General features: G+C 32.9%; 6 protein-coding genes and 1 non-coding gene across 8 annotated transcripts; 2 read left to right on the top strand and 5 right to left on the bottom strand.

Moving 5' to 3' along the window:
- Nucleotides 1-4,715: 4,715 nt before the first annotated feature.
- LOC110800762 (type I inositol polyphosphate 5-phosphatase 5) lies at nt 4,716-9,399 on the bottom strand. Its single transcript, XM_022006083.2, has 9 exons — nt 8,916-9,399; nt 8,735-8,804; nt 8,481-8,555; nt 7,845-7,941; nt 7,644-7,748; nt 6,385-6,922; nt 5,635-5,828; nt 5,407-5,515; nt 4,716-5,317 (listed from the first exon to the last, which is right to left on the bottom strand). The coding sequence occupies exons 1-9, from the start codon at nt 9,024-9,026 to the stop codon at nt 4,946-4,948; spliced, it is 1,671 nt and encodes a 556-aa protein (XP_021861775.2). The 5' UTR covers nt 9,027-9,399; the 3' UTR covers nt 4,716-4,945.
- A 937-nt stretch (nt 9,400-10,336) lies between these two features.
- LOC110800759 (major pollen allergen Lol p 11-like) lies at nt 10,337-11,612 on the bottom strand. The gene is made up of 3 exons (XM_056840805.1): nt 11,388-11,612; nt 11,127-11,311; nt 10,337-10,993 (listed from the first exon to the last, which is right to left on the bottom strand). The coding sequence occupies exons 1-3, from the start codon at nt 11,420-11,422 to the stop codon at nt 10,665-10,667; spliced, it is 549 nt and encodes a 182-aa protein (XP_056696783.1). The 5' UTR covers nt 11,423-11,612; the 3' UTR covers nt 10,337-10,664.
- Nucleotides 11,613-21,815: 10,203 nt separating this feature from the next.
- Nucleotides 21,816-25,378, bottom strand: LOC110800763 (protein SOSEKI 2). The gene is made up of 5 exons (XM_022006084.2): nt 24,857-25,378; nt 24,703-24,772; nt 24,461-24,582; nt 22,219-23,098; nt 21,816-22,140 (listed from the first exon to the last, which is right to left on the bottom strand). The coding sequence occupies exons 1-5, from the start codon at nt 25,152-25,154 to the stop codon at nt 21,987-21,989; spliced, it is 1,524 nt and encodes a 507-aa protein (XP_021861776.2). The 5' UTR covers nt 25,155-25,378; the 3' UTR covers nt 21,816-21,986.
- Nucleotides 25,379-30,688: 5,310 nt separating this feature from the next.
- On the top strand, nt 30,689-38,093 carry LOC130470524 (uncharacterized). Of its 2 annotated transcripts, XM_056840804.1 has the most exons (14): nt 30,689-30,913; nt 31,038-31,167; nt 31,779-31,864; nt 32,140-32,896; nt 32,988-33,170; nt 33,274-33,354; nt 33,439-33,534; nt 34,161-34,388; nt 34,962-35,174; nt 35,265-35,605; nt 35,686-35,878; nt 36,567-36,806; nt 36,884-37,093; nt 37,564-38,093. In XM_056840804.1, the coding sequence occupies exons 3-14, from the start codon at nt 31,791-31,793 to the stop codon at nt 37,678-37,680; spliced, it is 2,733 nt and encodes a 910-aa protein (XP_056696782.1). In that variant the 5' UTR covers nt 30,689-30,913; nt 31,038-31,167; nt 31,779-31,790; the 3' UTR covers nt 37,681-38,093. The 2 variants fall into 2 exon arrangements, with proteins under 2 accessions (XP_056696782.1, XP_056696781.1); XM_056840803.1 differs by having other exon boundaries at nt 34,962-35,605.
- Nucleotides 38,094-38,851: 758 nt separating this feature from the next.
- On the bottom strand, nt 38,852-44,804 carry LOC110800760 (protein FAR1-RELATED SEQUENCE 5-like). Its single transcript, XM_056839649.1, has 4 exons — nt 44,798-44,804; nt 42,123-43,569; nt 40,193-41,143; nt 38,852-39,094 (listed from the first exon to the last, which is right to left on the bottom strand). Exons 1-3 carry the CDS (start codon nt 44,802-44,804, stop codon nt 40,198-40,200), a joined length of 2,400 nt encoding a protein of 799 aa, XP_056695627.1. The 3' UTR covers nt 38,852-39,094; nt 40,193-40,197.
- A 1,763-nt stretch (nt 44,805-46,567) lies between these two features.
- On the top strand, nt 46,568-46,639 carry TRNAQ-UUG (transfer RNA glutamine (anticodon UUG)). Its single transcript has one exon. It is a non-coding gene; the product is annotated as a tRNA-Gln (tRNA).
- A 16,456-nt stretch (nt 46,640-63,095) lies between these two features.
- On the bottom strand, nt 63,096-66,986 carry LOC110800758 (inositol-3-phosphate synthase). The gene is made up of 9 exons (XM_022006079.2): nt 66,603-66,986; nt 66,443-66,511; nt 66,065-66,200; nt 65,153-65,400; nt 64,486-64,828; nt 64,221-64,397; nt 63,917-64,105; nt 63,763-63,825; nt 63,096-63,553 (listed from the first exon to the last, which is right to left on the bottom strand). The coding sequence occupies exons 1-9, from the start codon at nt 66,791-66,793 to the stop codon at nt 63,434-63,436; spliced, it is 1,536 nt and encodes a 511-aa protein (XP_021861771.1). The 5' UTR covers nt 66,794-66,986; the 3' UTR covers nt 63,096-63,433.
- Between the last annotated feature and the right edge of the window lie 4,821 nt (nt 66,987-71,807).

The raw sequence follows: 71,807 nt of genomic DNA, 5'->3' as shown, positions 1-71,807 counted from the left end.
CAGAAAATATAGCCCAATTCACACCCCTACTGCTCACGAAACTAGAAACTCTTCCAAGGATGTCGGCCAAAAGAAGTAGTGTGCCAACACAACAACACAATAGGACAAAATAGGCAACAAGACAAAACAAACCTCAAGCACCAAAAACTGCACCCACACGCTCACACCACACTGCCACAGAACCGACGAACACAAAGCCACCACAAAGCCAGCAAACCGATCAACAACAAAATGTGGGCACAACCCCAAGATCAACACTCAATCACCCTTGTTGTTGCTCGCGAAATTGCAAGTAATTAGCCAGCAGAAACTCACAAAAACTGCGACATTCGAAGGCCCTTGTACACCGAAATTTCAGACAGTTTCACGCCGATAAATGAAGCTCTTACCCCCTGAACACGAATGTGAGACTCCCGGAGATCGACGAACCGTCGTTGTACCTGAATTTGCAAACTGAATTTCGATACCTGCAACCAATTCGCAATTTCACACCCAACAATAAACTTCTCTCGCCCTCTCGAATTGCCTTCAAACTCGCTGGAATCTAGTATCCCTGTTGCCGGAACTGAACAACCCTTTTTACCGTCGGGACCTGCGCCACCTAAACCTTCGCTTGAACCCCTATGTTACGCGTGAGAAACGTACCTGAAACAGACCGGAATTGCAAGAAAAACTTTACCGAGAAACTGCACCAAAAACTTGCACCAATAACCTCCGTGGGACCGCTGAACGCCGATAAACTGTCGTGGAACCACCGCCTGAACCGCCGAGAAAAACTAGCTGTCGCCGGTGAAGTTGCCGTGGAACACCATCGTGCCCTAATCACCCTAGTAGAGAGAAAACGTGATTATCGGCGTAAGAGAAAACGTGCCCTATTATTATTATTATATTAGCACGATACGACTTAATAGGCATAAATAAAAAGTTATCCTTATTCTCTATAAAAGTTACTGTTGGATGTTCTATTGTAAAAATCAAGAAAATTAAAGAGTCGAAAAAGTGTGTTGTGGTATTTGTCCCACATTGGTAGAAAAACTCATTATGGTTTTGTTTATAAAGTATGAGGTTTGTTATACAAGAAAGTGAGAGATGATATGGATGGACACATAACACACATACACGCGCGCCCCGGACGACTGGTCGGGCTCGGGCGTGAGCCATGGTACTTGGACTCTTGGGAATGCGCGGGCGTGGGGTGGGTTTTGTTGGCCTTACCTATTCATTTTGGTACCAGGCTGTTTGGTTAAGTCATTATTACGGGAATTTGTATCGATTACGTAACTATTAGATTAATTAGCATTAATTGCGTCCGTTACAACCATAATCATTTTTCAGCTCGTTTTTTAATATTGTCATTTCCACATAATTGTTCAGTATGTTTTATGTCTGTTGCTCTCCTTAATTCTGATTAATTAATCAGAATTTAGGTTCATTCCAAAAACACAGAACACAATTCACAATTTACAAAAACTAAAACACGTTCCTTTCTCTCACACAAAATTGTTCTCGGCTTTGGGCATATTTCTCGCTCCATCCGGTTTTGTGAGTGCACACAAAGCCGGAGTTGCGCTAATCCAGGAGGGTAACCTCATTCTGTTCTACTGCACCGGGAGGTAGCACAAAATTGTCTTTTAGGACAACGGGTGTCCACGACGCAACAATTGTTCATCAATCAATTCATCTACTAGATAAGTTTGCTCTAATTTTTGTATTATAACAACAGTTACGACTCTTATTCACCATAAAAGTTATATTTGTTCTCAATAAAAGTCTGGAAGTTATACTCCCTCCGTCCCTTAATACTCGCATCGTTTTCCTTTTCGGGCCGTCCCTTAATACTTGCACCGCTTCTATAAATGGAAATTTATACCAATAATTATATTATTTCTCATACTTACTTAATTACTAACCCCACCTACACCCCTATTCCCTACAAAAAATCATTTAAAAATTCACACCCCCACTCACCACTCCCCACCTCTTACACATTTCCCACTAACTATATTAAAAAAAATACTCTACTATCAACTAACACCCATTAAATTAGTAAGTCAATTCAATTGTCTTAAACTCCGCACCGGTCAAACCGGTGCGAGTATTAAGGGAGGGAGGGAGTATTAGTTAAAATATTAAAACTGCAAAGTTACCTAAACTCTGCGGACTCCGGTGAAATTTCGAATTTAGTTTTCCTTAGTCCATTATCGTCGTAGATATATTTAAAGTTAAGATCTCGATTCATAATATGGTGGAAATGGAGGAGGACAGGAGGTACATATATAGAAGATGCATAATGAAATAGGAGTAAAACAAAGAGAGAACCGTTTTAATAATTTAGCATAAACCCGATCTTTTAAATGTTTGTATTACCATTATATTTTTCATTGGAACTTCAAAGTTATTTATATGAAGAATAATTTTTTCGACGAAATGGAGCTTAAATGTAAATGAAACAACGGACTTTCAATACTGTATTATTTTAATCATATCTTTGTTCAACTCTTTATGTGATCAACTACAGTATTAAAGAAATGCCCAAAAAGCAAATGTGGACATGTGGGGACCCGATCTGCCATTGCAATCAATCAAGTCAGGTGCCTTTAGAGAGTGGCCCAAACAGTTATAACCCAATTATAGATGACTCTTTAGCCCTCTTAGACTATGTGCATCCTTAACCCTCGATTAAATGTAAAACAATTTCTCTCTCATGATTCTCCTCTTTCCACCTTAATCTTCACTAACTTGACATACTTCTTGCTCCGACCCTTTTATTTTCTCTACAATCTTGACCCAAAGTCTCACCTCTCTCCAACCTATCTTTTACATATATCCCTCCTCAAAATTTAAAAGTTAGGCAAAATAAAGTCATAAATAAAAATTTGCATGGAGCATCAGATTATTTATCTCTTGAAAATTTGTTCAAGGCCCACAAATATATTACGTGGATGTGTTGCCAAAGCATGACATTGGGTCAGATACCTGACCCAAGTCAAGAGGTGCAACTACTTGACAGTAATAATATGTCAACATTGATGAGTTTATGAAAGGTCAAGTTGCATTTGACAGTGGTGGTAAGTCACCGTTGTATATGCTCTTAAAGAGAGAGAAATTTTAAGAGCTACCTCTTAGCAAAAATAAAGTAACTCTTAACTCCATTTTATTTAAAGGTTGATGGAGACATCCTCTAAATAGAAGGTAACTCTTAGAAAGTAAGAGGGGTTGAGGTGGCACATTGTGGGATATTATGATTAATTTTTGGCATTTTTGTTATAAAAGTAATATAAAATGCGAAAAAGTTAAATAAGTGTTATGAGATAATCAAGGAGGAAACAGAAGCCCACTAACATAAGCCAAGTGAGGTTCCATCCTAAAATCAATTGGCACTAGGAGGAGTAGTCCACTTAGGTTATAAACTAGAAACTCTTTGCTTAATCTTCAGATATGGACACACTACTCACACTTACTTTCTAACAATAAGAGATAGTGTATAAAAGGTAATGTATTTCTTAGGATTTTTAATAGCTAACACTTAATAAGAATGGTAATGAGGTGGATGAGGAGAGAGACTAAGAGTAGAAAAATAAGAAATAGCACCACTATTAAGAGTTTAGAAACTCAAACTGTTGAAACCCAATGTTATACATATGAATTGTCCTACAGTAGATAAAGTAGGGAATATATGGAGTCCGAGTACCAACGTAAAACTTGGAAAATTATATTTATCACCAATTCACCATCATTACCATTTGATTTTAGTTTGAAATCTCGGTTGGATTTCTAAGTGCATATTCATAAACCTTTTCCTTTTCCTTTTATAAAGTAGAATCTCCTTTTTTTTTTTTCTCCTATCTTTCCAACAAGTCGCGAGCATACATGAAATACATTTTTAATTCAAAAGTTATGGAATATTTAATGGCTCGGAGCCTAAGATAAATGTTAAAATAAAGTACTTAGTTTTTTTTTCTCCATTTTTCTTTTTGATCCATCTCCATAAAATAGTTTCATAACTAAAAATGTTCATGGGTCATAAATTTAATCTCACATTCTTCGGTGTAATATATTAGGTCCCACCTTTTTTTTGTCTCTTCTCGATAACACTTACCCAACTCTTAATAAGACACATATGAAACATGCGATAAATAATTAGGGGCGAAGGGATAATTGGTTTGTAAGGTAATTATTTGCGAATGTGGAGAAAAAAAAGGGGTTGTGCGGCAAAGCTTACTTTTTAATCTAACGAACCTAAAATGACAAAAACAAGACTTCTTTGATGGTATGGACAACAAGTCAAGCCCATTAAGTGGGCTAACGGACTTATGTTCAACTAGGCATCTAGCCTATGTGACTAGAAATTTTGTTTATAAACAAAAAATGGACTGTTGTTCAAGATGAACTGTTGTTGGTTTCTGAATCTAAAAATGCAGTATTTGATCCAACTGAAGTTTAAGTAAGTAAGTAAGGAGTACTTTCTTTAACCTATATTTATAGTACAGTTTCAATTTTTAAAGTCAAACTTTTAAAATTTGATCTTTGATTATCAATCATCTATATAAAATATTATATTCATGTCTTCTTAGATTCGTATTGACGTATAATTTTTAGAATATCAATTTTTAATAATTTTTATTCTTACAAAAACGTAGATATTTATGTTCTAAAACACATCTTACAAACCATAAAAAGTCAAACAGAACTGTAAATATGAGACGGAGCGAGTAGTTAGTATTACTAATCAGTAGCAGGACCTATCTTATATTCTTATGTAGATGTCAATGTTGCTTTCTCAGAAACTTGTGTACGTATAACTGTATCAAAATTGCAGATTGCTACTGCTATTGTATTTTCTAATGTTCCTCTTTACACCAAAAAACGATCTAATCAAATTTACAAAAGAATGGAAATTTGGTACATAATATTGGCCGGGGTTAGTTAGTTAGTTAGTTAGACGTCAGAATTCATAAAAACTGTGCCGTTGAGGCGCACAGTCACTTAATCTAGAACCAGCAGTGCAAGAAGAATAGCCTTTCCTAAACCTTGAGCTTATTTTACGCCTCACCTCGACGTCCACAGAGAACACTGCACATACAGGCCTATGATCAGAAAACCTCGATTCACCTCTCGCGTAGTGTAGTTGTTCAATACCATGTCCATGCCATAATATCCTGTCACACCAGGCAGGGGTACGCCGTTTCTTCTTTGATTTAGTAGTCTCTCCTGCATACATGTCTGAATTTTGATTGTATTTGTAAGTTGGTGCAAACATTACTCTTCCCTCCTTCCATCCACTAAACACTCTACCTGAATCTCTCTCTATCTTCAGCTGCAGATGTACAAAGGTAGTTAATACAAAAGTGGTGTATTTTTAAGGTAGTAAATACCAAAATTTGTTTTAGATTATAACAAACAAACCTGATCTTTCTCAAGGAGAGTATCCCAATCGTTTTCCTCTAGGAGAAGCCTAGCTTCTTCGTAAGGCAAAGACACGCGATAGTTAAGATCTCCAAACCAAAGGACTCGACTGCATCAATTCGATCAGTGTAAGTGTACTTGTATTAGTTATCAAGTGTTGTGTGAGCTATATTTATTTATATTGAGCTAAATATGGTTATGATGGAAAGTAGATGAATACAAGCATACTCATGATCAATGATCTTCTCAGGTGCTTTTTTCTCGGAATTCTTGCATATCTTTGGAAATTGCATGCCTTTTAATATATCTGCTACATCTGCATTCCTCTTCAACTCATCTCCATCCTTCTGTCCTGAAGCCAAGTGAGAACACACAAAGCACAAGCTAGTTCTGTGGAGTGTCATGCTTATTGATGTACATCCCTGCATATTAACCACTCAAGTTATTCACAAATGCAAACCATAGTAGGGGACTTAAGAGTTCAGTACACCAACATTGTACAACTATAAAATAGATGTATGGTGTTGTATGATGAAGTAATAAAAACAATACAAGATATTATGTCATGCAAACTCACTCTAGTTTTCTCTGTTAAAATATTAATCTAGAAAAATCTAAATCTAGAATGTACTACATAAAAATCTAAAATTGTAAGAGTATGTGAGGATGTAACCAAGTATAAATAGGTATGTCATACAAAGTAAAGAGATGGGAATGTAAGATATATTCACCTAATAAAACTCAATATTTCTAATATTTCTCTTTGCTCCACTTTGCTATCATCAACATTACCCTCAAAATATAATACCCACCAATTCTTCCGCATCCAAATTTCCAACATTCTCTCCATATTGTTACATCATCAACATAAATACCGAATACCCATTAAATCTTCAGCACTAATATCTAACATGCAAACCATAGCAGCACTTAAAGAAAAACAATTAATCATGTAGTAAACCAAACAAGTAAGTGTACCTTGTTCCCTAGACAGCCCATTATCCCGGTTCCCATGGAAGAAACTCTGACGTGGCCAATATATGGAACCAATTCTTTTCTAGCCCAAATAGAAAGAAAGATGCCAACCATTTGTTTGCTTGAGATTAGATTGTATTCAGCAAAACCAGGGTAGGCAGAGGATTCTGGTACAATAGAAAAGAATTCTTCCATGCTGCTTGTGTAGCGATTTTGGAAAGGATTGTCATGTATACGTCTTGGTCTATGCGTTTCTGGAAGTAGTGTGAGTGAATCAAAACAACAATTACAGGTCTTAACAAGGCTGCTATCTCCTCTGAGATTCTTACTAAGAAGTTTCAGATTAGGCTTCTGGAAGAAGTTAGATTTTGATGAGTCCTTTGATGGTTTTGTACTCGGGCTTGAATCACCTGTTGAGTTTAAGGAACTATGGTTTATCCGATTTAATGCTATGTTTATTAAGGTTAGCCATCTTGCTGCAGGTTCATTATCCTCTAACACTAAAACATTGCCTGCATTTAAAGGAACTATTTCCTGAAACCTGAAACAAAACAGTGGAGTTATTATTATTATTATAGGGAGAAGTTGAAATCATGTAAAATCATGTTCGTCTAATGAGTTTCCACGTCATTCAAATGCATATGCAGTCTACAAAAGAACAACTCTACTTCCTCCGTCTTTAAATAATTAACCCAACCACCCTTCTTATTCGTGTTTCAGTTATTTCATTGAATTTGTCCCTTAACTTTCTCCATCTTCTTTCATTAAATTGAGTGTCATCAGTGGCAGATCTTAAACAGTTTAATAGGGGGCCAGAATGACAGTTAAAAAAAGTTAAGCAATAAAGTATGAAAGATTTACAATTATACTTAAAGTGTATGGGTTGAAACTAAATTACACAATAATATTTTCGCCAAGGGGTCAGGCCCACCTCAGCCATAATGAAGGTCCGCTACTGAATACCACAAAGTTGTGTTACAAGTAATAGAAACAAAGGAAGTATATTCATTCATAACAATGTTTAGTTGCGTCTTTTGTAAACGGAACATAGTAAACTTTGCAACAGGAGAAAAATGCTAATTTTGATATTTATGAATAGTGCAAATTACATGTATCAAGTCAAGGTAAGTACATGAAAGGCTAGTATGCTACCTAGATATGATATTCACAAATCTTAGTGATAAAACTATCATCTCCCTAATGAAGATTGTAATCATTAGGCATTAGTGAAAAAAAAAGGACATTGGTTGTGTGAATCATACCCTATTACATATATATCCGAAGAGCCCTCGACGTGCAAGAAATCATCAAGGTTAAGCTCATTAGTTGGATTTCTCCCACCTACATTCCAAGTTCCTACAAATATCCTAAAAGTTCCAACAGTTTAATTAAAAGATCATTAATCCAAAGATTGATCTGAGAAATATAATGTAATTAAGAGATAATATATATCGAAAACATACCGGTAATTTATACGATCCATAACAGGTGCTACCGATGCTAAAGTTGAATCAAAATTAGACAAATCAAGCCCTTCAATACGTGGGTTGCTCTTCCTTTCTGAAAATTGATGACACATTTTCATACACCCCCAAATCATTAAACTTTACTTGGATATTAATATCAAGCTAAGCACGATTTAATAAATTAACTCGATTTCGAAACACCGTATTGATTTTAAAAGCTTAGCAAATTACACATTTTTCTTCTTCTTCTTCCACATCAATTATTAATGTATGGATTGGCCGAAAAATCGAAATACGTTAGTAGGTGAACTACCCAAGACTATGACATTGTACACTAGAAAATACCAGAGGAAGTTTGACAAATTCATATACTTTGTACAATTATTACAGAAACAAATTCAAACAATGCAGTTTCTAGACGTACTTGAAATTTCAAAAAAATGATGATTTGAAAATATATATAGACAAGAATCCAACAATATTTAAAACATAATATTATGATATTTATAACAGTGAGAATTTACGATCAAAATTTTCAAAATTTAACCACAAAACTTTAAAATGTAATCAATAAAAAATAACACAGAGGGAGTACTTGAAAATTTTAAAATAAATAAGCTAAAAAAGGCCCACCTGAGAAGCTCTTTCTGATCAAACGAGAGTCGTCTAAGAAAACTTTTCTTCTTTCAGCAAGTTTCTTGTCAATTTCTGTTACAATGTTAATATTTGATAGATATGAGAAATGAAAAATATATAAACTCTCTGGAATTGAAATAAAATAAAATATAAAAATAGAATATTGATCAAACTATGAAAGACGTGCATTGGACATCTATCACGTAAAAAATAAAGTTGATCGAGCAAAATAATAATATAGATTAATTAACCTGATTCAGAAACTACGTCGTCTGATGTTTTGCAACTTTTCTTGGAGCTGAAAATCTTTGGAAGTATGGACTAATCACACCCACCACCAAAAATATATGGAACATAAAATAATTTTATTATTACAAACAAAAATATAAAAATTACAGGATTTTGTTTTTAAAAAAAAAAATGGAAAAGAACCTTTTTTTTCTTGATGGTCTTGACAGTAATATCGGCAGGAGAAAATGAATTATCATTAGAGGAAGATGTTGGAGAGGATGATGGATTCTCTGCAGGAGTTGTTTTTGGCATTCTCTCTTTTTTTTTATATAAAAAAACAATTTGTATAAAAATATAAATTCAAGTTGGTTCGATCATCAACATATTACATACATGAATTCTGGGATCGATCAAAACATATAAGGTTGGAATTTGAAAATGGAAATTATATGTGGGAAAGATGATGACTTTCCTTACATTTCTTGATTTTAATTTACAAGATCTTGTTTTGACGGAATTTCTTTGGGTTTTCTTTCTGTGTTGATTAATTTTGATTAAATTTTTGAATTGTGTTTTTGGGGGATGAATTTGTCCCTCTCTCTGCCGCAAAATGCAATAGACATCCGAATGAGTTGAGGGAGAGGGGTGACCTACGATCAGAATTTACCGCCATGAGTATCGGGATTATTCATACTCATTTTGGTGCATTTTTTCTCACATTTACGGCCATACTTCTTTACAAACAAAATTAAGAAAATCTCGAGTTTGTTTTATTGCAACTTTTCTATTTTCAAGCTTCCCAATGCGCGCATGATTTCAATCATAAATGTGGGTTATAAATATTTAATCACGCAAAACAATATTTTTAGTTATAATTTGGCACGGCCCATAAATGGCCCGTAATTGGCCTGAACCTTGGCTCGGCCCGGCCTGGCCCGACACATGGCAGTTTTTTATTTTCCCGGCCCGGCCCGCCTTTTGATCAGGTCTAGTTCTATGGATTTGAACTATATGTTCTTTGGGTATGAATAATATGTTCTTTGTATTTGAACTATATATTCATTTAAAAACAGGGTGCACAGTGAGCATTGTGCACCCGAGTGCGTAAACCATATTTTGGTTGTATGGGGCTATGTTACTACTCCCTTCATTTCTATTTAAGTGTCCACCTTTCAAAAATATCGTTTCTTTATAAGTGTTTTATTTCTATTTTTGGACTGCACTTTTTTTACTTTTCCATACACTTTTTTCAATTTTTCATAAATCATGATTGTTTTTTCTTCCATATTCTATACTTTTCCCACTTTTTCATCCTCACATCCACCTTTATTTGTACTTTATCAATAATCAATTATTTACTTTATCCTTTCCCAAAAAAACAATCTCAAAAACACACTTTTTATTTTCCTTAATTGCAGTGAATTCTATCAAATAGGACACTTAAGTAGAAACGGAGAGAGTAATTCTTTTGTATGCCTATGTAGACATCTAGTATCTAGCACATTCAATCACCGACCATCTTTATCCGTGGGCTATTGAAATTAGTAAATTACATTAACAACACAAATCTAAAATCAAAGTCCTATTACAAGTGTGTAGTTGAATGTAGGTAGCTCAATTAAAGTTGAAAAACAAATGATTCAGCATAAGAAATTGCAATAAATAAGCTAGGCTTGTGTAATTAAAAAGGAACACGGGAGCATTTCAACCCCAAATGATCAAATGAATTAATGACTGACTAGCAGTACACTAATTTTGAAGATTATAAACCAATGAGAAGATTGATCTGTTTCCCTCTATTTAATCAGTATCTGATTTGGCGATTTCATGAATGAATATACTCCGTACTTATTTATTCAGTTTGACAAATAAATACTTACTAAATAAAACAACTTTTCTTTCTTTTTGTTGAGGATTAATAGTAATAAGCTAGCAATGCCGGTTTGTTAATTATATGTCGTCAGAGTGAAAGTAATATTGGTAAAGATCGCCGCAAACAGGCAAGGCGTATTCCTGGAAGAAACCCATGTTGTTGGCGTGGCGGCGGTAAGATCTCATCCCGTTGAAGTCTGTAACAATAACTCGTGAACGACCTCGGACTCGATCAATTTTGTTACAGTGTGGCCATGGACTCTTGACCAGGACTACATCACAGTACTGATCACCATGGTCTTCGCATACCTGAAAGGTGAACCTTCCGTGCTCGTCTGTGGTGGTTGTGTTTCTGAAAACCAATCTTGAACCAGATTTGTCATCGCATTGCAGCTCCACTGTAGCTCCTGTGTGTCATTACCAGATCGATCATTTTCATCAGCAGCAGAAAAAACAACAACAACAACAAAAACAACAAAAACAACAATGCAGTAGCCAGTAGGCAGGAGAGTATATAGAATGAGCAGTAATACTGTTTACCAGGAATGTAGGTAGTGACGTTAGTCTCGAAACCAAAGCGGCAGGTGTCACAGTAGACTCTGCCGCAGAGCTCGTAAGGCTTGGGCAACTTTTTGGCGACCGTGGTAGCTGCTAAAGTTGAGACTAACACAACGAACACGAGCAACCCCCACTTCTTCATCTTCACACTTACTATGGACACAAAGCTGTAAGGGAGACGTATGAATATAGGAAAGGATGGAAGTAGAAGTGAATAATATATGAGTGATCTAGAAATATTACTAGTAGATATATAGAAGGTGTACTGGAAGCCACATGGGTGCTGTGATGACTGATGCGACGGGAAGGTGCTGCTTCTTTAGTTCTTTAATGACAACATGAATGGAAGGGAGAATGTGATCTCAGTTTTTGAAACTAACCCGTATTGCTCGCCGGTTCCTACTCTCTCGCCCTTCTCCTCGGTTCTGTCTTTTTTTATTATATATATTACAACTATACCTACCGTTTTACTATCTACCCACACTACACTTCTACCTCAATAGTTACTATTTGACAAATTTTATTACTCAAACTTGAGCTTAATGCCAGAAGAGAGTCTAACCATGTATAAGTCTAATAAAATTGAAAAACGCAAGACAAAAATATTTGAAGATATACATGTTTGGAGCAGAACACCAAATAGAATTGATTGTCCCAATTAACGGTCATTTGATCTCATGTTTAAAGTCCAAAGAGGGCCCAATAAGGAAGTTGTAACAATTTCCAAATTGCGTGAAATAGATGGGCTCTAATGTAAGAAAAGGTATTAAGAGTACGCAAATTTTTGGCTATACCCGGTACAGCTAAAGCTGACTGTACCCCTATCCAAAACGATGTCGTTTTGTGTTGTTTAAAATGAACATTAATATACTGGTACAAAAATGAGCATTTACTATTTCGAAAATGAACATTTATTTATTTATTTGGAATGAACATTTACTATTTTGGAAATGAACATTTATTTATTTATTTGTAAATACTACAAAAATGAACATTTACTATTTCGAAAATGAACATTTATTTATTTATTTAGAATGAACATTTACTATTTTGGAAATTAACATTTATTTATTTGGAAATAAACAATATAGGCGCTTGTAAAAACATAAAAGACCAATGAATTGAACAATTTCATTATGAACATTAACCATATATTTATTGTGAACAAACAAATAAACAAGAAAGTACAAATAATTCAACAAAAAAGAACAAACAATATAAAAAAGAACATAAAATTCCAGAAAAAAGAACAACCAATACAACAATTATGAACAATTTTATGATGAATTTTAAAGCCAACATGAAAGAACAAACAATACAACAAGAAAGAACAAATACTGGTACAAAAATGAACATTAACTATTTCGGAAATAAACATTTATTTATTTATTTGGAATGAACATTTACTATTTTGGAAATGAACATTTATTTATTTATTGGGAAATAAACTACAAAAATGAACATTAACTATTTGGAAATGAACATTTATTTATTTATTTGGAAATAAACAATATAGGCGCTTGTAAAAACATAAAAGACCAATGAAGTGAACAATTTAATTATGAACATTAACCATATATATATTGTGAACAAACAAATAAACAAGAAAGAACAAATAATTCAACAAAAAAGAACAAACAATATAAAAATGAACATAAAATTCCAGAAAAAAGAACAAACAATACAACAATTGTGAACAATTTTATGATGAATTTTAAAGCCAACATGAAAGTACAAACAATACAACAAGTAAGTACAAACAATAAAGCAGATAATTATTATGAACAAACAAATAAACAAGAAAGAACAAATAATTCAACAAACAAGAACAAACAATATAAAAAAGAACATAAAATTCCAGAAAAAAAGAACAAACAATACAACAATTATGAACAATTTTATGATAAATTTTAAAGCCAACATGAAAGAACAAACAATACAACAATAATTTTGATAAATGAATTTAAAAAACAACAAGAAAGAACAAACAGTACAACAAGAAAGAACAAACAATACAAAAAGAAAGAATAAAAGATTAATGAAGAGTTTAATTATGAACATTAACCATATGATTATTATAAACAAACAAATAAACAAGAAAGAACAAACAATATAAAAAAGAACATAAAATTCCAGAAGAAAGAACAAAAAATACAACAATTATGAAAATTTGATGATGAATTTAAAAAACAACATGAAAGAACAAACAGTACAACAAGAAAGAACAAACAGTACAATAAGAATGAACAAACACTACAATAAAAAAGAACAAACAGTCGACAAGAATGAACAAACAATATGAGCGTGTCGTTTTTGGGGTACAGCCAGAGCTGGCTGTACCCGGGTACAGCAGTTAGCGAAGTAGACCTGATCAAGCCGAGCCCGGCTCAGCCCGCCCGAAATTTTTGCGGGTTTGGGCAGGACTTTCCGGTCCAGGTTCCTGGCTCGGCCCGGCCCGAAAATTTTATTTTATTGAGCGGGTTTGGGAAACACAAAAATACATTTTTTAGTTATAAATTTGGCCCGGCCCGAAAATGGCCCGAAAAGCCCGGTATTTTAGGCCCGAAAATAGCGGGGTTGGGCACAAAAAAAATTTGGCCCGAATCTTGTCCCGGCCCGACACTGCGGGTTGATTTTTTATGCCCAAGCCCGGCCCGGCCCGCACTTTGATCAGGTCTAAGGCCCTGTTCTTTAGAGCTGAACTGAACTGGACTGAACTGAATGCTCCTGAACTGAACTGAACTGAACTGAACTTAACTTAACTTAACTTAACTTAACTTAACTTAACAGAATATATTACCGAAATAAATAAGAAATAAGAAATAATAAATAATAAATAATAAATAACAAATAACAAATAACAAATAACAAATAACAAATAACAAATAATAAATAATAAATAATAAATAATAAATAATAAATAATAAATAATAAATAATAAATAATAAATAATAAAAAATAAATAATAAATCATAAATAATAAATCATAAATAATTAATATAATAATTAATAATTAATAAATAATAATAAAAAATGTTAACTAATAACTAAAGAATAATTATTAATTAATAAATAAATAACTATATAATAAATAATAATAATAATAATAATAATATGTAATTGATTACTAAATAATTAAAATAAATGATAATATTAATAATAATAATAATTCATAGTTAATAACTACTCCCTCCGTTTCTTTTTGTTGTATCCGTTTCCTTTTTAGTCGTTTCATAATGTTGTATCCACTTAGAATCTTTTCTATTTTTGGACATATATTTTTTCCTAAAATACCCTTACATTTCAATCTAATTACCATAATACCTAAAGATTCTACCCATATTCCCACCTAATTTTCCCCACCCATAATATTTAATCAATTTATTTTCCCAAAAATAATTATTTAATTCATATTACCTTACCATCACTTTCACTCTCTCTCCTCCCTCATATTTTCACTCTCTCTCTCCCTCATGATTTCACGTCCCTCTCTCCCCCCCTCCCTCTTCTGATTTCATTTTCTCTCTCCTCCCTCAATCTCTGATTCTCTTCCCTCAATTTTTTCACTCTCTCTCCTACCTCAATCTCCTCCCTCATTTTTTTCACTCTCTCTCCTCCTGAAACCTCTCCGCCGCAACCACCACCACCACACCTCCGCCGCCTTTGTGCCTCCACCACCATCTCTGGAAAAAAAACTCTATATTAAAGCTTTAGATGGTGAAATTCGACCATAAAAATTCTAGATCTAGAGTTTTCATGGTCGAATTTGACCTCTAAATCTTCAAAATCTTGGATGCATGGTAAAATTATTGATTTTTATTTTATTTTGTTGATTTTTTAGGTTCGAATTTGGGTTCGAGTTTTGGGTTTTTTGGGTTTGAATTTCTGGGTTTGAATTTCTGGGTTCGCGTTCTTGTTTTTTGGGTTCGAATTCTCGAATTTCTGGGATCGGATTGTTGATTTTTTGTTCGATTTTGATTGGGTTTTTGTTGTTGATTTTTCGGGTTGATTTTTTGAATTTTCTGGGTTGAGTTTTCGAATTTTTCTGGGTTTTTGTTCTTGTTTTTTCGATTTTTTCTGGGTTTTTGTTCTTGAGTTTTTGAATTTTCTGGGTTTTTGATTTTTTGTTGATATTTATGTTCGAATTATTTCTGGGTTTTTGTTCTTGAGTTTTCGAATTTTCTGGGTTTTTGTTCTTGAGTTTTTGATTTTTTGTTGATATTTTTGTTCGAATTTCTGGGTTGAGTTATGTTGATTTTTCTGGGTTGATTTTTCTTGATTTTCTGGGTTGATTTTTCTTGATTTTTGTTCGAATTGATTTTCTGGGTTGATTTTTCTTGATTTTCTGGGTTGATTTTTTGTTCATATTTTTTTGTTGTTGATTTTTGTTCGAAATTTCTTGATTTTTTTTTGTTTATTTTTGTTCGAAATTTCTGGGTCGATTTTTTGTTCATATTTTAGTTCGAATTTTCCGGTATATAAATCCTTTGAGTAAATCTGATTTGTTTTAGTAATAATAATAAATATCTCCATTGTTTTCTCTCTCCTTCTTTTATTCCAATCACTTACACACAATCATTTCTCTTACACCCAATCATTACACTTATACCCATACAAACCAAGATTCTATTTTTCTTAAAAACCCCCCAAGATTCCAAATGGATACAACATTTAGAAATGGAGGGAGTAATAAATAAATAATTAATAACTAATAATCCGTAACTAATTAATAAAAATAATAAAAATAATAAAAAATTATATTAATTATTAATAAAAAAAAAGTAGTTATAAATAATAATAATAAGTAATATAATAATATAAATATACATATAAATAATAAGTAATATAATAATATAAATATAAATAATAAGTAATACAATAATATAAATAATAATCTAAGTAATATTAATAATAAATAATAATAATAATAATAATAAAATGATAACATAATAATAATAATAAAAATAATAATAATAATTATTATTATTATTATTATTATTATTATTAAGTTAAATTGAATTGAATTAAACTGAATTAAACTGAACTGAACTTAATGCTCCTGAACTGAACTGAACTGAACTGAAATGAACTCAATTGAATGCTCCTAAACTGAACTGAACTGAACTGAACTGCCAAATAAGTCCCGAAACTGAAATTAAGCCAAAAAGAACAGGGCCTAATTAAGAGCAACGCATATTTGAGTTAGGACTATCCCCTATGGGAAAAAAGAGAAAGAGGGAATTATAAGATTGGTGAGCTCTAGTAAGCTTGTAAGCTCTGCAAACTTGTAAGCTTTGTAAGCTTGTATTTAGTCGGACTCTCCTTTTACGTGGGCTTGTTTTTTTCCCAATGAAGTCGAACTTGAAATTTTAAGATTGGTAAGGCTCGAATTTAAACGTGTAACGTAGGGACGGAATTAAGGGGGGCTGGCGGGGGTCATGGGCCCATGGCCCCTATAATATATTTAAAAATTAAATATGTACTGCAAAATCACATGACTAATATAACTACTAATGATGTATTGGTCTACAAAAGGTCTTGCGCGCACAAGGTGTACAATAAATTTATTGTACACCAAGATAACTTTTATGCAGTTTTTCGTAACTTTAACCTATTTTTCTGTAACTTTTATATTATAAAATTAAAAAGTTGATAGATAAACATTTTAAAGGGTTAAATGATTAATTTATACATTATTAGTGATTTTGAAGAAATAATTTTTTATTCAAATGAAAAAAAATTTCATTAAAAAATAGATAACTTTTACATATATAAATGTAACTTTAAAGCATTTTAAGTCAATTTTTACTTCGGTATACAATATTTATTGTACACCCATTGTAAATAAGAATTTGTGATTGGTCTATTAGTTAAGACTGAGGGTCTGTGTACAATAGATCTCAAGTTCGAATTCCCCCACCCCCATTTGTAATTTATATTGTCATTATGCCTCATAAAAAAACATGTCTAATATAACTCAAGTGATTATTTTACCTTAAAGGTTAGAGTATGTTGGAGGTGCAAGGTTCGAATCTTAATTACCTCACTTTTATACTTGTTTTTTTATTTTTTTTTTATTTTCCATTGTTAAAATAAGTTAAGTTTTGGCCCCTATAATTTCTGGTTCCGCCCCTGTAACGTACCATGTTCGAGCAACCAAGCCCGACCTTGGCTCGTACGAATATCACCCTATATGACTAGATCCACCAGTATTCAACTTCTGGAAGATCAAAACCCGATTCTAGTCAGATGATACATAGAACTTCAATTAATACTCCCTCCGTCCCTTAATACTCGCACCGCTTTCCTTTTCGGGTCGTCCCTTAATACTTGCACCGCTTCTATAAATGGAAATTTTTACCAATATTATATTATTTCTCACTCTTACCTACTAACCCACCTACACCCCTACTCCCTACAAAAAATCATTTAAAAATTCACACCCTCACTCACCACTCCCCACCCCTTACACATTTCCCACTAACTATATTAAAAAAATACTCCACTATCAACTAACACCCATTAAATTAATAAGTCAATTCAAATGTCTTAAACTCCGCACCGGTCAAACTGGTGCGAGTATTAAGGGACGGGGGGAGTAATATTTTGTTTAACGAGAAACGGTTTTTAGGGGTGTAAATGATTTTGGATTCTCAATAGCAACTTGCGCTCGGACTTGGATAAAAAAAACTCTGCCCGATTAATAAATGAGTTATTTTTTTATTGTTTATGAACATAAAATTTCCTTAACGAACCGAGCCTGAACAAATTATTAAGCTCGGGTGAAAACTCGGGCTCGCCTAAGTTAAATGAATATGAGCAAGACAACTTGTGTACACCCCTAGTTTTTTTGTTTCCAACTTTCTATTTATAGAAAATAAAAGCAAAATCATGAAAACCACCAAAAATAGTTTGCAATTTTTTGTTATGAGATTTTAATATCAAAATAATTATTGAATATCACTATTTTAAGCTCATGATTCTCCTAAATCGCTTGGCTTTTAAATTCATCACATCAAAAAAAATCAAAAAATGACGGTGGGTTGGACCTTGCAAAAACTGACCTAACCCACCAACCCAATAATAATGGGTTGGGTCAAGATTTTTAACCCATTTAATTAAATGGGTCGATCCAACTTAACCAGTTTAATTAAATGGGTTGGGTCGGGTTGAAATTTTCAACCAAATTCAACCCACCTAACCCATATAACTACTTGGGGCAGGTCAACCTGCTAAAACAATATAAAAATTTATTTTTGGGTATTTTTTAGCTTGAACATATTATAAATATGAAAATTTTAAACTAACACCTAGTAGTCGTGTTGCCTCTTCATAGATTTAGGTACACCAACTATTCAAGATTCATGCAATGATGTAGTATAGACCTGTAAACATTTTAAAGATTTTATTTCTCATTTTTTCCTTTACATTTAATATTATTTGAGGTTTGGATTCCCAAAATATACATATTGTGCTATTAGTTTTTGCTATAAGATTTGCCTCAAAAATATTACCACTTTAGTTTAAAGTGAAGAGGGAAAAAAATCCTAAATGGATCAAACAGGTAAGATTCTCAACCCATTCAACTAAACATGTTGGGTTAGGAAATTCTCAATCCATTTATTAACGAATCAACCTGATTCCGACCCAAACAATAACTTAAGGTGTGACCCAACCGAACGTGACTCAAGTCTCAAGGGTGTGACTTTGTGAAGACGGTACCGTACGGCATGAAAATCGGTTAATCTGATTAAGATGTATTGGAGAATCTAATCTAAGATGTAGTCATGTGCATTTATAACAAAAATTAAAGAGCTGAAGTGTTGCTTAAGGATGTCAATTTCATTACTTTAATATTTCAGTAATAAAATAACCCAGTTTATAAAACTGAGCGCAGATCTCAATTCAAAAGCCTTTTATACCGTTGACTTTGGATCTAGGAGTAATAACTTTCTGATTAGTGTTCAGACTTCAGACAGAGAAAATAGGACGGTCTCCACTCTTCAATCTAGCTTCATCAATCACTATCCATGTGCATCACCACATTAAACGAATAACTAAGTCAAAACTTGGAAATTTGACATTTTTCACCAGAAAATGAGAAATTACGGTATCGTTCTTATTACCTTCACGTGGCGGGTTGGGTGGGTCGTGGATGGGTTTAGTGGATCGTGGATTGGGGGTAATTAACACACGATCCGGTGGGTCGAGTCGTGGGCTATGTCGGAAAAAATAGACACAGTACATGATGTGTCGTGGATTACGTGGGTCGTGGGTCGAGGTGGGTTGTACGGGTCGGGTGGGTCTGATGGGTTTGGTGGGTTACGACATATGTGATTCCGGTTGGTTTGGTGTGTTTACGTAAGATTTAGCGATAAAAAGTTATAAAATTTGTATGAACTTAAATTAATTAATTTTTATATTATTCACTTTACGCAATATAAATAGAATTTATTAACATTTTAAACATACAAAATTGTTTAAATTATTATGATGAGTTTCGCGGGTGGGGTTCGTGTGTTGGGTGGGCTGGTTTCATGGGTTGGGTTAGGTGGGTCGGGTGTGCCGTGGCGGGTTGTGTCGGGTCCGATGGGGTGGGACGAGGTGGGTTGTGTTGAAAAAATCCGACCTACAACACATCAAAAAATTATCCGGGTTGGATTGGATTGTATCATGAGTCATAAGTGTGTCCGACCCATGTGATCCACTATGGACTGTGTCAGGGAGGGTTGGGTCAAATCCGGCCCACCTACCCTCTCTAAAAGCAAGACACTAGTTGTATTCCGTATATCACTAACTGATGTACCCGGGTACAGCCAACTCTGGCTGTACCCCCAAAAACGACGCGCTCATATTGTTTATTCATTCTTGTCGACTGTTTGTTCTTTTTTATTTTACTGTTTGTTCATTCTTATTGTACTGTTTGTTCTTTCTTGTTGTATTGTTTGTTCATTCTTGTTGTATTGTTTGTTCTTTCATGTTGTTTTTTAAATTCATCATCAAATTTTCATAATTGTTGTATTTTTTGTTATTTCTTCTGGAATTTTATGTTCCTTTTTATATTGTTTGTTCTTTCTTGTTTATTTGTTTGTTTATAATAATCATATGGTTAATGTTCATAATTAAACTCTTCATTAATCTTTTATTCTTTCTTTTTGTATTGTTTGTTCTTTCTTGTTGTTTTTTAAATTCATTCATCAAACTTATTGTTGTATTGTTTGTTCTTTCATGTTGGCTTTAAAATTCATCATAAAATTGTTCATAATTGTTGTATTGTTTGTTCTTTTTTATATTGTTTGTTCTTTTTTGTTGAATAATTTGTTCTTACTTGTTTATTTGGTTGTTCATAATAATTATCTGCTTTATTGTTTGTTCTTTCTTGTTGTATTGTTTGTTCTTTCATGTTGGCTTTAAAATTCATAATGAAATTGTTCACTTCATTGGTCTTTTATGTTTTTACAAGCGCCTATATTGTTTATTTCCAAATAAATAAATAAATGTTCATTTCCAAAATAGTAAATGATCATTCCAAATAAATAAATAAATGTTCATTTCCGAAATAGTAAATGTTCATTTTTGTAGTTTATTTCCAAATAAATAAATAAATGTTCATTTCCAAAATAGTAAATGTTCATTCCAAATAAATAAATAAATGTTCATTTCCGAAATAGTAAATGTTCATTTTTGTACCATTATATTAATGTTCATTTTAAACAACACAAAACGACATCGTTTTGGATGGGGGTACAACCAGCTTTAGCTGTACCCGGGTATAGCCAAAAATTTGCGGTATTCCGTATTAGCTCGCGAGCTCGATCGAAAACAAGTCACGAGTATTTTGTATAGTTTGTTTATGCGGGCTGAGTGGGTTTGTTAGATAATCAAGACTTTATTATCAAAATATTAATAAAAAAAAAAGAAAAATCAAGACTAGAAAGCCCACCCAAAAGCCTAAACTAGCCAAATACTTTGGCCCTATAATTTTTAGGCCTGCCAACCTTTCCCAAAAGTCTAATTTAAAAGACAAACGTGTCTTAATAAGAAATATTTTGATGAGTTCCTTCATCTCCTAATCACTACAAATTAAACTTTGGTGGTTCCTTTAATCAAATGGTAACTCGGCTTTGAATTTTGTTTATAAGCCATCTCCAAACCCTTAATCTAGCGGGAGTTAAATTCATCGGTTCCAAATCAAAAATTCTGATAGTGGAAGGGTTGGCATTTTGAGAAAGCGTCAAAAGAGCGCTATTTCTAGGGATCAAACACCTTGTAGTTGAAGGAGATAATCTTTGCGCCATCAACGCTATCAAGCGGCAATGAAAGGTTACTTAGACGATCTGCAACATTATTGCTGATGTGTAGAATGATCTTTCAAAGTTCAAGTCGGTCTCTTTTCAACTTTCCGGGCAGAAAATAAGGCAGCTGATTTTATGGCTAATCATTGTCATAATTACCATTCCATACTTTATTGGTTTAACTCTTGTAATGATTTGATCTCGTCTATCATCCGAAAGGACGAGTTAGGTTGGTTCTACTTAATTTAGAGGGTAAGATGAAAGAGTTTATAAATTAATAAGCCATATGATTTTAAGATGAAACCTCATTTAAACTTGTGAAATGACTTCCCTCTCTTAATGACGGGCGTGGCTCAGACCCGTATTTAACAATCGGTTAATCCCACTAACCAACAATTTTCATTTAAGTGTAGAAAAATCTATCACTCTATTATAGAGTAAAACAATGCTTTTAGTATACTTCAACCTGCTAGGCTGCAACACTGTCTTAAGGGACTAACGTTGGACAAGGGAGGGGGAGATTTCTAAGCTCATCGATCATAACTTATTAGCTATGTTTGGTGGAAGTGGAAGAAAAGCTTTTCTTTCGAGGCATACATAACTTGATAATCCCTTTCACTTTGGCGTCTTCTTTCTCATCATCCATGTCCACTACACTTGATGCTGCTTCTGCTTCTGCTTGTAGCCCAGCCTTGGAGCTCCTGTAAGTTCACAACACAACACAAAATTAAACATACATATACACTACTTTTTAACACATCAAAAATAAAATAACACACCTTTGCTCATTATAGGAGGAAGACTTGGTAAACACAGGAGGGTGAAGATGACTACTGCAGGAGGATGAGGAATGAGTGTGCAGATGATGAGTACTCATAGCCTCAACTATAGTTCCACTGAAGTATTCCTTATCTTGTGATTGCAAATTACCAAACCGAGGATTCTCAGACATGTACCTTACCATCATCATATCTTCATCTTCATATTCCTTACTCACTACTACTCGATCATCATGATCATGATCCCCTGCCTTGCAGTAGTTGCTGCAGGGTGGTTGTCGTTCTACTGGTTTAACACGTTGAGGAATCGCATTATTTCTTGTACTCAGTTGGTGTTTCAAGCATGGGATAAAAGTATTCTTCATGCTGAAGTTGAAGTTATTAGCTTTTTCTTTGTCTTTGTTTTTGTCTTTGGCCTTGATTTTCATCTTACTCTGGGGACCAACAGTCCCACCTCCTCCACATGCAATCAGTTGGAGGAGGACTGTGCTGTTGCGAGCTAAGCTTGTGGAAACAACTGGGTCCCCATCCTCCTCAATACTTCTAGAAACTTCTTTGGAGGCAGGTATATTTGCCACTTGTGTTGGCTGTTTGTCTGAGTTTGTGGAAGAGGTGGAAGGGAGGGAGTAGGACTCTTCTTGCTCCATTTGCATTGCTGGGTATGGCGCATTTGAACTATTGCAGCTTCCCTTTTCTTCGTCTTCTTCATCTTCTTCTTCTTCATCATCGTTGTTGTGATTCTCAGTTTGTTCATACTTGTTAACAGCTTTTTGTCCTTCATGTATGCCAATTGATTTGTTTATCACCAGTTGATTTGTTTTAGTTTGACAGGGTTGCCTTTGCTGCCTCCTTTTGATTTGAGCCTCTTCAATTCTATTCTCTGCCATTCGTTACCAGAATTCATTTAAATTGACTGGAGCAAATTGATCGTGAAGGATCGCAGTTACAAGTTGAAGGAGTTCAAGTTCTATCGTTTAATCTTTTATCGCGGTTTAATATTTTTCAGTTATAAAGCTGTAAATAGATCACCTTGTAGACGAATTGTATTAGTTATAGTTTTGTAAGCCTTATCACTTGACAATATGGTCAAGTGTGGCGGTGATACTCCGAGGTGTAAATTTTGGCAATTTTTATAGGAAGACTTTTCAATGACTACAATAAAATGATAGCCACCATAATTGTATTAAATCTCAATCGCTTAAAACTAAAATTTAATCTTATCCGTTTTTATTTGACCATAATATTTCAATTAAGAAAATATAAAAGAAAATAATTTTTTTATTTTAAAAAAAGGTTTTAATATTGTAAAAAACTGCTGCAAAGTTCCTTCTTCCACCATCGTAGCACAATCGCTAGACATAAAAATCACCCAACAATCATCAACTTTGTGATTAAAACAATTCGTAAATATTGGTTTTCCTGCTCTAAAAACTACAGAGTATCCCCTAATTACTCTTCCACAACGGTTGATATTTTTTTTTTTTGAGTTTTATATTGTTTTCTTTCAATTGTGTTCTTATTTTATACTGTATATTTTTTGAACGAATCCCATGGACCCATGTTGTTCTTCTACTAATCAGAATATGCAATTTTGCTAAACATGATATATATATATATATAAAAAAAAAATTCGTATGCAAAAATTAATACATGTAAAAAAATGTCAAAGATGATCGAATGTTCATCTCGTAGATGACTAGATGGAGAGAGGAGAGGAAAAGAAAATAATTTTTTATTATTTTAATCTATATTTTATAATGAATTTCTTTTATAAAAAAATAAATTATTTTAAAAGTCAAGTCAATATAAAATGAAAGGTGTAGATTTGACATATCTATATAAATGGTCTAGATTAAAAGTTTATAGTGGCTACAAAATTAATGTAGCCATTGTCATTTTTATAAAGTCTTTTATACTTTTGTTATTTATTTCTATAGTTAGTAAGTTGGGGTGTTACAAAATGGTATCAATATTCATAGTTTTAACTAGCTAAAACCAGCAGAAACTAACAATTAACTGACAAACAGATTTCAGCATACTTAAATATAGAAGCTCCTTACTAAATTTAAGTGTAAGCAGTATCAAAATTAGGTGCAAAATACCATAAACTTTGGTCTTTACTAGTTTCCTAGGATTATTGTTTCACTGAAAACAAAAGTTATGCATACAATGTACTTTAACAATTAACACCACATGATAATGTTACGGTCTCATAGCTTTTAAGTTGCAAGTGATGACTAACCAGAATAGTGATCCCTATCTTGTACGAGTTCAGAGCCTTTGAGCACATATTCGGATCCTTCGGTGGCATAAATGACGTCATTCTCCGTCAAGTCATTCCATACATATCCATTCTTATAGCTCCTACATACCAAGTATACAATTTAACATAATTACACAATTAACAGCAACATATAATTAATGTAGGTTTATATTCCGTATTAGCTAAGCAGAGTACATAGCTAAATAGTGGGTTAGTGATACCTTTTACATGACCATGAATATTGACAAGGCATAGCTTTCCCTCTGAGTAACGTTAGTCTGTCTACCACATCTATATCATGTGCCAATTAAGTTAGTTAAGCGGTCAGATAATAATAAACAACGGAGATGTGGAGTAGTGTATGTTTGTATGTACCTTTGAGGCGAAGAGGTTGTGTGGCCAAGTGGGGAACCTCGATAAAATGAGGATGTTCAAGGTGGCCATTTCGAGTGAGATAATACACAACTTGAACCTTGTTGAACATCTTCAATGACCTGTTTACTGGGTGATGTTGTTGTTGCTGCTGCTGCTGCTGCTGCTGCTGATGTTGTTGTTCATGTCTATTATGACGACTAATTTTGAGATTTGATGCTAATTTCGCGGGACTAATTTCAAATCTCTCACTTGTTGATGATCTTCCTACAACTCTCTCAAGCCCAACTCCAACCTCCATTGTTTTGTATTGTACTGTTATTATTGTTCTTCCACCTTAATTAATTTCTAGCTAGGAAATATAATATCAATTTTGTACTTGGTATAAAGATGGTAACATGTTGTGTTGTCGTTGGGTAGGAGTAAATAATGTTGGGTTTTGTTGACAGAAAATGCTCTGAGGTAACTGACAATTCAGCTCCCTTTTGTTTATCTTGTGTCTTCAAGATAGGAGTTTCTCAAGAGATGAAAATAGGATGTTGATGGTGATATTACACAACCTCGTGTGTCGTTATTTTGCTGGATTCTTCTGCAATACCCACAAAGTTAATACAGAACCAACAATGTACTTCTAGTCAGAGCTGTTAAAAACTGACCCAATCTGAACTTATTTCCCGAGGTTTTGGTTAAACAGATAACGTGTAACTCAATATGTACCCGACCGTCCCCATAAACATTTAAACAATTATGACCCGATCAATGGCTAACCCCAGAAATTTAAACTTGGTAGGGCACTGTCTTGTAAAATACATAGTACTTTTAAAAGGAGCAATATGCATATCGTTTAAGTTATGTTAATACCAAGTAAATAAAAAAACGGATTTTTCATGAAATACCCCTGAGGTTTACTTTAATGCACCAAATACCCCTAAACTTTCCAGAATGCACCAAATACCCCTGGGGTTTTAATAAATAACACAAAATGCCCTTTATGAGCATTTCCCGTCCATTTTGTTAAGTCTCCGTTAGCATTAATTTTTTTTCTTTTCCTTTTTTTTTCCTTTCTCTTTCCTGTTCTTTAGTCTGTCTCCTTTTTCTTCCAGGAGTCTGCAAACCAATCCTCCAAATTCCACATCATCTCTGCTCCTTTCTATCTCCCTCTGCCAATCCTCCAAATCCCATCATCTTTGCTCCTTTCTCTCTCCCGCTGATGCTTCTTCCAAATATGTATCCATCGCCACCCACAACCACCGAGGAACCCTTCCTCTTCTCTTCTCCTTTTCTTTCTTAAACCCAGAAAATCAACTTTTACAACCCAGAAAAATCAGCAAAAATCAACGATTATATCCCAAAATATTCGTAACAAGATCCAAAACCAAGAAAAATCCAAAACCAACAAGATCCCAGAAAATTTCCAACAAAAAATACTCCAAGTTAATCGATGGAAATACTCCAAAACCATACTGTGCAGATTTATTCCAAAAATAAAATAAAAAATGTGTTCTTCCCCAAATTGATTTTTCCCAAATCAATTTAAACCTAAATCGCAAAATCGTTTTCCATTGGTTCCCCCTGGTTAAAATGGATGGAGGATCTACGAATCCTCTATACCTCCATCAGATAGATGGATCTCATATCATCTCCATCTCTAAACTCACAGGAGCTTCAGATTATCGAACATGGCGTCGGTTGATGGAAATGACACTTCCATGCATGGTGGTTTGAGATGAGAAAGATGATGATGATGATATATGAGAAAGATGATGGTGGTTTGAGATGAGAAAGATGATGATGATGGTGTCGATCGATGGAAATAACGCTTTCATGGTGGTTTGAGATGAGATGATGATGATGAGAAAGATGATGATGGTGGCGTGGTGATGAACAAGCAATTTCACATTTTTGGGTCAATTTGTTTTTTTTAATAGTTAATTAGATTTTTAGGGTCTTAATATTTTAGATAATAGTTAATTAATTTTTTAAGGGGTTTAATTAATTTAATTAAGTGGTAATATTATGATTAGTAGAGAAAATTATTGAGTAAGGGTAAAAAAGTAAATTCATGTTAACGGAGACTTAACGGAATAGACGGAAAATGCTCATTAAGGGCATTTTGTGTTATTTATTAAAACCTTGAGGATATATGAGAAATATTGTTAACCAACATTTTTAGCCTGTATGAATGGTTAAAAAAATTTAATTAAAAATTTAAGAAAGGTTGAGCTATTTATATTTTTTAAAATATGTGGGTGATAAGAGAAATACAAGCTTTCCTATTTTAAAATGTTATAGAATATAATTTGGGATGTAGTACGTATTAAATTTGTCATATTCTTAAACCATTGAGTTGAACTATGGCAATGCCCATTACGGAGTACATATTTGCATTACAAAAGCAATGATGCTCTAGTGTGTAGAGCTATTGACCACTAAGGAACCCAACATTATCAGATAAGAGATGCACAGATAAATATTTAATTATTTTCTTTAATAATCTTCATCTTGCCGAATAATGATAGCTAGAGCACGTGTCCCACCATATCCTTAGCTAGGTCTGCCAATGGACCCGATACTCTATGATCCAAATCCGAACAAGCACCTGAATCGAAGGTGAACGATAATCGAACTGACCCGATTAATAAGTCAATAGTATATTTTGGCCTAATAGTAGTGCCTAATGGTTAAACCGAGCACACATCAAACGGATAGATTATGATTATTTGTAAGGCTTGAGAGTCATTCGGATGATTCTTTTAAAATGTAGGACCCGACACTTTCAGCTTTTTCTTTCTTGTACTTTCTCTGTTCTTTTTTAAATGACACAATTATTTAGGCACGTTTGCCAATGCACGATTTCAAACATTAATATCTTCTATTATATATAAGAAAAAATTATAAAAATTGATATTTAAATAACTATTTATTGAGACGAATCTAATAAGACCCTACACTACTATATTTTTTTTCTTATGTATATAACAAAATGAAGTCAAATGAGCTTGTGTGAATAGTGTCAAAACTTCAATTGTGACATGTAAATAAGAACGGAGGAAGTATTAATGTATGCGGTACTTTTACAAATCTATTCAAGAACTCTCATTTCTCAAGTCCCAAATCCCAATCAACACTATTTACTTTTGTATTTTACTTTTTTCACTTTTGAATAATCGACACAATTTGATCAAATATGTGGAATTATGAAATTCTCCCTTATGAGGCTATGTATTGATATTAACGTATATATAGTTTACAAAGTCAACTAGGATTTTGTACATTACTATATTTATAAAGCTAAATATGGAACAATAATATTTACATATTATTGTGTCTAACAAAATATATAAATGGAATCATTCATATCTATAATTATACATTATTATTGGTACAAAATTATAAAAGTTGATATTATGAAATGGTACACTATACTGATAACATTTTATATGATACTCCGTACCCCGTAATACTTGTTTCTTATACTCTATGTATTGATAGAAGATTATCTACGGAGAACTCTATGTAGCCTTATTTGGCAATCGCGATTAGATGGTCGGTAAGGTTATTTTTACTTTATTTCTGTTGTTGCTGAAAGTATACAGCTGACTTTTAAAACGATGCTGTATGTACTTTTCAAAGTATGATAATTATTACAAGAATGGCTTTTTTTATACGAACTTAGTGGCGGATTCAGAAATTGTACTAAGTGGATCACTAATACCAAATTACTGAAAAATTAACTAAATTAGGTACTTTTTAATACAAATTAGTTTAAAATTAACTAAAATTATGTAATTTTTTTGGCCAAGTGGGGTCAAGTGACCCCACTCCTTACACACTAGATCCGCCAGTGGAAGTATGTATCTTTTCTGCAAAGAGAAAAATTATAGTTCCTCATATAGTCATATTACCCACCGGTAAATCCAGTAAACCATAATAACAATGAAATAATGAATATGTAATTATATGCAGGACTGTACACTGCACACTGTATACTAGTCTAAAATCGTTACGAACCGAAACTTGAATCTAAGAATTTAATCCGTCAAAAAAAAAAGAATCTAAGAATTTAATCGACTGAATTGAACCGGAATAATTCCACTATAGACCGGATTGGACACGCATTTTCGGTCCGGATTTAGACCAGATTGGACCGATTTCGCCCACAAATAATTTTATTTGCATAATATTTTTTTTCAAAGGAATAAGAGAACAACGATCATTTCAAAGACTTAGCATAAAAAAACAACATTAGACAAATACTCCAAACCGTAATTGTATTGAGTAATATAAAAAATAAAAAATAAAACTGGTTGTATCTTCTAAATCTCACCCATTAAAGAGAGAAAAAAGTATTGAGTATATATCTTTTCTCCATTTCAAAATAGTTGCATTACTTTAACTTTTACGTTTGTTAACGCATAATTTTGACCATTAATACTAATAATTATGTATTACATTGAGACAAACCTAAAAGCATTTTATATAATACAGTACGAAGTAATATTTGTTTTTTTATTAGTAGAAAATTTGGTTAAAGTAAGATAATTAAATACTGTCAAAAATTAAAATTGTGCAACTATTATAACGGAGATAGTACCCCGTATACTATTGGGGAATTAAGAAAGACAAGTACTCTGTAGAAGTTTTAGTTTAATCCCTACTCCGTTTCTTTTGATTGTACCATTTTAGATTTTACACTTGCCAAATCACAAATTTAATCACTAACACCTCTCATTAAATATTAGTAAAACTTATTAGAATTTGATATATTAAAAGTATATTTCAAGACGATTCTAACAAGATCACCGCATGAATATATTTTTCCTTACCTACCTCCTACGTTCTATAATAACTACTCCCTCTGTATTTATTTAAGGGATACACTTGCCTTTTCCGGCCGTATTTATTTAAGAGATACACTTGCCATTTTTAGTAACTTATCAACCCCACCATCAAATTAAATAATCTATTTACACCCCACCCCCAACATCTATCCCCTAAAATGACATGGTCTCACTTATTTTATTTATTAAAATATCTACCCAACTCCACTTGTTTTATTACTTTATTTCATTCAATTCTTTTTCTTAATACCCGTGCCGACCAAGTATATCTCTTAAATAAATACGGAGGGAGTAGTCTTCTATGCACGCGGTGCGTGCGAATATAAGAAACAAATTTGTGTTATTACATTTAAACCTGAAATAACGTGTAAAAAATATAATATAAATGCGATGCGTGCGAATATATATAAGAAACACATAAATTAGATAGAGCCGAATGCATATAAAAAGATTGATTAAAATGGTAATAATTTATTTAAAGGGTTATATTGATTAAAATGTTTCTTTGAGTTTTTATTATTGGTTAGGTTGTAATTATATCATGTCAAAAAAAAAAAAGGTTGTCATTATATTCTCTATTCTATAAGTGTGGAGGGTATTTTAGTAATCCAAGGGGACACCAAAAGTGGATTTACTAAAATAACCTCAACTCTTCACTTATATAATAGAGATGTGGCAATTTCTAATTTTCATGTTGACAATGCATATTTTATATCGTGTTTATCTCTAATTAACTAAACATTATTAAAATTATCCACATAAATATTATATATATATATATATATATATATATATATATATATATATATATATATATATATATATATATATATATATATATAATATATATATATATATATATATATATATATATAGAATTGCACTCAAATGAGAAGGGAGCTTAAAATGAGAAGAATGAGAAGGAATCGTGTGCGTTCATCGTGATTAAATCTAACCGCTGAAAACAAATAAATCGCGGTTTACTATTGGCATTTTCGTAAATATGAAAAAAATCAAATGAGCAAACTTCTTTCCTCATTTTCGCGTTTTACTTTTCTCTCTCCTCATTTCCAGAACTCACGTTTTCTCTCTTCATTTTCTCTCTCCTCCATTTTCACTCGCCACCGTGTTCTCCTTCGTCACTTGCTACAACCGTCGCGCCGCCACCATCTCCAAATTTGTGACATTATCAACGCGTTGTCTTCTCTTCTTCAAATTTGTGAGTTTTTTTTGTTTTTTTTGTAAATGTTATGGTTTGCATTGATGATTTATTAATTTCGTTTTTAATTTTTCTCATTTGAAAAGTAGTTAACATCAATTTTATTCTTGTTTTATGTGATTAGGTAGTAATTGAGGAAATTGCGAACAATTTTTGGCGAAATTCACTGCTCCGACAACTCTTCGCCGACGGTCACCACTCCGGCGACTTTTAACTCATCGCCGATCGTCTCAATATCTTCGTCCTCTTCTTTAGTGAGTGATTTTGGTGTTTTCAATTTTTAGGGTTATATAATGTGTAATTGTAGTTGATTTTTGTTGTTTGAAGTGAAATTGTGTAGATCTAATTTGACATAGCATTTAGTTTTTTTGTTTTTCGTGAATTATTTTTTTATTTTTAGTTTTATTTTTTAATAAATTTAGGTCATATTTAAATAAGCAATTACTATTTTGTGAAATTGAGCAAATAATTGAGCAATTACTATTTAAAATTAGCCATTTATATTTATTTTTGCTCATTTTTCTGGTTTTGGAAAATGTGTTCATTTATGAAAATGATCATTTTTCATATTGTTCTGAAAATCATGCTCGTTTATTTTGTTTTATAATTTGCTCATTTAATTTGTCTGGAAAAGTGCTCATTCTTGAAAATCTTGATCATTTTATTAATGTTTGAATTGAAACATTTGCTCATTGTTTGTAAATGAGTAAAAATTATTGTTTCGGATTTTAGAAATTTGTTCATTTATTTAAAATGAGCAAATAAATAACTACTCATTTGCTTCCATTTTGCTCATTTCTGAATCAACAACTATGCCTACTCTAAAATTCCATTTTATTGACTTTTTTTGATATTTTTTTAACAGTATACATGTAAAATGGCTGATAACACTTCAACACCGAAGTTTCCTAAAGATGAAAATGTCACTGCTTCAAAAGCTGCTAAACCGAGGTACTAAACTTTTCATTCTCTGCATTTTGAGACAATGAGCAACATAACTTATACGAGAAACTTTCTTCTTCTATTAAAATTTGCTCATTTGACCAAATGAGCAAAATTATATTTTCCAGGCAGTTACTGCTTGTTGCAAAATTTGCTCATTTGTCCAAATGAGCAAAATTACATATTCTTGGCAGTTACTGCTTCTGCCAAAGTTTGCTCATTTGACCAAATGAGCAAAATTTAATAATTGATTATGAATGTGTTTTTTTTTAATTTTAATGTAGCTTGCGAACAGTATCGTTCAAACATATTGCAAGGAAACCTACAATACCTATAAAGAAAGAACTACCCAAGTTGTTGACAAGGATGTCCCCGAATAGTATTGCTCAACTGAACAAGACGATTTCTGCTTCTCAACGAAGTGCAATCGAGAATGTAGGCTTTGGGGACCTTTTATCTTTGAAAATCTCCAAACTGCCACTACATCTAGGTTTGTTTCTTGTGGAGAGTTTTGATGCTAATACGTGTTGTTTAAGAATTCACGGAAATGAATTCTTCATCACTGAGAAGGACGTGCACGAGGTGTTGGGGCTTCCTCTAGGTGTTGAAGAGATCAACTTGGATAATGATTGTAAGGACGTAGAAATCTTGGATTGTTGGAAGAAACAATTCAAGAAGTTCATGAAGGAGAAAGCAGCGAAAAAAGCAAAAAAAGTTAAGGCAGTTAAAGGTGAAAATGTGAAGGTGAAGGAGACTTTCACTCAACTGATTCCTGTTGGGGTTCTTACTGATCATTTGAAGTCAAGTAAAGCATCTTCGGATATGTGGTTGAGGAATTACGTAGTTCTTGTTACTTCGACTCTTATTCATGGAGGACAGAACCAATTTGTTAACTGCTGGATTCTGCGTTATTTGAAGGAAATGAGTCAAATCAAAAATTTGAATTGGTGTAATTTTGTGCTTCAATGCTTGGTTAACAGTAAGATGTACTGGGAAGAGGTAGAGGGAAGATGGTTTGCTGGATCTTTGGTATTTCTTATGGTAATTACTGTTTTTTTCTTCTTTTTTTTTTTTATAAATTTCATTCACATTCTCTTATTTATCATCTAATCTTTTTTTTTTTTTTTTGTAGCTGTTCTATGTGGATAAAGTTGCCTTAGAGGAAGTGCGTATTGAAAGATCACTGCCTATAATAAAAGGATGGAATTGTAATATGCTATCCACACGAGAAAAACTTGAGATCGAATTGGGTAGGATTGCATTCCACGGGATGAATGATGCAGTAGATAAGGGTGAAACATCTGGAACTCAAAAGGTATTCAATTCAATACCTTTTTAACTGCTTTTCCTTTTTTTTTTTTTTTTTTTTTTTATTATTTTGAGTTTGAATAGTATTAACTTTTTATCACTTTATTTAGCAACAAGAAGAGGTTATTGAAAATGAGAATCCCGAACAAAATGTACCGACTGAACAAGAAGTTCCTGAATATCAATCAAAGGTTAATTTTTGTATATTTTTATTTCATATTGTTTAAGCACTTTATACCCCTATATTAACACGGATTGTTTTTTTTTTCTTGAAGGAAAACGCTTCTGCTTGTCCTGAAGAGAATGAAGCCCCTCAAATTGTAGAAAATGTCAACCCTCCTGTTGAGAAGAACAAGTTTCAGTTGAAACAAGTAAGTAACATTTGTTAAAATGAGCATTCTGAAACTTGCTCATTTGTTAAAATGAGCAAAATGTAACTTGCTCATTTTGACAAATGAGCAAAATTTGAATTGTTCAATTGTCCAAATGAGCAAAATATAACTTGCTCATTTGTCCAAATGCGCAATTCAAATGTAAGTTGTTCATTTGTCCAAATGAGCAAAATGTAACTTGCTCATTTTAACAAATCACCAAAATTTGGATTGCTCATTTGTCCAAATGAGCAAAATATAACTTGCTCATTTGCACAAATGAGCAAAATTTGAATGTAATTTACTCATTTATGCATCCCTGATTAAATTCGTATTTATCCTCTCAGGACTCGTGTACCCAATTTCCCACTCCCTCGATTTATGCTGATCTCATGTATACGTGCTTATTGATTTCTCAATCGTTCAAACGAGCAATGAAAAAATACAGAGGTTTGAGTCAAAAATAAGAAATCAACAATCCTCAAACTTCCTCAATTCTATCACATTGATTTCACCACCATCATAGGATTTGAGTTGAATTCCCTAAGCCTGTTTTAGTTCCTCGATCAGAATATTCTCATTTAAAGTTCGAGTTTAAAGTTTTGCTTATTGTGTCATGTTTGTAGGATTGTATTTTGGAGTTGGCTGTTGCTGCTAATGAACTTGCAATGGCAATGGAGAAGTTTCAGCTAAAGGCGCAACAAGCATATTCTGATTTCCCAGATGATCAAAGAATTCAGTCCTTGAGAGATTCAGCTTCATTTGTGTGGGACAACTGTTCTTCTACAAACAACGTCAACCAAACAGAGAATGTTGTTACTCCCAATCCAAATATAACAGAGAATCAATCTGGGGTATGATTACGACTTTGTATAATTTTTATCGATCACCTTAATTACTTTTGCTGTTGCAAATGGTTTTGATCAGTTGAAGACATATTTTACTAAACCGGGAAAATGAGTGTTCAATATATAGTCTTCCCAGTTAATAGCTTTTTGATCAAAGTAGAATATATCTGTTTCCAACCCTCTTTCTTTCGCTGCCATCCTTAACTTGTCGGTGAATATATCTTTGTGAATACTAGAAATGAGCTAGTAATTTTTAATTGAGTTATTACATTTTTTGTGTGGAATTTGGGATTGATTAAATTGAGGATTTTTGGTAGAGTTTCTGGGTGGTCTGGGAGGAGGAGGAAGAAGAAGATATTAGAAAAATTACTCATATTTCATGTAAATGAAAAAAAAAATTTACTCATTCTTTTCAAATGAGCAAAAAAAAAAATTAAAATGAGCAAAAAAATCTGCTTATTTAAAACAATCTGCTCATTTGTTCAAATGAGCAAAAACATCTGCTCATTTGTTCAAATGAGCAAAGATAAGGACTGATTCATAGAGCTGCTTAGATTTCTGATTCTTTTTTTTGTGCAGATTCCTCGTGAAGAGCGTGCTGAAATTCCTCGTGAAGAGCGTGCTGAAATTCCTCGTGAAGAGCGTGCTGAAATTCCTCGTGAAGAGTCTGTTCTAAGATTTAGCCAAGATGAAGATGATGAGTTTTGGAGGAATCCGATTGTGATTAAAGCTTGGGATGATATTGTTGAAAAAGGGATACGAAACAAAAATGCAAGATGTGCACAGGAGCTGGTACCCCCGTCCTTTAGCCTTGGTCTTGACTCACCGCTTAATGAAACTGTTTCTGAAATTGCTGCTGATGTTTTACACAAAATTTTGAAGGATAACGAGGTTGAGGTGGATGATACTCTGCCAGGGATAGACACTGTTATTAAATTCCATGAAAATGCAATTTTTGAAGAAGCCGTGTTTTTAGAGAAAGAAGTGGCTGAAAGAGAACTGAGGTTGGATAGAAGGAGGAATCAAAAAAAGAGGGATTCACCAACAAAAGGAAAAGGACCCTGTGAGGTAAAAAAAAGGCAGAAGGTGGAGAATAGGGAAGTTACTCTGTCGAAGTCTTTGTGCTCACCATATAAGGATCGAATGGTGAATATAAAAAGTGCGCTAACACCTGCACAAAAAGCCATTGTGGATTATGTGATAAACCCTCAAGAACCTGCTGAGTATGTTTCTTATCATTTTTTTTTAAAAAAAAAAGTCATTTAACTTACATTCTGATTTATTACTTGATTTTTTTTTTCAGTGAAAAACTTTTTGTGTGGAAAGTTGGTGAACGTGATGAATTTTCTTTGACAAGGCTTCATTTTCAGTCATTCAAACAAGGCAATGGAATGTTCTCTCCCATAATTGACGCTTGGTCGTTGATTCTAAATTCCAAAGAACAGTACAAATCTGATTCCTCACCAGCTCGTTTCTTTTTCAGTTGTCTACCAGCAGTAAGTTTTTATTTCTTGTTAAAAAATCTTCAATGATTTTGGTTGCATTTAAGTTTCTCATTTAGGGCATTGGCTATATCATCTCCTGAATTATCAGAATGCTTAGTCCCCCTCCCCTGTCTTAAGGCCAAGGGATGGACATTCAGCTATTTGAACAAAACATTGGCACATTGCTACAAATATTCTAAACGAATTAGTTTCTGCCTCTCTGGTGAGAAACTGTTTGAGTACGCTACTCCTGTAGTCTCCCAACCCCCTATTTCACTCAGAGTTTTCATTTTTCACTAAGTAGCCATGTCAGTTAGTGCTTGTGCCAGAAAGTTACTTCTTCTATTTTACTCATTTGACCAAATGAGCAAAATTATATTTTCCAGGCAGTTAGTGCTTGTTGCAAAATTTGCTCATTTGACTAAATGAGCAAATTTTCATATTCTAGGCAGTTACTGCTTGTGCCAAAATTTGCTCATTTGCCCAAATGAGCAAAATTACATATTCCAGGTAGTTACTTCTTGTGCCAAAGTTTGCTCATTTGACCAAATGAGCAAACTTTGCAGAATCGATGTTGGCTTTGCTTCGGCACCCCTATTATTGCATATCAGCTTATTCATTTGCTCAATATTCTCATTGTTTAAACATAAACACATATCGTCTTTTATTTATTTCTTACATCTATTTTTTATCATTTTAGGAAATGATTTTGGAATTTAGCAAGGAATCTGTTAAACTTAGGAATGCAAAGTTTTTAGAAGCAGCAGACAAAGAATTGAAGAGAAGTCGGTTTGAAATCAAGGATATTGCGTTGTATTTCTTCCCTGTTTGTCGGGCTGCCCATTATTTTCTTGTCTGCTTCAACACTCTCCTAAATTCAATGGATTTGATTGATTGGGTTGAAGGTTTTCCAAGTTATTGTAACCTTATGAAGAACCTGGTATACAATTATAATCTCTTACATTTGTTTATCTTAGCTATTGATATTTACTAATACACGTGTTATATTTTATACAGAGGTATGCATTTGCCCACGTGATGGGAAATCAGGGCTCGGTACAAGGTAACTTGTTGAAGAAAGATATCATGAATATGACTTCTTGTCTGCTGCCTTTTGATTGGCAATCCACTGATGCTGCGCACGAATACTGTGGAATTTCTCTTATGCGGCACATGGAGGCCTATATGGGAGTGAAAAAGTGGGATTGTGGTTTGAAGAAAAACGATGTAAGTATTTTAATATTGATAGTATTTTTAGTAGAAAATAGTTGCTTTCTACTGTTTTCTTCCAGTGATATATTTCTTGTTCAAAATTTTTCTTAAATCAATCTCTACTCTTCTACTGTAAGGCATGCACCATAATTTTACCAACCATATTAAATGAAAGCAGTAACAATCAAATTCAAGCAAAACAAAATTAATTTGCTTATTTGATCAAATGAGCAAAATTAATGAAAAATCTGCAGTTTTGCTTCCAAATAATCTGCAGTTTTATAAAGTAATCTGCAGTTTTTGTAGATTACTTTATAAACCTTTCCTCCAAATAATCTGCAGTTTTTGGATCAGAATTCTGGAATTTTTTTATAAAGTAATTCCTTTTGTTTCAAGTACTCAAGTTCATCGCAACATGGAAGGGTGTTTGCTGTTTACTAGGTCAACGCCACTAAATTTTGATTAACGGATGTTTTTTTTTGCAGCTATTGACAATGGACAAACTTGCTTCCAAATATTGCGTGGATATAATCAAAAGTGATATCAATGAAGCATCAGTCATCATAGACAAGAAAATCAAAGGCAAAACCAGAGTTAGCTAAAGATGATCTCATATTCTTCTAATTTCTGCAAAGAAGGAAATGATGGGTTGTTCTGCACTGCTGATTCCATTAGCGTCCTTGACTTCCGTCAGCCATCTGGTATTGGTCTTAAGATACCTAAGATTGGTGTAACTGTTCAGTCAGTATCTTCTCGAGGGGATTCTGTATATCTTGGTTGTAGTAGTGTTGTTTCAGCAGTAAAGAAATAGGTGCAATTTTGAAAGTTAAACATTCGGTCATTCTTTGTAAATGATCAATTTTGAAAGTTCGGAATTCAAACATTTGCTCATTATTACTAAATGAGCAAATATTAAAGTTTCATTCATTGTTACTAAATGAGCAAATAGGAGTCTAAACATTTGCTCATTATTTATAAATGAGCAAATATCAAAGATCTAATTTATATTTGGTGTTTGATAGCTCATTTGGTTTTATATGAGCAATTTTTTAATTTCGGAATTTAAACATTTGCTCATTATTTTACTAAATGAGCAATTTTAAATTTTAAATTTCGATATTTGAGCAAATTTTAAATTTCGAAGTTCGATATTTGCTCATTGATTGTAAATGATCAATATTTGAAGTTCGGTTTTTTTCTTTTGCTCATTGTTCCTAAATGAGCAAATATTAAAGTTCGGAATTTAAACATTTGCTCATTATTACTAAATGAGCAATTTTTAAAGTTTGGAATTTAAACATTTGCTCATTAATACTACATGAGCAAATGTTAAAGTTTCTAAATGAGCAAATACTAAATGAGCAAATAGGAGTCTAAACATTTGCTCATTTGTCTCTAAATGAGCAAATTTTAAATTTCGAACTTCGATATTTGCTCATTGATTGGAAATGAGCAAAATTTGGAAGTTAAAAGTTAAACATTAGTTCATTGTTTTTAAATAAGAAAATTTTGAATTTCAATTTAATATTTTCTCATTGTATTTAAATGAACAAAAAATATAGATTAGATTCTAAATATTTGCTCATTATTCTAAATGAGCAAATATTTAAGTTTCGAATCCAAATATTTGCTCATTTGTTTATAAATGAGCAAATTTTAATATTCCTTATGTTTTGCACTCCTCTACTGAACAATGCAGTTCAGATCATCAATGCAGTTCACAAGAAATAAATAGAACACTGAACTAAGCAGTGCAAGATGTAACACAAGAAATAAACACAGCAAAAATATTTTCTCATTTGTTTCCAGTGCCAATTGTATTCCACAATAATTAGTTGTTACACTTAAATACGTTCCAAAATGTACAAAATTGTACTCAAAAAGAATAACTAAGCAGGAAATGTTTATGTTGCTTTTGCTCATTCTTCCCAAAGCTTCCCTTGCTAAGCATTCAGCAGCTTCTTGACGATCATCTACGTGCCTAAATATGTCCACTGCTTCTAGATTCCTAGTTACCTGAGAGAGCCAAAGAGAATGTTTCTAGTAAATAATGTCCACTGATCCGGAAAGAGCATTACACAACTATGAATGAATACTGATCGAGTGAGTACATTAATTACTAACCTGTGATGTTGATGTTGATGTTGATGTTGTGGCATCAGATTAAACCAGACAGGAGATTTGAGAGGGGTTTGTAAGTTGGGGCATTGTGAAAACAAGGTTACCCTATCATCTAGTAGGCTGTAACCAAACAGAATTACACTTCCAGTCAGAGGTTTACAATAACCAAACAGAATTACACACAACAACTATAACAGAATAGAGATGGGTGGGTGATCAAGAGATCACGAACGTAACATTAATAGAGTAACCATTCTGTTATCTTTGCCACGTGAAATAAATAATTCTAGGTTAAAACACTTATTACTAGTCACACTTTCTGATCCGCAAAAGAGACAATATCTTCCCCTCTAGCCCTTACAGTAATATCGAGTTACAGAACCGACAACAATAAATGGTTACTCCATCTTGCAGAGTGGATTAAGATTTTGAGGTTTTTACTCGTGATCATTACCCCCAATCAGCACATAAAATTCAAAACCGCACCCAGTAATCTAGGAATCTATCATAGCTTACTTTATACTTTACCCGACCCCGACCCCCCTCCTCCTGACACACCTCTCCTTCAACCCTCTGTAAATTAATTCTAATCCCTCTCCAAAAGGAAAATGCAATATGTTGAGCTAACAACAATAAACAACTAGGCAAGAGTATATATTGACCATCAACATTTAGGGAAAACTTGCCCACCAGCAGAAAATCAGGAGGAGACTTACAGTAAGAAGGTATTAAAAGAATAATTGTGTTGATGTTGATGGTCAATATATACTCTTGCCTATCATCTAGTAGGCTGTAAGAAGATACAAATTTGAGATCATCATCATTAACAAAGTAGACACAATTCCCTTGGACTCCATGAAAACACCACACATCAAAACTTAATCTTAAGCTAGAATTCATGTAAACCCCATACATCAAAACTTAACTGGTGAAAAGGTGCCAAAAACACAGATTGACAGAAAGTAAATAAGCTGAATTTAATTTGGCAGTTACCTTGCTTAGGTTGTAGTTTTGTTCGGGCAGTTACGACTGTCGTGATAATCATATGCCCCACAAGCTTTACATTTTCTTTTGGGTTTCTGACTTTGCTCAATTGCTGCCTCCTTTTCTCCTACTATTCTATGTCTCTTGCCTTTATTCTTTGATGGTATTGGATTTTGGATATTGAGGTTAGAAGACGCACTAGGACCAACAAAAAGCTCCATCTCTTGACTTTTTGTCATTGGCACACACTTTCCTTTTTCTACCAAATTCTTACTAAAATCTCTAAGATTATCGAGAAATTGTTGCAAATTTTCCTCATTTCCCTCTGCAAGGCCTACACAGTTAAAAATCTCCGACCAGACTTCCCCTAACATTTTAGTTGTTGTGTTCATCTTCCTACATTCTTCAAGGAAGTTACCATGCATATCAAAAATTGGCCTTTTGGTTGCCTCTTTTGTCCATCGATCAAGAATGTAGTACTCTGGAATCTTTGTAACTTGTCTTGCATTTAAAACACATATTGCATGTTTACATAAAATCCCCAATCTCTCAAACAATTTGCAAGAACATGATGTCATGAGATTTCCAGAATTAAATGTTACCTTACTTGTTTTCTGTCGAGAATGGTCCATGACTTGTGCGATTTCAATATTTTCTTCCATTCTAATAGAACTAATCCCACATCTGAAACAAGCCTTGTACACCTCATCCTGGAACATGTAGAACATTTTTCTGGTATACACCTCAGCTGCATGTTTCTCCAAAGGCAATGGAGTTATAAATTGAGGAACAGAGTGAATGGATTCTGTATTTAGCTTATCTTGCTTGTGCCTTTGTGCATCCATTGCACTTTCAAAACGCATGTAGAATTCTACAAGTGTCACATGCGGATTGGTGAAATTATTGAAAAAACTATTCTCACTTTCTGATCTAGAGGTAGTTCTTAAAATGCCTCCTAACCTGCATTCAATAGCTTAACATATGAAATTTATGACATTTAAAACAAAAAAGTAATCAAAAAATTTTCTGCTCATTTGCACAAATGAGTAATATTTTTGCTCATTTAGACAAATGAGTAAATTTTCTACACAAGTAACTATTATGGTTTGGACAGATTTCTGCTCATTTCCAAAAATGAGTACCTTTTTTGCTCATTTAGCCAAATGAGTAAATTTGTTTTGCTCATTTGTCTAAATGAGTAAATTTATTTTACTCATTTAGACAAAGGAGTAAATGAATTTTGCTCATTTGCAGAAATTAAAGTTTCTGATTTTAAATGAGTAAATTTATTTTGCTCATTTGTCTAAATGAGTAAATTTATTTTGCTCATTTGTCTAAATGAGTAAATTTATTTTACTCATTTAAACAAATGAGTAAATGAATTTTGCTCATTTGCAGAAATTAAAGTTTCTGATTATGAATGAGTAAATATATTTTGCTCATTTGTTTAAATGAGTAAATTTATTGAGATGAATGCAATTCCAAAACCCCAAATCAAACCAAATTTGAATTACACAAAATGCAAACATCATCTGAACAATAAAAAAACAACACCCCAATTATAGAAAAGGAGCAAGAATAATTAATAAAAAAAACAAAAGTTGTACCTAATTAATCAAAAAAGGCACAGAAAAAATCAGAAACCCACAAATCTAATAAGGCAGGATTCAAGAAGACAGGATACAAGAAGACTTCAAAAAAGTGAATGCAGGACGTAACTGATCTGGAAAGAGCATTCTCAGCAACTTAATCTTAAGCTAGACTTCAAGTAAACACCATACATCACAACTTAACTGGTGAAAGGTGCCAAAAAAAACAGATTGACAGAAAGTAAATAAGCAGAAATGATATCAAATTTTTGATGAGATTAAATTAGATTAACAAAATAACAAAATTTGACATCAATGCATATTAATAAAGAGAGAAAATGCTGCCATACCTGAGATCTCTAAAGTAGCATGGTATCCAATGTTCTCTTATTGAAAACATATGTTGGAACCAACCATTCTCCACAAGGTTATATTGAACCATAAGCGAGTTCCAAGTAGCTTCAAATTCCTCGGATTCTTGTTCCATGTCCCACACACACTCATTTAACAACTTAAGAAAATCTTCATCTTGTTTGAGCTCAGGGCCTACTTTTTCAGGAACTTTTTTCATTATATGCCACAAACAAAGTCGGTGGCGAGTGTTAACAAACACCTCATTTATGGCAACTTTCATTGCCGGATCTTGATCGGTTATCAAATATCTAGGCTCACAATTTCCCATAGCATTAAGGAAAGTCCTAAAAAGCCATTCAAATGATTGAGCATCTTCTTTAGAAAGTAAACCAACCCCAAATGTTATGCAAGACTTGTGATGGTCTACTCCGGTGAAAGTAGCTAAAACCATTGAGTATGTGTTGGAGTCGTAGGTGCAATCAAAGGATATCATCTCTCCAAACAATGAATAATTTTTACGGCTAGTTGCATCCGCCCAAAACAGATGGGAAACATGATCATGTTCATCTAGGGCATAATCAAAGTAGAACCCATTGAAAACATCTCTTTTTCGTATAAAATTCTCAATTAACATCTTAGCATCATCACCCTTGATGTGCTCCTTCAAATCTCTATGAAAGTTCATAAAGTCTTTCATTGTGGCTCCAACATTGTCGTAACTACCTACATTTTCCTTAAATAGCCGAAAAGATTTCGTTGGTCCAATGTTCATTCTTGTATTATTATTCACAAAATTCTTGTGAACCATCGTCATTTTCCTTGAACTTCTCAAATATGGCATGGATGTAGGAGAGGCTAGGCAATGGTTATGAGGCTCAAAAAATTTGGTAACTTTGTATTCTCCATCTTCATTGATAAGATTCCAAATGATTCTAGCCTTGCAACCAACTCGCTTTGAGTTTCTTTTACGGCGTCGCTTCCCTTTTTCATCATAATTACCTTCGGATTCTAAGATACCTTCTCTACTACAAAGATAATACTTTTGAATGATACCTTTGCTATTCTTGTATACCGTAGCTGAACGAACGTCAAAACCACATATTACAGCATACTCCTTATAAAATTCGATAGCCTTTTCTAAAGTTTTGAATACCATTCCTTCACGTGGTTTCTTATCTTCAACACAATATGGAATCCATTCCCTAGTTCCATCTTGAGTCAGATATGTTTCTGCTCTAGGACTTCGAATATATTCGATTGGTGTAGGTTGTTCTGTAGGCACTGTAGAGACTGGTGTAGGCGCCGTAGGTACTGTTCTATGCTCCATAGGTTCTGTTGTAGACTCCATAGGGACTGTCGTAGGCACTGTAGATACTCTTGTAGGATTTGCAGGCCCCTCCTTTGCAGGCTCTGTAGGCTCTGTTGTAGGAACTGCAGTAGGAACTGAAATAGGCAATGCACAAGCCAAAAATAATTACATATATTAAATGAAAGCAGTAACAATCAGATTCAAGCAAAACAAAATTAATTTGCTCATTTGACCAAATGAGCAAAATTTAATATTCCAGGCAGTTACTGCTTGTGCAAAAATTTGCTCATTTGACCAAATGAGCAAAATTAAAATGAGCAAAATTAAAATTAAAATTAAAATGACCAAATGAGCAAAATTAAAATTTGCTCATTTGACCAAATGAGCAAAATTAATTTGCTCATTTGACCAAATGAGCAAATTTACATATTTCAGGCTTTTACTGCTTGTGGTAAAGTTTGCTCATTTGACCAAATGAGCAAAATTTAATATTCCAGGCAGTTACTGCCTGTGCTAAAATTTGCTCATTTGACCAAATGAGCAAAATAATTTCTTCCACACATTTACTGATTTTGTCCATATTTGCTCATTTGAACAAATGAGCAAATAATTTCCAAAAAATCAGTTTTGCTTCCGTAATTAGCATAAATGAGCAAAATTAGCATAAATGAGCAAAATTGATTCACCCTAAATAGTTGTAACAACTTTGCTCATTTGCTCAATTGGGGGTTTACACTCTAAACAGTTGCAACAATTTTGCTCATTTGGTCAATTGGTTCACATCCTAAATACTTGCAACAATTTTTCTCATTTGCTCAATTGGTTCACACCCTAAATACTTGCAACAATTTTGCTCATTTGCTCAATTGGTACACACCTTAAACAGTTGAAACAATTTTGCTCATTTGCTCAATTGGTTCACACCCTAAACAGTTGAAACAATTTTGCTCTTTTGCTCAATTGATTATCAGTTGCACTCTCTTTTTTGTTTCTTCAAAAACCAAACAGCAGGGACTTTAAACCCTTCCTAAAACTCAACATGAGTAATTAAAAATTTATGCAATTTACATACCTAATTTTCGCAATTTTCATTCAAAATTACTAATCAACTCTATTCACTATAAATTAATTATTGTTTCATTTATTTTAATATTTTCGCAATTAAAAACAGGGGTTTACTCTCCCTTTCAATTTCTCATGAACAACCAAAGACACAATCAAAATTTATGCAAAATTCATTCAAAATTAACGCAATTTTAATCAATTCATGTTCACAATTAATTTGTAATTTGTTCAATAATTTCGAAAGTTTAGTTTTAAAATTAAAGCTAATTAATTTCAACTAAAAATTAAAAAAAGTACCTTCCATTATGGACGAATTTGAATAGCTTAGCAAGAAGGATGATAAAAACGAGTTGGAAGAATTAATTCTTGGTTTCAGCCATGGACGAATTGCTCATGATTTCTTTAATTCTTGTTTCTTGGATTTCCTAGGTTTTCGCCATTGAAGAGTTTTCGAAAGAAGAAAGAGAATTGTCGGGGTTTGGGGGGAAATTATGTGGCGTTATTTCTTGGTTTGGGGGTTTGTCGCGTTTTTTTCACGCGCCAGATCTACGGCTCAGAATTTCGCGAGATCTACGGCTACGATGGCTTCCTATTCTTCCCATTTTAATGTCCTTCTCATTGGAGGGGGACCCTATATATATATATATATATATATATATATATATATATATATACATTGAGAAAAATAAAGAAGATTATATTTTCTTCAATTGTGAATAGTGTTAAAATTTCGAGTTGAGACATTATTATGGTACGAAAGGGATGTGGATTACCAAAAATGGTCATACAATAGTGTTTGAATAGTGGCAAACTTCAAATTAGGAAAATATCTATCTATTACTTTACTATATACGAAAAGACACACCAGGAATGACACGTGTCATCTCCTGGTGCGTCTTGAGATTTTTATTTTTATTTTTAAAAAAATAATTCAATTAATTAAAATCTTTAATTTTCGGATATTTTATGTTTCTTTCCTTCTATAGAATAGACTACATGTGGGAAAATAATTCTCCCATGATTTCATGTATTACGAAAAGAATCTAAAATAATACTTCATCTATGCTAGCTAATGATGGAAAAATATTACATCGTTTGTGATATTACATGTGGGAAAATAATACTCCATATGATTTCATGTATTACGGAAAGAATCTAAAATAATACGGAGTACTTCGTATATGCTAGCTAATGATGGAAAAATATTACATTGTTTATGATATTACTATTTTCTAATATACATATATAGTAAGTCACGTGATAGTAAGATTAAAAAAAAAATTGATTTCATAATTTTTCTTTTAAAATATTAATAATATTTTTAGCCTACAATAGTTAAAAAATAAAATATGTTATCAGTTTATTACAGGTCCAATTTCATACAAGAATTTTTTTTTTCTTTATTTTATTCTTTATGAAAAGAAATTGTTAAAAAAATTGGATAACGTGTACGGGTACAGTTACGGATATTAATCTATTCTAAAAGAAACAGGTACTTAATAACGGTCAATAAATTTTTTTTCTTCTTTTTTCCCAACTTAAATATTTTGGTTGAAATTCTAAGCTTATAAAATTCGAATAAAGAATATTTTTCTCTATTTCCCCAAAATCCCATGATAAAACTTGATTTATTTTATTTTATTTTTATTAAAAAGTTCTTAAAAAAAAAAAAGTCAAAACAGGAAAATAAGAAATACAGTCTCATCCGTGCGTTGTACGGGACCTAATCTAGTTCACTGATAGGAGGATACCTTTCTACAAAATACAAATATTCCAAGTTACCGATCTGGACCGGACCGGACCGGACCGGACCATAATCGAACAAGAATCAATAAAGCAGGTCCGATTTCACTTTCAAATCTCAACCGATCCTACAGGTCCAATTTCTAGTTCGGTCCGGATTATGAACACATAGGGCCCTAACTCCTAAGCATGGTTGCATACTTAAACTGATAGCGACAACACGGCAAGTTGCACCAAATGTCAACGCAATTCTTTCTTTTGGTGTTTTACTGTTGCTGCTTTTTTTTTTTACAAAATTAAACTATTAGAAAACTTAACATCAACGGTTCTATGGTGTAGTGGTTAGCACTCTGGACTTTGAATCCAGCGACCTGGGTTCGACTCCCGGTAGGACCTCCTTTTAGAAGAACAGCGTGTTTTTCTATTAAGTATTAAGACACTAAATGTTTCAAAGGAAAAGGATTTCTCAAGATAAAATGCAATTTAAAATTATTTTTTCTTTATTAATTTTTTTTTATTATTTTAAAATTTCATTTCAGTTTCGGTGTTGTTGTGTCCTGTTAGAGATTGTAGGATGAATATTTGTTTATACAGGAATTGAAGTGACTTGAGTTTGGGTGTTTTGTCAGCCTCATTAACTCAGTTTTCGACTTTTGTTACTGCACCCACTTAAATTGGTTAATTACCTCTGCTGCGTTTGCATTTACGATTTACCCCTTATTCTCTTCTTTTATTACCCTTTTGCGCACAACTTACAAACATTAACTTTATGCATTGTGATACTGTATCAATCTCTTCTCTTGCTTTTTTGGGGTTTATTTATTTAGCTAGCTTCCTGTGCAATGAGACCTAGTTCATGGTCTAGTAATACGGAGTAGAGCATTTGGAAATGTTTCAACTTTCAAACTTCTTTTTCAACAGAAATATGAAAACAAATCTTACTCCAATTTACTCCTGTTGTTGTATTGCCATAATGGGGTTGTCACCATTTACAGAATTTAGATGCAATTATTGTTTTAACTATGGAATTTTGAAATTCAAATGTAACCACATATCCAAACTAGTTAGAGTTCCGTGAGTACAGTCAGTGTACTACAAGTTGTTTATTTGGTAAAGATTTATGTGGGATCGAAAAACACTTCAATTTTTGGAGTACAACCAGATAAATCAGATAGAAATCATCTATATCACAACTACAACATATCTATAGATCTCATTATACCAATGATGTAGACCTGATCAATTGTAGCCCGGTTTCCTGGCCCGGCCCGACCCAAATGACTGTAGGTTTGGACAGCCTAAAATACGCATTTTAGACCAAAGCCTAAGTTCGCCCCGTTTTGGCCCGAAATGCCCTTACCAAATTCATGGGTTTAGGCATAAATTTTTGTGTTAAAGTCTGGCCTGACCTAAATTTTGATAACCTCTACAATGAGATTTGGCTTAGTGGTTAAGATTGATGGTCGGTGTATAATAGGTCTCGGGTTCAAATCTCCTCTCCCTTCGTAATTTAATATGTGCCCTTGTGACATATTTGCAACAACATAAAATAGATCCCCTCGTTAAACAAGACTTTAAATCACAACGATACAAATGAGGGCAATCATATACACAACGATCATAACTTTGTTGAAAATAAGTTTTTATTTGCGTTATGTATTTGGTAGATTCAAATATGTTTGAAGATGTCGTATGAATTAACTTAATTATATAAAATTTAAAAATAAAACTAGCTCTCCATGCAAATATGCGTGCTTGTAATTTGAAAATGTACAAATAATAGCACTTCGTACTTAATTGGTTAATTTTTTGTTGATATATTTTCCTAGTTTCAATACTTGGTGATGTTTTAGTATATAACTTTAAAATATTTTTTTTAAGGGAAACATTATCCAAAATTTCTAAATCTTTTAAATTGATACTCCTAAGTTGTAATATACTCTGTAAAATGTTTTTGAGTTTAATTTATTTTTTATTTTTCTGATTTAATTAAAGGGTATAATAGATAATTTTTTTCTTGATTCCACCACACGTGTTCGGTGTTTCCTTATATAATAGAGATTCAAATGAAGTACAAAGTTAATCTATATAATATACTAAAAGAGAGGAAATCAATGTGGTGATGACAAATGTCACTCATTGATTCGCCTCTCTTTTAATTAAAAAATTAATTAAAATTATTGGTCAAAATTACTTTGCTGTATTTAAGGAAAACATGCACAAATAAAATATTATTGATTGTCATTATAAATCTTAAAGATTATGTGGATAATAAACATCCTAAAAATATTACGAAAAAATATAAATTACCAATTTTTTTTGATTCTGTGGATAATAAACATCCTAATAATATTACGAAAAAATATAAATTACCAAAAATTTCATCTACACCAGCTCGGTGAACTCATGTTGATAAACTAAAAAAATGATAACATTAGCTATGTGATTGGAAATGATTATACAAACGGAAATTATTAAGTCACATAGCTAATGTTAATGATTTCCATTCATATGATTTTCCTTGATGATAAACATAAAAAATTGATAACTTTAGCTATGTACGTGAACGGAAAAATATTTATTGTCGTCGATTAATTTTTCTACACTTATCTATCTAACTAACTGTTTATATATGTCTATACTATAATAAAATAAAGGACGTTAATGTGGTGGTGACAAATGTCACTCTATGATTCGCCTCTCTTTTAATATAAATAATTAAATTTAATATAAAAGTAATTAAACATCACATATTTTAATTACTAGATGTGATAAAATTCTCCCAAAAATAGTCCTACGTATGCTTATTCTATGGTAACAAAAACTGACATGGAAAAATCTATAAGAATAATAGATTCATCAATTATTTTTCTAAGGCCCCGTTCGATATTGTTTTTAGTTTTTAGTTTCTGTTTTTACAAAACTAAAAACCAAAATATGAAAACCAGTAAAAGTAGTTTCCAGTTTTTTGTTGTCAGTTTTCAAAATAAATATGATTACTATAACTATGACTATTTTTTAATTCATGATTGAATCTAAACCACGTGACTTTTATAACCAGAAAATCAAAAAGTGAAAAGTGATAGTGATACCAAACGAGCCCTAACTTATATGGAGAATCCCTATATATGTAAAATGAATATCCTATAAATCTATATATCTATGTCTATTCTATCTATCCATGTATATTTTGTACTATACTTTTTGGCAGGACATAGGCAAAGCATGTCCGTAAGAAATCTTATGTAGCCTTGACATACTCAATACCTCCATTTAATATATTCGTATATATAAATTCAATTTCTATCTATCTATCTATCTATCTATCTATCTATCTATCTATCTATCCAATTATCTATCTATATACTATATTAAAAGAGAGAGTACCTCAATGTGGTGCTAACACGTGACATTTTTTTTACTTTATATTTTTAATTTCTAAATGTATATCATTTGTACTACTTACTAAATACACAATCTATATTATTGAATGTACCGTATAAAATAATCTCTATTTACTAAATTAAAGAAACTATTTATTTTAAATATACTATTGACTTCTATTGTTTATCACAAAGATATTATGGAATATATTTATTGATAGAATACATGTAGAGTACCAGAATAATATACTCATTTGACTTCTTTATACAGTAACGAACAAGATACTTAACAAAAGTTTATTACTAAATTAATTTATGAAATACATATGCTCCATACTAGAATGTATGTTTATTTAGTTGCTCAAAAAGTATATTTTTTTTTAATTTTTCTTAACGTGAAGTTATAACCAAAATAAATATACTAGAGTGTATGTTTGTTCCAAATGGATATGCATGCGTACTACGGGATACATACAGGGGCGTAGTAATTTTTTTTATGCTAATGAATAATTAGGGATTTAAATAATTCAAATTGTGCATTAAAAACCATGAAAACTAGAAATTGGAATATCATTATGGAACGGGTAGAGTATAATATAAGAATTTCAACTATTATTTACAAATTTTAATATACTTCGTATAAAATAGTATTTTTCTCCATTTATTTTCATTTGCATCAGTTCCCTAAATCAGAAAAATCACAATACTTGTGACATACTATCAATGGAAAACTATTTTGTATGATTTGACATTTGCGTAAGTGTTAAATAATGATCGAGTAACGTGGTAAAGGGTGGGGCAAGTACTAGGTGGGTATGACTATCGAAATAAAGGGTATACGAGAATAACTTTACGTTTGACACGGATGATGAAAGGGAATGGAAATAATTTTATCTACGTACCCTTTTTTTGTTTTTTTATTCTTTCAATAAAATAAGATATGGAATGGGGCAATAACGAATTAAATCCATCATTAATTTTAAAGAACGGACAATTTGTAATTGTTTAAATGTCTTCTAAAGTCCTAACTTTGTATAGGGCTTGTGATTTTAGTGGGAATACATAATTTAATTAGAGGTAAAAATTGAAGGTTGAAAAATACATATAAATTATATTAAATAGTGATTTAATATTGAGTGTTAAGGAGGCCAAGAGGGGGTGGAGTGAAAGATGTTGAATGAATATATGAATTAAATGGTAAATTGATTTTGAATGTGGAAGATGAAGTGGAACAGACGTTATCATGTGTTGTAAAATATAGCAAACAGTTGAAGGAACAATTGAAAAAAAAAAACAAATTGATGGAGGAAAAGAGAAGATGTCACGTGTCATATATTCATCTACGGTTTTGCTTTTTTAAATACTCGGTATAGATTAGAAGACTATCTAAAGGCTCTATTTTGGTTGATTGTCTACAAATATAGTTTAGAATTCATGAAAGTTTGATATTTATATTGTGAACCGTGCATCGCACGGGTATTACACTAGTGTTATTCTAAACCTTCTGTTTAATCTGCTTACGTTCATTTGAAATATTATTTCTTTTGGATAAATGTAAATAAAAATGGACTTACTTTTGAAGCTCAAGTTAAGCAAATGAGCGAAAAAATAGTCTTCATTGTACATACTATGAATGGTTTGGCCTCGTATAAGGTATTAGCCCATTACACTCAGATTTGATTAAAAAACGAGGCCCGTGAGACAACCCAATCTAGATTCAAGATTGTTAAATAGGCCTAATATAATTGGTTGGTTGCCCAATGGACCCTCTTGGTTAGTATTTCAAATAAGCCTAATATATCTGGGCTGGCCCGTCACCTGAAATTCAGTTCAAAGTAGTGAAGGACCCTGTAAGGCTGTAGTACAATCTATACTATACATTAAAAGGCGTCTACAAGAAATAATACGTGACACGTGACAATCTGTTTATGGACCGTTCGCTCAATGTAATCTTCATATACATTAAAAAAATTGTCTAATATGGTTTGCACCCTTGACCTCAAGTTTAAACAAATAAAGCTTTTACCACAAAGCTATTACATGTGACATGTTATCATAGCAAAAAACTACGGAGTAATATTTAAGCAAATGAGAATTTTATTAATGTAGTAACCCGTAACATCACCCGCCCAAAAACTAATTTTAGTTTGATTTCTTGGGGTGTTGACTTTTTATGTTGATGACTAGACCACAAACAATAGATGGCTAACAATCTAATAGTATGGCGCTAAACTGGTTGGTTAAACTTTTTTTTCTTCTTCTGAAAAACATAAATTAAAATAAAATGAGTTCAAATAATTCTAAATAACTTAAAATAAGATAATTTAAGGTAAAATAAGTTCAAGATCAAATAGATTTGGATACTGTTGAGTAATATAGTGTTTTGATGATTATGAACAAATGATGATTATCTAACTAATGTGTGTATTGTTTAGATGTGCATGAACAAGTAATGACGGTTAATACAGATCATTTAGTTGGAAGATTATGAAGATATATACAAGAAGAAGTGAAGTTCCTGAAAGGAACTCAAGAAGTGAAGGGAACTTCAGAAGAGAAGTCTAATTATATAAGTATACCATTAGACTTAGAGTTTGTGTCCTTAACTACTGCATACTTGTTTATTAGTTTAGTTTTCTTCATCTTGCTTGTATTGGTTGTCATCACTGACTTTATGGTTTTGATGACAACTAGCAAACGACTAACCTATGTTTGAGTTCCAATATGTATACGAAACAAATATAGGTTTGATGAAGAAACAAACATGAAGAGTTCAAGTCAATAAATCAAGTATCCAAGCTGCAACAAAGTTCTTCAAAGGAACACAAACAGATCAGTTCCTCAGCAGATCCTACGAGGAACAACGAGTATAAAGTTCCTGAGTAGGAACAAGCATGGAGAAGTTCCAGAGGCGGAACTATCAACATGAGGCTCTTGAGTTGGAGCATCATGAAGCATGAAGAAGAAAATAAGAGTTTATTTTCTATGATTCATGTAAGTATGTAGAAACTTGAATAATTGAGGAACACGGTGCCAAAAGGAACTTGTCGGAACTTATGAGAAATAACGTCAGTTTATCTTCCTAGAATACTCCTAGTTTTAAGGTAATTTTAAGTGTCAATATCGTGGCTTTTAACACTCCTAGTTGTTAGGGATTTACCTTTGACTTTGAGTATTTATCTCCTAGTAAAACTCTATTTATTTATGTTTTTAAAATAAAAGATAATTTTTATAAAATCTTATTTTAATTAGAATTCTGATTTTTATATCATATATTTATTTATTTATTATTTAAAATTCGTTTTTAATAATGTCCTATTCATTCTAGGATTTGTTTTGAATATCTTTTGTAGTTTAATGTGTTTAAAATTTTATTTTTAATAAATAAAAAATAATTAATCTTTTTGTAAAATAAAATCTGATTGTTAGTTATTTTATTTTAATAAAATTTATTTATTTATTTATTTTTTTTTAAAATCAGATTTAAAAGGTTTGGTTTTAGAAAATTAAAATCATTGTTTTACGTTGTTTTGGAAAAACTACATTAGTGGAGAAATAATAGGAGATCATGGAAAACCTGATTATGCTTAGCCCTAACTCCATGATTTTCTCTACTGACTAAAGTCATGGGATCATGCCTAAATTGAAGGGCTTAGTGGTTGTTAGTGGAGAAGATTATGGAGAAAGTGGTTGAGGTTTCTTCCTCTATAAAGGAGACCTTTCTCATTCATTCAAGGGTGTCTGACTTCTCGGTCATTCCACAGAGTCTGGTTTACGTGGAAGGTAATTAAAGAAGATATATTTGTTCCACGTTTTTTAGTCAGTTCCTGCAGTTCCGAGTTCCTGTCAGTTCCGAGTTCCTTTACAGTTATTCACTCTCTACATATTAGAGTTTAATCAATTATCAAATGTCAATATTTTAAGAGTTGTTCAAGGGTTGAGTGAGCTCTTGTAATGGGTAATTTGTCAAGGGTTTGAGTGAATTCTTGTATAAGTTTTGGGCAGGAACTTGAGTGAGTTCCTGATGTGTATGGGGTAGGAACTTGAGCGAGTTCCGGTTGTATTTGGGTAGGCTTTGAGTGAAGTCTATGAGAGAGAAGCTGATAGGCTTTGAGTGAAGTCTATGAGAGAGAAGCTGATAGGCTTTGAGTGAAGCAAAAGAGTCAAGAGAGACTTCTAGGGAAGTCAGTGAGAGCGTAGTTGTTTGAGGAACAACTATTGGAACTTGAGTTCGTAGAGGAACTCAAGTAATGCCCGAGTTCCTTATAGGTTTGTAACTGAGTTGTTGCCCTATAGTGAAAAGAGTTTAAGTTGAAATCCCTAGTGGGTCGAGGTTTTCTTTCTAGTTGGGCGTAGAAAGTTTCCTCGTAAAATCTCTCTTGCATTGTTTCTCTACTTGCTTAAAGTTTCTTTATAATTCCGCAAAATTGGCTAGAAAGTTCCATACTACAATTCACCCCCCCTCTTGTAGTGTTCTATCCGAATAACAATTGGTATCAGAGCCGGAACTCGCTGATAAGCAGGAAACCCTGCTGAGTTAAGTTCCTGGAAGGAGGAACAATTACAAGAAACTTGATGAAAGGAACTCGATCCTACCCATTCAAAGGAACAAGGCAGATCTGACTTTTATTGTTGAATAAAAGTCAGTCAAGGTATAACTGGCGATCTTCTAAGGTAAATATCTATTCCTTTAGACCTTCTTTGTGTGCATACATTAATTTATTGCGTGTTCCTTGCATTGTTTCTAATGGAACTTCTGTTTTGTTTTGATTTAAAATTGAATTTGAAAAATCTAAAATCTATATTTAATAAATGATTTTTCAATTTATTTTTTCAAACTTCAGTACATTAAATTTATTTCAAGGAAACGTATTTTGAAAATGCACATCTGTGGAACTCGGAGTTTTTAATTTTTAGGCAACAAAATATCCTACTTATTTTTTCTCTGCCTAAAAACTATTATTTTATATGCTTCATGAATATATTGAATATCATTTATATGAAGGCATATTGTATCTTGGTAGTAGTTGTTGTGTTGATTATTTTCTTAACAGTTACTACTAACAAGAAGGGACCCAAATCTGTTGGGTTCCCTCGACAAAGAAATTGGTACAGGAACAAACAAAGGTGCACATTAATATGTCAGAGTTCCTGTGAATTTAAGTTCTACATTGAGGAACTCGCTGGATCATTGTTGACCCACGAGTTATACTTAGGAACTCACGAAGGTGCGACATTATAAAAATACATTACATCAGCTCCCCACATCGGAACAAGGATCAAAATCCGAAGAGGAACTTTCGAATAAAGGAACTCATTTAAGCACCATTCCAAGGAACAGATAAAGGCTGCAACGAAAAGATCCTTAATGATACAGTTAAGGTAAACATTAAATTTTTGAGATCTTTATATGCATACGCTATTTATTTAAATCAAGTTCCTAACAACGTTTTATGAAAATTGTTCAAATATATTTTAAAATTTGTTTAATCGATTTTGGATTGTCTCAAACATGTTTTTGTGAGACAAATTTCAGATTCTAAAACTGATTTTGCATTCATGCATTATTTGAATGGTTCAAGGAACAAGACAAAGGAACAATGCATATAGCCACTCTTGGAACTTGGTTTCCCTGCAAAGAGAACTTTATTCTTTGGGTTGCATAATTTAATGTTATATCATTTATTGTCCAAAGAACGATTTTTCCATGTATTATGAGTATATTGAATATTTATTATATGTATGCATGTTAAATCTTAGATCTAGCAGTTTAAAATAATCATTTTCTAAGATGCTACTACTAAAAAGAAAGGAACTGAAATTAAGTCAGGTTCCCAAGACCATGAATTGTTTACAGGTCTGTTAGTATACAATTTTTGTATACTTTAATCTTCTAAATTATGCTACCTAAATATATTTATTACTAATGCATGATTTTGGAAAGTAGTAGAAGAGAAATGATTTTTACAGGTTTATAACTCATGATTGAGTGTGTGTATGAAGTAAAGGAACAACATCAGAATTACACCAAGGAAAAATGAGTTGGAAATCCATTAGATTCGGTTGAATAGTGAAGAGGAACTCAGGCTCGGAACTTGGAACTTCAGATGTAAACTAGTTCCAGTTCCACCAGCATGTAAGTTCCTTCCAAATATGATGGGTCATATCAACGAATCAACTCACATGCACTATATAATTGGAAGTCACTTTGAACATCTCAAAGGAACTCAATCATGTGAAATGCTAGTAAGGTTGTTCCCTCATTTTACTTGTGTTAATTAATGTTGAATTTTTTTATATAAACCTGTTTCTCTTAAATTATTGTGCAAACTAACCTTATTTGTGTTATAGGTTTTGTTTTGGAATTTAATATGTATAAAATGCATAATAATAAGTTTCATTGATCAAAGGAACTCTTCCTAAGTTCTAATGAAACAATCAGCGAACTCAAGGTTACAGTAACTTGATAAATGGTGCATAAACTATTTGATAGCAAATTTTTGGTGTCAAAGTTTTTCATGTACAAGTTCTTGGTTCTTGTTAACCTAAGTTCCATGGAACAAAATATATGTTTCATGTTTCTTTCGTGAAGTAACTTTTTCAGGAACATCATATTTTGTTATTATGTCTGATTATATATATATTTACTTTAGACTAACCCGCTAATCATAACTTTGCACAAAAGTACTACACTTGAGTGTTATTTTTTCCCAGATTACTCATATTAAAATAACTCAAGATGGAGAATGGTCATGAAGACCATAGGAACATGTTCTAGCTTACTTGTAACATGAAAAATGAGGTGGCTACAACTAAGGGGGAACAACTCGTTATATCTCGACAATGATTGTTCTATGAAAGAAAATTCACTATTATCGTTTGGTTGCTACCTACATTGGAAACTTATAACTTTTGACAGTTAAGGTAAGATTGGTTCCAAATGAAAAGTTGGTAAGTCAAGTTCCTGTTCCATTGTGAATTTTTATTGTCGAGTAATTAATGCACATTTGTTTAGAGTTTCCAAAATTATGTTTTCTCTGGTAATTTTAAAAATAAATTACATCATCAGTAATAAATGTCATAGTTGAAGGGAATCAAAGAGAGAACACATACTTTGTGGATCACAATTTGGTTCCTAACAATAATTTGATATTTCTAGGGGTTATTGAAGATGATCCAGAGTTTACAACAAATATAAAAATGTGCGTTGAAATAAGTGAATATATTACTTGTGATTGAAACTAACATGACTATTCCCAGCAACAGGTTAAAGTTTATTTCAATATTGAACTCGCAAGTTCATGTAGAACTAATCGAGTTTCTAATGATAAAATATGTCACTATTAAAAGCAACAGTAGCCAGCTACATAAGTTCATGTCGAGGAACTTCAAACTAAGGTTCAAGTTCCAGTTCATGAAGCTGAAGATCAACTCGATCAATCAATATCATGCAACAAGTTCCACGACTGCTCTAGTAGTAGAGAAATTGCCAGATTCATTTATCGAGTTCCTGTGTGCACTACAACATTCATTCAATCAATTTTTCAATGACATCGACAAAGGAACTCAGAGAAGGTTGGTTCTTGAAAGGAACAACCAGTCAGAAAGGTATTGATTTTTAGGAGACTATTTCTCCAGTAGCTTGTTTATAAGGTAATTATATATAATCCTATGTTGTTGCACATATGGGACATAGGTTGTTCCAAACAGAAGATGACTTCTTTTTTTTCTTATAAAGAACAATGTCAAGTCCCTTCTTGAAAACTGATTTTAAAATTAACATATTTTGTTTTCAAGAGAAACTGATTTATTAGTGATATATATACATAAATGTTGAACCTAACGAATTGTTTTATAAGGTTTCATTATCATAAGTGTTTATATGAACATGATGAAAGAACACAACAACCACTCTCTTAATTTCTATAAAAATTAAATAGAGAGTGATATTTGAGATGATCAAATGACAAAAGCATGTCAAGGAACTTCTGAAGAATGATTGACAATATTCGATTACACATGAATGTTTCCATAAGATGTGAGGGCATCAAGATGATGGAACTAGCACTCAAGGAACTCGAACATAAATTCATCAAAATTAGTCCAGCACCTCAAAGTAATCATACACATGGTGAAAAATTATATAAGGTACATTTTTTTTGTTATATTGTTTACTTATTAATTTAATTGTACACGTCTTGAAATGCATTATGTGATTATGCTTTCCTTATGATTTCATCTATTCATGGACTGTTTAAAGGATCAATACTTAATGAAGCAATGGCATGAGCATAACATAGTCTTTTCCATGAGTTTTGTTGATTTGGAACTCCTACACATATTTAGATAAGGCAATTATGTATGCTTAAAGTAAATGTGTCACACTTATATTTTGTGCTGTAAAAGGCATACTCACTTGCCCAAAGAGTATTAGATGTCTCATAATAGAACTATATGGATGCTATCAAACAAGAAAATCCTAAGTTGCCAAAGAAACAATGGAAGAAACATTGATGGAACTAGACAAGTAGATTCCCATAAAAATATTTCTTTATCTTGCTTAATATTGTCAGAGGGAACAAACCTATATTTTAACCAACTTCCACTTATCCACACCATATGTATTTGAAGAACAACATCTTTCCACAAGACTGGTTTGTGTGTTCGTGATTGGGTTGAGCATTATACTACATTCGCAAAGAGTGTTCTATTGTGCCGAGCCATTAGCATTATTCTACAACCTTTGGGTTGTGTGTCCGTGCTAAGTACAATCATACTCTACAATCCAGTATTGTATCTCTATGTTGTATTCTTTATTCCTATCATTAACATTTCATAACTTCGAAGATCCTTATTTCCAAAATTATCATTCCACTCATATCCCGACACTTCAAATATACTACTTCCCACGAGCTCTAAGTTAATATTCATCGATTTGTATGGTTTGATGATACATAAAGAGTTATAAATGGATGGATACATTTTGAGGGGGAAGTTTGTGGAAGAAGTGAGAAGCAAGTTTATTATACTTTATCAATTGATATTTCGAGGGAAATCATTAGATGGAGCTACACTTACAAGCTCCAAAATGAAGAGAGGAATGGTAAGGAACTCTGGGGGAATAAGGAAGGAACAAATGTAAATGATTCATATTTGGTGGTGGAACTCAAGTATGTATGAATATATTTTCTCTTTACTGTTGTACTTAAAAACTCTAGGAAAGTGCCACAACGTGTAATGACACCCTTGTTTTTTTTAAAAAAAAAAAAAAAAAAAAAAAAAAGTATGATGAAAAAAAAAAAAAAAATGAAAAGAAAAAAAAAATAAAAAAAAAAAAAAAAAAATAAACAAGGGTGATCAAATCTTTATTATTTCCTAGATGACATATGATTCTGAAGACGTTTACTCATGGAATCAGTTGAAAGGGGAACATAAGCAAAAATTGAAAGAACTTGATGAAATATGTTCAAGTTCCTTTTATCAGTGTGTTTCTCAAGGAAAGTTGGTGGTTGAAGAGAAGTGAACTTGATTGGTACATATCATGGTTATGTTTAGAAGAAATTTCAAGATTGTGAGGTAAAGTGATAAACTCTAATGATTGTTGAGAACCTCACTTTGAAAACCTAACTAAAGAGCACACTATCTATTTCAAAGTTCCCTCTATTCAAATTGCTCCATAAATTTCTTTCATACTTCTTTGAGCCCGATATTACAATATCATACTCTCTTAATCCATTTTTGACTTTCAAATTTGATCTATGCTTGACTTTAATTTATTATTTGTCAAGTTCCTTCAGTAATTTTAAAGTTGGATCTTTGGATTGTGAATTGGAAATTCGTGTAGCATATGCATCCTAAGTTTGAAAATTGAGCATCTTGAGACTTTTAGGACTAACAAGTGTTTAACCTTTATGGTGGTAATTGTGGCATATAGCAATATGTATATATGATTTACCTAAAGCAAATATGTGTAAAATTGTCCTTTTCGATAATGACAAAAGGGGGAAGATTATGTATAATGCTTATTGTCTAATATAGTCAAGTCTAAATCCTCTTATGCATGACTTGTTCAATAGTTTCCAGTCTGTATTATTAAGGGGGAATTAATGTACATCTTTAATGTTTAATTTGCGATAAGCATCATTTGTTTGTCATCATCAAAAAGGGGGAATATTGTTGAGTAATATAGTGTTTTGATGATTATGAACAAATGATGATTATCTAACTAATGTGTGTATTGTTTAGATGTGCATGAACAAGTAATGACGGTTAATACAGATCATTTAGTTGGAAGATTATGAAGATATATACAAGAAGAAGTGAAGTTCCTGAAAGGAACTCAAGAAGTGAAGGGAACTTCAGAAGAGAAGTCTAATTATATAAGTATACCATTAGACTTAGAGTTTGTGTCCTTAACTACTGCATACTTGTTTATTAGTTTAGTTTTCTTCATCTTGCTTGTATTGGTTGTCATCACTGACTTTATGGTTTTGATGACAACTAGCAAACGACTAACCTATGTTTGAGTTCCAATATGTATACGAAACAAATATAGGTTTGATGAAGAAACAAACATGAAGAGTTCAAGTCAATAAATCAAGTATCCAAGCTGCAACAAAGTTCTTCAAAGGAACACAAACAGATCAGTTCCTCAGCAGATCCTACGAGGAACAACGAGTATAAAGTTCCTGAGTAGGAACAAGCATGGAGAAGTTCCAGAGGCGGAACTATCAACATGAGGCTCTTGAGTTGGAGCATCATGAAGCATGAAGAAGAAAATAAGAGTTTATTTTCTATGATTCATGTAAGTATGTAGAAACTTGAATAATTGAGGAACACGGTGCCAAAAGGAACTTGTCGGAACTTATGAGAAATAACGTCAGTTTATCTTCCTAGAATACTCCTAGTTTTAAGGTAATTTTAAGTGTCAATATCGTGGCTTTTAACACTCCTAGTTGTTAGGGATTTACCTTTGACTTTGAGTATTTATCTCCTAGTAAAACTCTATTTATTTATGTTTTTAAAATAAAAGATAATTTTTATAAAATCTTATTTTAATTAGAATTCTGATTTTTATATCATATATTTATTTATTTATTATTTAAAATTCGTTTTTAATAATGTCCTATTCATTCTAGGATTTGTTTTGAATATCTTTTGTAGTTTAATGTGTTTAAAATTTTATTTTTAATAAATAAAAAATAATTAATCTTTTTGTAAAATAAAATCTGATTGTTAGTTATTTTATTTTAATAAAATTTATTTATTTATTTATTTTTTTTAAAATCAGATTTAAAAGGTTTGGTTTTAGAAAATTAAAATCATTGTTTTACGTTGTTTTGGAAAAACTACATTAGTGGAGAAATAATAGGAGATCATGGAAAACCTGATTATGCTTAGCCCTAACTCCATGATTTTCTCTACTGACTAAAGTCATGGGATCATGCCTAAATTGAAGGGCTTAGTGGTTGTTAGTGGAGAAGATTATGGAGAAAGTGGTTGAGGTTTCTTCCTCTATAAAGGAGACCTTTCTCATTCATTCAAGGGTGTCTGACTTCTCGGTCATTCCACAGAGTCTGGTTTACGTGGAAGGTAATTAAAGAAGATATATTTGTTCCACGTTTTTTAGTCAGTTCCTGCAGTTCCGAGTTCCTGTCAGTTCCGAGTTCCTTTACAGTTATTCACTCTCTACATATTAGAGTTTAATCAATTATCAAATGTCAATATTTTAAGAGTTGTTCAAGGGTTGAGTGAGCTCTTGTAATGGGTAATTTGTCAAGGGTTTGAGTGAATTCTTGTATAAGTTTTGGGCAGGAACTTGAGTGAGTTCCTGATGTGTATGGGGTAGGAACTTGAGCGAGTTCCGGTTGTATTTGGGTAGGCTTTGAGTGAAGTCTATGAGAGAGAAGCTGATAGGCTTTGAGTGAAGTCTATGAGAGAGAAGCTGATAGGCTTTGAGTGAAGCAAAAGAGTCAAGAGAGACTTCTAGGGAAGTCAGTGAGAGCGTAGTTGTTTGAGGAACAACTATTGGAACTTGAGTTCGTAGAGGAACTCAAGTAATGCCCGAGTTCCTTATAGGTTTGTAACTGAGTTGTTGCCCTATAGTGAAAAGAGTTTAAGTTGAAATCCCTAGTGGGTCGAGGTTTTCTTTCTAGTTGGGCGTAGAAAGTTTCCTCGTAAAATCTCTCTTGCATTGTTTCTCTACTTGCTTAAAGTTTCTTTATAATTCCGCAAAATTGGCTAGAAAGTTCCATACTACAATTCACCCCCCCTCTTGTAGTGTTCTATCCGAATAACAGATACATTACGAAGTACTCTGTAGTTATTGTGAAAAGTCAGTGTACACACATGGAGGGCAACCGAAAGTTGATTTTAGCATACTTATTGCGATAGGGCAACTTTTTAAACTCTGCTCACACAAAGTTGTTTTAAAATCAATACATAGTTCACAAAACTAGTCCATCAAAATTATCCAAGAATTTCATGAGCAAGTGGAATTCAAATTTGGTAGTTATGGGATTTGTTAGAGTACAAAAGGACCACAGGGTAGCAGGAACAATTGGGTATACATGCCATAAGTACATATTGACCCTGTTTGGCATTTGGTTTTTTTGCTGGCTTTTTGGTTGGCTTTTGGCTATTGCCTTTTTAATCTGGTCAAACAACCAAAAAATATGTTTGGTAACTGGCTTTTTAGCTAGCTGAAAAGCTAGTTTTTCCGCCAAAAATGAAAAGCTAATGTTACTAGTTTTTTGGAGTTGACTTTTGGCTTTTCACTATCTAAATTAATTTTTTGTCCTTATTTTTTTACTAATCAACTAATAATTAATAATTTAATACTCCCATAAACAATTATTAATTATAATTAATACTTAATAATTAATTAATTAATTATCAACTATTTAACTATTAACTAATAATTATTAATTACATCGTATTAATTATTAATTATTAACTGGAGTATTAGTTATTAATTAAAATAATATTCTCATTAATATTACTCCATAAAGTAATTTAATTTTAATTCATATTTAATTTATTTGTTATTAAGTTTTACTCTGTACATAATACGAAGTATGTAGTAAAAAATGAATAAAAGACAGTTAATGTACTTAATTGTCATTTTACACAACTACAACCAACAGCCAACAACCGATTTTACCAAACATATTTGTAAACAATCAATAATCAAACAGCCAACAAAAGCAGCCAACTTGAACAGCCAGTCAAACCAGCCAAGTACAACAGCCAATTGCCAAATAGGGCCATTGCACATTGCTGCCTCTTCTAGCTACTTCAGAGACTAGAGACAGATTACTATTTTTCACAGTTCGGGGAATCGGGGCCATATACTATTTTGAGAAGTCCAGAAAAATACCAGCCACGAAAAAAACTCACTCGTTGCCCCGTAGTCCGTAGATAACAAGTTTACCACGAGACCGCATCAGTTATGCACAAGACACATCAGATTAAGACAATAATTACATAGTTTAAGCTAAGCAGGCAAAAACAGCTTGCTTTTAAGTTTTGAATACTGCTTACACCAGCAAATATACATTAGAAGAACAAACAATGGCACCACTACCACGTCTACCAGAAAAAGTCCATGAGACAGAGAAACATTAAGAAACAGAAATAATAAATTAAAAAACACCACAAAAGCTACATTTGATTAATGGGTGCTGCCTTTCCAGTCACTAATACAAAAACACAACAGCATAACTACTTTCAGATCAACATCTTTTTATTTGGCGATGCCTTTGAAATATGGGGCGTCGGCTGTTGTGCTATTTGTGCATCTCCTATTCTACTTGTATTCGAGTATCATGTTGTTCTCCGGGGCCAATCCTACACATGCCCTCATTATATTCTCGAGCATTGCCCTCTGCTTTGAGAGCGCATTCACCACTGGAGTGCCTGGTGGAACCTATCGTATTGTTTTTCCCCAACATTTTTGATCAGGACACAATTTGTGTAAGTAAAGATGACTACAAGCATGATCAAGTAGTAAACTAGTACCACAGACTACAAATTTCTATGGGATTTGACCAATACAAAATTGACACTTAACCTACTGGTAACTGCCAACAGAAACAAACAACCAAAAGCGATTGAAAAGAACATCAGGGAACTTACAAGAGGTGCTTTAGTGAGGTAACTGAGTATGGTAGCAACTGGATGGAAAGAGTGAAACTTGTCCTGTAAAATCATTAGCCGTCAATTTGATTTTGATAATATTTTGACTTGACCAAATCTAATGATTAACAAAGTCATCAATAAGACTAATTACCTCTGTTTCAGCCTTGAACTGGATTCGGGTGCTAAGCTCAGCAAGGAGGACCAAGTCAAGGATAATTGGCGCAGCCAAAAGCGAGTCCTCACAAGTGTTGTGCAACACAATGGTGTTCTTACCACCCATGAATATCTCGGATGTATACTCATCCATGGCTCTCTTGCTGTCTCCCACATATGGAACATACTTCATTTACACACAGCACACCCAAGAACTTTAGTCTAATTATGAACAGCAAACACGACAACATAAAAATTAAAATTCACGTTCCTCTTAACTAATGACAGAATTATATTTATACCTTGATGACAACAACATGATCGGGGTGTTCACCAGGCTCATACAGTATACCATTGCTAGCAACCATATCATCAACCACATTACTCTTCGATATCTCTTTAGACCTGAAAGTCTGAGGTGCTGACAAGTTCATCCCGTCATTGTTTCCCAAGTGGTTGTAGCTCACGATTGATGTTGGCTGTCATTTCATATACATCAATCAATACTTGTTCAAAGCAATCATATTTCAAGGAATTACTGTAAAATGATATACTCTATATATATACCTTAATACCAGCCCCAACAAGGAAATCCACGAGCACGGATTTCATCTTAGTCTGACCACTCTTGAAGTCGTCCCCTCCAATCAAACTGTTGTTCTTAATGGCCAGATCAATTAGTCCAGGGACGAAGGTGTTCTGAGGACTACCGTTGATGAAAGGCACGTTTTCAAGGACACAGGCAATTGCATACAAAGTCGATGGTGAAATCTCAGACTCGTTCCTATCAATAGCTGCCATCAGGTTCTCTGTGGTGTCATTCAGTCCCACTACCACATTGCTGTACCTCTCTGTGTTTGCTGTCCAGAGCACCACCACCTTGTCCACTTTGTTCTTCTCCTTGAACTCTCTTCAATTTCATATGCAAATCGTTAATACAAACACTCCCTCTTTATACTTATGCTAATCCCACATTTACAACTATATTTTAGTCCACTTTCCGGGTTTTTTTTTTCATGTAATAGCCTATATTGAAAATTGTCCAAATGTTCATACCCATGTTCCAAGAGCACAAGTGGACATGAAATATAGAGTCCATGTGTTTCGATCATGGAAAACAACAAATTACGACTATAAAAAGGCTAGTGAACTGATCTAATTAAAAAGAAAAAGAAAAGCTTGGTATTATTATATTGATCAAGTAAGAGTAATAATTAATTAAACAAAGAAATACCTGATGTCCTTAATGACTTGCTCAAGTTGTTCTTTCTTAGTGCCCTTAATGATGTTATTAGCACGAGAATCTTGGTTGGCAGCAATAAAATCCGGGTCATAAATACCAGGTAAGGGAATCGTGTGTTCCATGTAGGGCCTCAATTGCTTTTGTAAATCAATATCAAAGACCCTAGCCCTGGTCATTGCATCTGCCAGGTTCATGTCACTAATATCCCAGCCCCCAAACACAATATCCTCTGGGTTCACCTGTTTCGTTACAATTTCAATTCACTTCATTATCATTCTCTTGAACAAATTGCATCTTAATTAACTAATTGAAAACTCCCTTTATCTGGGTTTAACTGTAACACAAGCAGTTCAAACACCAACGAAGCGTGTATGTTCTTTACAACATTACTTTCTTGTTAAGAATTTATGCATGTTCATCATCAATAACTCACTAATTAGTTAATTACTCTCATTAGAGATATTACCAAGGTGATTATCAAATCAATTAATGGACTCAAACCTGCACCACAATATCAAAAATTGACTGGTTTGTACAAGTTGATGATAAAAACAGAATAAAACTCTAAATAATTGATGTTGACAATCCTGTCATTAGCCCTTTTCATTCTTCAAAAGTTCCTTTCTACCACAAAAGTAGCCACCACTCACCAAGTGACCACAATTTACAGATTCTTTCTACTCAAAATGCATCATTTAATATTATTTGATCACTTCAACTCACCTATATCAATCATAACGTTTCAATACAACACTTACATATTCGTTTACAAGTACAATGCACGATTACTTGTCAATTTTAAACATAAATACAGTAAATGACACCCAAAAAATTCGTGCATAACCTTAAACGACAGCAAAAATAATTACAAAAATATAAAAAAAAGAAAGAAAAATTACACACCATGGGGAGGAGACTCTTGAAAGGAGCATAGATTTCCTCTCCATTGAAAGAACCAACACGAATTGAGGATGCCTGAGTTAGGGATCCAAAATAGTTGGCTTGCTGAACCTTGTCCTTTGTTGCCCATGATATCCCCCTGCATGTCTCATCATCAATCACACATTCATAATTCATTCATATGATTTTTTTTTTAATTTTTTAATTTTAAATTTCCATCATGAATTAAACTCAAATACCCTTCAAAAAACAATTTCTAAAACCACATGCAATCAAATAATCATTGCTTTAATTAAAACAACAAATTCCCATGAAACATAATTAAACAACAAATTCCAACAAAATGAAATGGCGACAAAAACAAGAAGATCAAAAGCTTACTCGCGGTTAGCGATGACACCACCCGTAAGTGTGCAACCGTTGTTGCCACCCCATCCCACCAACATCACCCTGAATAAATCAATCACATAACATAATTAATTAATTATTACTTACGGAAAACAATATAATAATAATAATAGTATAAAAATGAAGAAATTACCCAAGTTTAGGGACATGGGTTTCAGTTTTGAATTGGTATTTGACAGTTTTGGGTTTGACGATCCATTGATAACCAACACCTTTGCGATTCTCGTGAACCAACTCAGTTGTTTCATAACTATACACCGAGTTTATTTCATTCTCACTGTATGTTACATTCGGGCTTTCTACCTTGAAATTGTCGATGAACATTTTTGCTTTATTTGATTTAAGAGAGAAAAAGAGATAAAGATTGAGGTGGAAATGAGGGAGTTTCTAGAGCGAGAGGGAAAACTCTCTTTCTCTTTCTCTCACTCTCTCTTGGATTCAGGTGGAGAAGTTGCGAGTGAATGAAATGGAATGCGCTCTGTGTTCATATGCTGGGTTTGTATTTATAGGACCCCACGAGTTCATTTTCTAGTATGTCCACTTGGCTACCTTTTGGTGGCACTCATCGTCTCCCTTTCACACTTTTCTTTTGTTTTTTTCATTTTATTTTTCCTAAAGAGGAAATTAATATAGGTAGTATTTTCTTATTAGATCAATTGACATTTAATTAATTTAATTTAATTATTAATTATTCTTATCTATAATATATATTAAAAAGCGTCTATAAAAAAGTATACGGGATACGTGATGTTCTGATAATTGGTCGTTTGCTACATGTAATTTTCATACACATTAAAAAATGTAATATGATTTGCGTAAGGTTTAAACCCCTGGCCTTGAGTTTAAACATCAAAGATTTTATCACTAATCTATTACATGTTTCATGTTATCATTGCAAAAAACAAAAAACATAAGTAAATGTGAATGTTATTACTGTAGTGACTTGGGCATCGCCCATTTACTAATATTTGAGGGTCTTTTTTTTTTTTTTTTATTAAGAATTAACTTATAAAGTAAATATGGAAACAAATCTCTTTCAAAAGAATAGAAATAAATCAAAAAGAAAATGAAAAAGGGAAAGAAATCATTGATTATAAGGCAAAAAATAATGGAAAAGAGAAATAAATCATTGATTTCATTGAAGTTACTATCTATTGTATAACTCTTACGGCTCGCTGTGTTTTCATAAATAGTGTCAATAAGAATTAACATGTTTATAAATATGTAAGGGAAAATTAATATTCATTCCCTTGGTAATGATAGTTCACTTAAAATTATTTGTTTTTCTTCATAAATTTTCATTACCATTTGAGTAGTTTATTTGATGCGAATGCAGATTTATGAAGTAAAACACCAAGTTTGAGATAATGTTTCATTACCATGGACATCATGATGTTATATTTCTTGCCAAATAACACTAATATTTATTCCTGTTTCACCATTTATTACCGGCTACTAAAGGAGTCTTAAAGTAATATTCATTCATGTGAAAAAATGACCGGTTAACAAAAATAGTAGGTTATGTGTTGTTTTAGAATCGTGATTAAATCTAACAAGTAATAGTATAAATGATACTGATCGGTTAACCTAATTAGTAAAGTTTCAAATGGCCGACTTAACATTGGAAAAAAAAAATAGACATGAAAATATATCACTTTTTAAAAGATAAAACACATACGAATATAGATCCCTTTTCTGAAAAACAGAAATAAATAAAAGAACTTCCATGAGGAAAAATGAAAATAAGGAAAGAAAGCATTGATTTCTTTGAAACTACTACGGAGTACTTCGTATATGAGTGTCGAAATAATGTTCATTTTTCATGTGAAAAAATATATAATCACACATGCATAGTTTATTTTAATAATCTATGGATATATCATGTTTTATTAAATCATCTACTATGTACTCGTATATCGTAACGGAAAAAACTTATCCGTGCAAAATCTCCTCTATACAAGTTCTAGAATGAGGTTCTTGTACATAACTTCGATAGGTGATAGGTGCAAGCACTTGTAAAATAATTTTTTTGAAAATAAACTAATACAAGTTATGTTAATTTTTCATCATTTAGACTAAAAAATAACCTTCATATATTATACGTAGTATAAGTGTGCAACTGATGATCAATCAACATAATGATTGATTAATCATGATGTTTGCTTTTAGATTATCATATCTTGATTGGGGGACGTTTGGTTCGTACGGGGTAAATGGAATAAACTCAACAAAGGGAAAAGGGAGGAAAGGAAAGTAAATTCCTTTGATGTAAGCAATTGTTTGTTAAGCATTGATTATACATTTGTTATTTCTTCTCACACACCATAGCTCCCACCACATTCTCCCTCCCTCTTACGATGATTCTAGCCACTTCCTCCCTGCAACCACCATCTCCGACAGACGTCCTTCTCCCCGCAACCACCGTCGTCGCACCTCTCCTCCACTACTACAAAAAATGGGCAAAGAGACCCTTAATAAAAGACCTTTCGATAGACATAACGGGTCTCTATAATATAAAAGAGCTAATATTAGAGATAACGAGTCTCTAACCTGTATTAGGCCCCGCATACCGCATCAAATACAAAATGAAAGAAACCCCTTAAGTGAGCCAACGGGTCTCCACTTTTGCGTGGGTCCACAGATAGTGCACACAACGACAAAACGACAAAATGACGGAGATTAGAAAGTGGTTCTTAATCAGCTACAACCCTTTATTTCCCTAAAAAAAATTGCTTTTACACTTTCTCTCATCTCACAACTCAAGGTGATGAATGTTTCATCGTTTTCACCGATCTCGCTTTTTCCCTCCTCGCAGAACTTCAACAACAATGGTGTCTCCGATCCTCCATCCTATATCTCTCTTTTTCTCTCCTCCTCACATTTCAGTCTTCTCTAATTTAACTCTAACATTAGATCAATCGGTGTATGGAGCATCGAAATCTCAATCTCTATTGAACCGACCACCGCTTCCTCTCTCTCCTCCGCCTCACCGTCACGGCGTCCCGCCACCTATCACCACCTCTTAATTTCTTGCACGACCACTTCCACCGCTTACATTAACGTTGGTAAGTTTTTTTTGCTTTCGATTTTAAAATTTAGGGTTTTGGGATGAGCTCTTAAGTTAGATTTTCAAATTAGGACAAATTGGATGTTTTATTTGTTTGTTGAGTAGGGTTTTTTTGGATGTTGTTAATTTCTTGGATTATATTGATTATAGATGATTATTTTGATTTCTATTAAGTAGTGAAAGTTATATTATTTGAGTTGCGCACTAAGAGCTTGTTTAATTGCCCAAATGAATGTTTTTGATATTTATGGATATCCAACAAATCACTCACTCTGGTCCTCTATGTACTGTCTTCCTTCTTCGCATAACCAACAACAATTCATCGTTTTTGTTTTACCCGTAATTCCTCTTGTCTCTTACTCTAGCTACCCCTCACATGGCTGAAATTTAGGGTTTGTTTGAGTTGTTAACTCAATGGTTTCGAATTCAATTGCTTTAATTTTGAAATTAAGGATGAGAAAGATAGTGAAACCGTTTGTGGCACACAGACGAGTTCTCGATTCCTAAACCTTCTATAAGGTTTAAGGAATTAAAATTTCTTGGTGTTAAAGAGATTGTCAGAATGAAAGTTTTCGCTTTAGAATTGTTGAATTTTCATAAGGCCAGGTAGTGATTCAACTCAAGCTTCATAATTTGATTGAAGGATTTTAACAGTTTTCTAAACTTGGTTGAGTAAGATATAGTATTAACTAATTAAGTGAATTTTGGCAATTTTTTTATAAGGTTTAGTAATTATTTTTCTACGGTATTGATGTCTATTAGAGAAAGGGAGAAAGAACTATGCAACCAGGGATTGTGTTAACCGAGTTGTTGGCATTACTTGATGCAACTTGGGGGCAAAAAAACCATACTACTTTCAACCAATTTAGATTATTAGTAAGTGAAGGACACTAAGTCTTGTGGCAAAAGCACTGACTGTTATGCTCCCCTCCCCATGTGAAACCCAATTGAGCGATATTCACTTGCAAGAGAATGCTGGGTTTGCAACAGGTTTAAGTATGGTTTTAAGTCTGTGTGGACATTCAGCTGTTTAGGGTTAAGGGTATAGACATGCTTATGGCCAGGTGATAAATCATATGTTTGTAATTCACAATAGCTGGAATCAAGTTGTTACTATGATATGTACCAGATAGCATGTAGTTTACAAGAATATGCATACAGTAAAATGTTTATAAGTTTAGAAATCCATACTGTTTTTGTAGACGTGTAGTTGCATCGCTTTTTTAGTAGTTTCCTTTTCTTGTATGATCAATTGTTAGTACAATAATATTTGTATTTAAATTTTATAAATTAAGGGATATTTATTCATTCTCATTGGTCTCTTGACACCTTCTAGGCAAGCTTAATTATGTCCTCTAAATGTGTAGTAGCTGGAGGTTGTTCAGGGAAGACATAAATAAATAGTGGAAGTCATTTAAATTTGATTCTAGATATTGATTTACGAATACATGCCCAATAATAGTTTGGACCGCGTTATTTGGTAACACTTTCCTTGCACTTTTCATCTATGATGTGCAATTATACTACCATGTTCTTCTAATTCAATGTAGGGGGGGGGGGGGTTACTGGTTAGGAACTGATCGAGAGGTGGGGGTTACTACTTACTAGTTCTCACTGGATTGTCTAAATTTATATATATATATATATATATATATATATATAAACTTCTATAAACAAAGGAAATTAACTAATGGTGCTGAATGTCTCCAGATCAAACAAGCAGTGGCTAATTGGATTGGCCAAAGCGTTTTGAGATAATCAATGGGATTGCTCGTGGCCTACTATATCTTCATCAGGATTCATGATTGAGCATCGTTGACAGAGATCTAAAGGCAAGCTATGTCTAACTTGATAAACAGATAAACCCCAAAATTTCAGACTTTGGCCCTGTTCGGCAAAATTAGCGGTAGCGGGTAGCGGTTAGCGGTTGAGTAGCGGGTAGCGGTTAAAGTAGCGAGTAGCGGTGAATAGTAGCGGGTAACGGTTAGCTGTCAAAGTAGCGGTAACTAATATGAGTGTTCGGTAAAAGTAGCGGTTGATATTATAAAAACAAAAATAAACGCAAGAATATTATTTAAAACTTTATTATAAATTTGTCAAACGCTACCCGCTACCTTAAACGCTACTAATTTTAACGTTTGACAAAAGCTACCCAACCGCTACCTCAACCGATAACCGCTACCTAAATCGCTACTTTACCAAACACTTACAAATTTTACAAGTAGCGTCTTGACTAGGTCAAAACGCTACCCGCTACCTCAAACGCTACCG

The sequence above is a fragment of the Spinacia oleracea genome, chromosome 3, assembly GCF_020520425.1.
Source record: "Spinacia oleracea cultivar Varoflay chromosome 3, BTI_SOV_V1, whole genome shotgun sequence".
Taxonomy (NCBI): Eukaryota; Viridiplantae; Streptophyta; class Magnoliopsida; order Caryophyllales; family Amaranthaceae; genus Spinacia; species Spinacia oleracea.
Note: the sequence above shows the minus strand (reverse complement) of the source record. Positions and strands in the feature narration are given on the sequence as shown.

Bases quoted from the DNA above. Each gene is read 5' to 3' on its own strand.
- LOC110800758 (XM_022006079.2), bottom strand. From the start codon at position 66,793: ATGTTCATCGACAATTTCAAGGTAGAAAGCCCGAATGTAACATACAGT. The intron at 66,201-66,442 runs GTAAGCTTTTGA...TGAGACATGCAG, and splicing joins GGTGTCATCGCTAACCGCGA to GGGGATATCATGGGCAACAA. The intron at 63,554-63,762 runs GTAAGTTCCCTG...ACAATACGATAG, and splicing joins ACCTCACTAAAGCACCTCTT to GTTCCACCAGGCACTCCAGT.
- LOC110800762 (XM_022006083.2), bottom strand. From the start codon at position 9,026: ATGCCAAAAACAACTCCTGCAGAGAATCCATCATCCTCTCCAACATCT. The intron at 6,923-7,643 runs GTATGATTCACA...GTTTTGTTTCAG, and splicing joins TCGGATATATATGTAATAGG to GTTTCAGGAAATAGTTCCTT. The intron at 5,516-5,634 runs GTATGCTTGTAT...GAATTGATGCAG, and splicing joins GAGAAGATCATTGATCATGA to TCGAGTCCTTTGGTTTGGAG.
- LOC110800759 (XM_056840805.1), bottom strand. From the start codon at position 11,422: ATGTGGCTTCCAGTACACCTTCTATATATCTACTA. The intron at 11,312-11,387 runs GTAATATTTCTA...TCTCCCTTACAG, and splicing joins CACCTTCTATATATCTACTA to CTTTGTGTCCATAGTAAGTG. The intron at 10,994-11,126 runs GTAAACAGTATT...AATGACACACAG, and splicing joins CGTCACTACCTACATTCCTG to GAGCTACAGTGGAGCTGCAA.
- LOC130470524 (XM_056840803.1), top strand. From the start codon at position 31,791: ATGGCTGATAACACTTCAACACCGAAGTTTCCTAAAGATGAAAATGTC. The intron at 33,535-34,160 runs GTAAGTAACATT...TCATGTTTGTAG, and splicing joins ACAAGTTTCAGTTGAAACAA to GATTGTATTTTGGAGTTGGC. The intron at 37,094-37,563 runs GTAAGTATTTTA...TTTTTTTTGCAG, and splicing joins GTGGTTTGAAGAAAAACGAT to CTATTGACAATGGACAAACT.
- LOC110800763 (XM_022006084.2), bottom strand. From the start codon at position 25,154: ATGGAGGTTGGAGTTGGGCTTGAGAGAGTTGTAGGAAGATCATCAACA. The intron at 24,773-24,856 runs GTACATACAAAC...CACATGATATAG, and splicing joins ACAACCTCTTCGCCTCAAAG to ATGTGGTAGACAGACTAACG. The intron at 23,099-24,460 runs GTTAGTCATCAC...AACGAATGGCAG, and splicing joins AGATAGGGATCACTATTCTG to AGAATAGAATTGAAGAGGCT.
- LOC110800760 (XM_056839649.1), bottom strand. The intron at 41,144-42,122 runs GTATGGCAGCAT...TATTGAATGCAG, and splicing joins TGCTACTTTAGAGATCTCAG to GTTAGGAGGCATTTTAAGAA.